The sequence below is a fragment of the Amborella trichopoda genome, chromosome 5 (genome assembly GCF_054954075.1).
Source record: "Amborella trichopoda isolate Santa Cruz 75 chromosome 5, AtrichopodaSantaCruz75HAP2 v2.0, whole genome shotgun sequence".
Lineage (NCBI taxonomy): Eukaryota > Viridiplantae > Streptophyta > Magnoliopsida > Amborellales > Amborellaceae > Amborella > Amborella trichopoda.
The window spans coordinates 40,738,178-40,810,266 of record NC_142340.1 but is presented as its reverse complement, the minus strand read 5'-3'; the positions used below and the strand labels follow the sequence as shown (position 1 = coordinate 40,810,266).

At 36.5% G+C, this 72,089-nt stretch overlaps 2 protein-coding genes and 1 long non-coding RNA gene across 12 annotated transcripts in view; 1 reads left to right on the top strand and 2 right to left on the bottom strand.

Annotated features, from left to right (window-relative positions):
• Nucleotides 1-14,910, bottom strand: part of LUG (transcriptional corepressor LEUNIG) — a 24,078-nt gene extending 9,168 nt beyond the window's left edge. Inside the window, exons 1-15 of one of the 10 annotated variants that reach the window (XM_088867897.1) lie at nt 14,496-14,910; nt 14,176-14,273; nt 13,958-14,067; nt 11,341-11,691; nt 11,001-11,089; nt 10,399-10,486; nt 10,014-10,089; nt 9,662-9,711; nt 9,413-9,451; nt 8,374-8,694; nt 5,224-5,427; nt 4,532-4,780; nt 3,834-3,978; nt 3,550-3,659; nt 2,711-2,860 (exon numbers count right to left, since the gene is read on the bottom strand). In XM_088867897.1, coding sequence (XP_088724023.1) covers nt 2,711-2,860; nt 3,550-3,659; nt 3,834-3,978; nt 4,532-4,780; nt 5,224-5,427; nt 8,374-8,694; nt 9,413-9,451; nt 9,662-9,711; nt 10,014-10,089; nt 10,399-10,486; nt 11,001-11,089; nt 11,341-11,691; nt 13,958-14,067; nt 14,176-14,273; nt 14,496-14,527 — 2,112 coding nt within the window. In that variant the 5' untranslated portion in view covers nt 14,528-14,910. Of the gene's footprint in view, nt 1-2,710; nt 2,861-3,549; nt 3,660-3,833; nt 3,979-4,531; nt 4,781-5,223; nt 5,428-7,529; nt 8,695-9,412; nt 9,452-9,661; nt 9,712-10,013; nt 10,090-10,398; nt 10,487-11,000; nt 11,090-11,340; nt 11,692-13,957; nt 14,068-14,175; nt 14,274-14,495 lie in introns of those variants that run through there. The other 9 variants (XM_088867898.1, XM_088867901.1, XM_088867902.1 and 6 more) reach the window with 9 other exon arrangements.
• An 18,431-nt stretch (nt 14,911-33,341) lies between these two features.
• Nucleotides 33,342-58,539, top strand: BASS2 (Sodium Bile acid symporter family). Its single transcript, XM_088867895.1, has 13 exons — nt 33,342-33,565; nt 33,852-33,966; nt 34,847-34,970; nt 35,235-35,276; nt 35,397-35,510; nt 35,852-35,914; nt 49,897-50,024; nt 50,307-50,388; nt 50,614-50,665; nt 50,825-50,922; nt 51,355-51,516; nt 57,779-57,868; nt 58,117-58,539. The coding sequence occupies exons 1-13, from the start codon at nt 33,466-33,468 to the stop codon at nt 58,192-58,194; spliced, it is 1,248 nt and encodes a 415-aa protein (XP_088724021.1). The 5' UTR covers nt 33,342-33,465; the 3' UTR covers nt 58,195-58,539.
• Nucleotides 58,540-60,296: 1,757 nt separating this feature from the next.
• LOC148782098 (uncharacterized) lies at nt 60,297-62,473 on the bottom strand. The gene is made up of 2 exons (XR_016056294.1): nt 61,997-62,473; nt 60,297-60,976 (listed from the first exon to the last, which is right to left on the bottom strand). It is a non-coding gene; the product is annotated as an uncharacterized LOC148782098 (long non-coding RNA).
• Nucleotides 62,474-72,089: the final 9,616 nt, after the last annotated feature.

The following is a 72,089-nucleotide window of genomic DNA, read 5'->3' as shown; positions in this document are numbered from 1 at the left end:
TAGTTACCCCCGTCTTCTTGAACATAAAACAGTTATGAGCGAGTTGCTACAATATTTCTCTCATAGTAGAAATTTGCTCAAGGTTCATCACCATCCAAAATCCATCATATGGTCACAGTTCTCTAATAGTGTTTGAATTTTAATAAATTTTTTTTAAATCAGATTCCTCTGAAATTCGTCTGAAATTTGGAGCATATGTACATCTAACCAACTCGTACATAAAATATTAAAAAACAATTCTCAAAAAAAATAAAATGATGAAAATACCCTTGAAATGTTTATAGGGGTAAATTGGTTATTTTTATTATTTGAATTATTTTTATATTTTATTTAGGGGCACCTCACTAAGGCGCAGTGTTTTCCATGTATATAAGTGTTTGTGTATTGTGTGTGTGTGAATTTATATAAGGTTGACACCTTAAAATGTAGAAATAAGGTGCACCTCTAAAATCCTTCACAAAAGGTTGTTTTGATGTTGGAAAAACATCTATCGACATCGAGATATATAGATATGGAGAAAAAAGATATTCAAGTCCTAAAAATAGTACATCTTACAACACATTATTTAGACCATCCATTTTCAAGATTTTCATGCGTTTATAGATTTACTTGATTTGAACCATTTTTGGAGTTTAATATTTTATAATTAGAGATAAAATAGATTCTTGCAACATCCTAAAAATTTTCGACATTAAAATTGCATCCCATGACAAAGTTTGTAAGTGCACCTTACTTTCATTGTTTAAAGTTGCAACCTTAAGAGAGAGAGAGAGAGAGAGATATATATATATACATGTGGAAAATGTTGAGGTTAACCTGTTGAGGTTAACCTACTAGCTCATATTTACATATGAGCCCAACGGCCCAGACTGAATTTGGGCCGATCTGACGGTCACGAAGTCATTTCGTGTTTGAATTTTAGTTTTTGTTTTTCTACAAATCCAAATCACTTGAAATTTTAGACATCCTTCTTCACATCAACGCGCACTTAATAAAAATATTTAAAAACTAATTCGCAAAAAATAAATTGACCAAAATACCCTGAAAAGTTTTGGGGGTATTTTGATTAATTTATTTTTTGCAAATTATTTTTTTGATATTTTTATTAGATTATCCTATTTTTAAAGAATACATGCCTACAATGGAAGTGATTTGGATTTGTAGAAAAAAAATTAAAATTCAAATACGAAATGAGATTATGACCATTATATCGGCCTAGATTGGGCTCATATGTAGATATGAGCTAGTGGGCTAACCTCAGCATTTTCCTATATATATATATATATATGGAGAGTTTGAGGTCAACCTGCTAGTTGACAGCTACAGTAAACGCCTAACGGCCCAAATTGAATCTAAGCCAATCCAATCGTCACGATTGTATTTTGCATTTGAATTTTAATATTTTTTTACAAATTCAATTCACTTGAAATTTTGAGCATCTACTATTGAAAAATAGGCAAAAACTTTTAAGGGATTTTGGTCACTTTAGTTTTTGCAAATAATTTTTTTAATATTTTTATTAGATGCACCGTGATGAGTGGCGCTCCAAATTTCAAGTGACTTGAATTTGTAGAAAAAAATTTAAAATTCAAATACAAAATATAATTGTAAGCACAAATTCAATCCGGGCCGTTGGGCTTACACTATTTCAGGCTTACACTATTCCATCAGCTATGGGCTGACAGGATTTTATATATATATATATATAGAGAGAGAGAGAGAGAGTTGGAAAAAGGCTTTGACAATGATGATGATGATGATATGGAAAACGTTTATATAACATTGCAACCTTAAACTATAGAATTAAGGTGCACCTCAAAAATCTATGTTAAAAGGTTCTTTTGATGTTGGAAAATCCTCTAATTGATCATCTCGACATCATGATGTATGGATAGGAAAAAAAAAAGATTTCGAGTCTCAAAATAGTGTATCTTACAACACATTATCCGAACCATCCATTTTCAAGATTTTTCTGTATTTATAAATCTAATTTATTTGAACCATGTTTAGAGTTATAAATTTTATAGTTAGAGATGAAAATAGATTCTCATGCCATCCTAAGAAATGTTTACACCAAAAATACATATTAAGACTAAATTTAGAGGCTACTTTGATTGTTTAAGGTGGCAACTTTATGCAAACCACACCCTCTCTCTATACATATCAACTTTAGAATAAAACAACATAAAGTTGCATAAGGGTAGAAATTCTCTATCTCCACAAAGTTAAAGAACGTATACAAGATAAAACTTTGGGAAATTCAGAAAAATGATAATCTGGGTTGATAGCATCACATATTTGAAAATTGTTCTAATATTATCCAAAATACTTTTCTTTTGCAAAAATATGAAACTCAGCAGGGGAAATAGACATATGTTAAGACTCCTAAGCTTTAAACTAGAGCGAATAGCATTATCCAAAAGTTTAGAAAACTAAAAACAAACCAACTAATATTAGGATTATTGAACCTATAAATCTAATGATCCCATGAAATGTGAGATATGAAGAACTGTAGCTAACATGGATTATTTATATTATCCTTAGTTTAATTTAAAAACTTAATCAAAATTATTACAAGATCTTGAAGGATTAACTACTCAAACTGATTCTCATATCAAGATAATAAAATTTTGATTTAGGAAATTAAAAAACTAAAACAAACAAATCCAACCATATCATGAAATATTTGATAAGAAAAATGAATACTGACATTATCGGCATCCCACACCCTGACTGTCTTGTCAAAAGATGAAGTAGCAAGACGTGGCATGCTTGGACTAAAACGGACATCAGTAATTAACAAGGAATGCTCTTCTAATGAACTCTTTGCCTTCAAACCATCGACATGCCATAAAACAGCCTGCATTGCAAAATCACTAAGATAAGTTTATTTGCTTTCCTTTCCAAATCATCATCATCCAAGCCTTATCCCAATTATTTGGAGTCAGCTTCTTTTCCAAATAGTAAGGGAAAAATTATCTGAACAATACCAAGAAAGACGGAACACTTGCATAAAAGACAGGTGGTAAAAAATCTTGGAACTGACGCCGGGACGTGAGACAAATAATCTTTTTAAATGATCACTTTACCCCCAGGCCGGTATTAAAATTATTGCATAAACACTTGCTCCCAATTCAATTTTTTAGTACCAGACAAGATGCTTACTTGGGATGAAAAAGAATTTATCATAAGATAAATAACAAGATTGCAAATACAAGAACTCTGGTCACTCTTCAATAATCTACAGGCATTGATTATCAGAATTCCAAAACAAATTTGCCTGGCATCTTTTCTTTCACAAAATACTGGGGGTTAATGTCATAATTTTAAAGATTGATAAAGTCCACGTTCATGACTGACATTCCAAGTTTCTGAGATCCCCACCACTTATGTAGGTTTTCCAGGTACTTCTCTGATACTTTCCCAAATAATAATTACCAGGTAAACCACTGAATTAGAATAATCAGTATATAGTTAAAAAAGAAAAAAAAAAGTTCCACCACTTCCTCCAGTTAACTACATCCTTCCAACACAACCTAACAAATTCACCTTCTTCTCATGGCCAGCACTGGCAAGAAGTTTTCCATCAGATGAAAAGTGGCAGCACACCACCTTATTCGTGCTTGCCCGGACATGATTCACTTCAGTAAATGAAAATCCTGAGGTAAATTCCAAAACCCACATTAGGATAACCAATATCAAGGAGGTGAAACTATAGCGAAGTATCTCGTGGTACTTTATCATATATTTTTTAACAAAAGAATCCCATTTATCATTTCCTTGAAAAGAGGTGGGTTTCCATGGTTTAGTATATAAAAGAGTATGACTCATACCTTTGGTGACATCTATACCCCGACCAACTGTATCTCTGGGGTCTGTATCATCATGCGATAAGAATGACTCGACATTATCATCCAAAGACCCATCTTCCACAAACCGATCCATATCAGCCTGCAATTCAATATCTTTATCATCCCACTGCCAAAATGGAGTGCTAATGAGAATGTGTACAGCCAATTACGTTTGAAATTTACAGCAAAATAAAGAGAGTTTCCTATTAACAAGTGGAAAAATATAAAGCATTCACCACTAAAACTAAACAGGAACATATACTGTATTTCGATGGACTATGGTCTCCATAGGCCTTGCATTGTGACCATCTGATTCTAAGCTGTAGTCCAATCGACCATGGCTTCCACAATCCATTGGACCGTGACCATCTGATTCTGATATAATCCATTCGAATATTGTTTCAATAATTCAAAGGGTTGTTACCATCTGATAGTGATGAAATGAAGGACAGTGGAGAGAGTATGGGCCTCACCACAGGGCACATCCTCTCTCTCTCTCTCTCTCTCTCTCTCTCTCTCTCTCTCTCTCTCTCTCTCTCTCACACACACACACACACACACACAAAAACAAAGAACAATGGACAAAGGTTTCTAATATTCCATAGTCCATTAGACTAAATATACTTCATGAAACCAAATTATGTACACAACAAATAAACAAAAGGAGCTAGAGAACTAACCAGCTGGTTAGATGGTGAAGTGAGAGTTCCGGTTCCATCAGAGCCAAACAAGATCAAGGGTTTATTTGAGCTAGCACTGTGTTGTAATGTAGGCATTGACATGACATCTCCTGGTGTATGAGTAGATGGGGTAGAAGGCGCTGAGCTTGGCGATGGCCCAGTAGTGTTTGCAGTACCTGAGCTATTTGCAGGGCCAGAAGATGATCCAGGCTGCTTCCTTTTCCTGCCACCTTGATTCTTCGAACCCGCCTTAAGAACCCAAAAATGCATATACCAATGCACAGTAACCAAATTAAAAGATAAAATTCCACAACATACGACAAAAGAGATGAGCCAAAGGGCAATTGAAAAACAGTCCATTGGAGTCTTCATCATCAACGAAGTGACAGTGTGGGATCCAACAATCAGATAGGAAGGGCCCTTGGCCAGGTGGTCAGTATGGCGAAGCCATACCAACATGACATCAAGGGCTCCATTTGTACCCCCATTAACATGTTCCCCCCCACCCCCCAAAAAAAAAAAAGACCCAACATTGAGTTCACGGCCTATTATGGTGGATCCCACCCTCTATTCATTACAGCCCATTTTCTCGGATGGTGCTGATCCCAATGGACCATGGTTTTTCCATAATCCATAGGGAAATAGTACACAGTTCTCATATCTTCACTTATATATCAAAATAACTATTAGACCTGATCATTTCCCCTGAAAGAGTTGGACATGCTTCCATCCATGCTAACACCACCGGCTCCTGATTTGTCTTGTTGGTGGAGGTGATGATTACTACTCTGTGACTGCTGACTTGAGAGGGCTTGTTGTTGGAGTTGTTGTTGCTGATTGCTATTTTGCTGCTGTTGTTGTTGTTGCTGTTGCTGCTGTAATTGGGCTATCTTCATCTAGAATTTAACACATATACAAATAGCTAAGATCGTGATGGATGGGGCAATGGGAGGAACTCTAAAGTAGCACTATGAATATAAATAGGAAAGTGTACTATTATCTAATGGACTGTGGAGAACCTTTAGGGCAGTGGGGCCATTTCCATCTGAATGAAATGATGGATGGGGATAAAGAGAGAGCTGGAACTGCCATGAGGTCATGATTCATTTTGCTGGGCCCCATTCTCCTTTTTCATCACCATCCCTCATTTCATTGAATAGATCACAGTAGACTATGGCATCTATCATTCAACGGAGTATTATATACTTCCTGAAAACAACATGATATCTCAGACTTTTTTTTTTTTTTTAAAATGTCACTTGATATCTCAGACATAAATTTTGAAGATCATTAAAACCATAGTTGTTGGAGACAGGAGCGGGATCGGCTTGGGATTCACCGAACAGCCCTATAGTGGAAGCTCCCTGGGGTTAGGATCGGCGTCCGTACAATGATCAAGACAAGGAACGAGATCCTTAGGTTTATGGGAGCGAGATCCCATGTCAATGCGTTCGATGTTTTGACTAGCAGGAATCTAAGCTCCACTATACATAAAAATGAGGTTGTCAGTAGAGCTAGTATGAGTTCCCTTGGTTAAGGAATCAAGGTTTAAGTATGTCATATAACGGGGTTCCTCTTGTTCTAATATCAAGATTGGCATATGTTTTAAGTCTTAAGTATCACTCTCGAGAATGGTTAACTATGCCAACTCATGGCAGGGAGAAGAGGCTAAAGCCGCACCACGATAAAGAAATATCAGCGTCTTATCTTGCTGCACTTGAGAGATTGTACCCAAACGAGAATGAGGGGGGCATAATAGACAGCACATCAGTGATTTTGTAAGCAATAAAGGATTCTTTTTACTCTTGGCATCCATTTCCAACAAAGGAACAATGTCAGTTGATTCGTAGTGGAGCAGGTTAAATGCTCAACGCTCCGAGTCATTAGTTTATGTTCACTATAATAACAACTTGTTAAGTAGACTACGCTCAAACTATGCAAAGGACTACAAAGGATTGGATTTTTATCCTGAGGATGACAACCTCGAGGATGATGTTGGGGGCATTAGAAGCATCAGGCAACCGCCTTAATGTTGATGATGAGGCTCATCAGAGTGCTCCATTACCAAGGTCTATCGCTCCCACTACATCTTCAAGTCATGACACAAGTTCAACATGCATCATTCCCTCGGAATCCCCAGCAACCCAAAATCCTACCACTCAAGGTTCATCTTCATCGAATGCAGCCTCCTCTGCTTCCATTGTTTCTCAAAGGGTGGCTCTCTGAAGGGGCAAGAGGACAAGACAAACTCTCCCTTTCTCTCAAATGTAAAAGAAGCCTTTTAAAGCTTGAAATGAAAGCATACATTCTCATCTCACAACTAAGAGGATTCATCATTGTGATTTAAGATTCTAAAACAATAGGACATCATAAATATAAGATTTAAAATGAAATATATATTCTCACAAGTAAGAGTGATGGCTTACAGAATAGGGCTTAATAAAACAATGGGTCACTCTAGACTATGCCTAGTTTAAATTAAGAATCTAAAATAATGAAACTTCGTGTTATGTGAAAAGGGGACTGGAATTTACCATCATGGAACTTATGATTCCTTAATAACGGGAACTTGGGACAATGGAAATCTCTAACCTGGTATCATCCGTTAATGAAAGTAGATCCCACAAACATGGAACCAAAGATTTTAATGTAGATGTACCAAAAACTTGGACCACGGTTGATGGGAGCGGGGATCTATTTTGAAATGGAACTAGATTCCGCTGATGGATGGAACGTGGTCCTCTTTTTTTGGGAGCGAGATCCCAAATCGAAAAACAAGGTCCCTACAAGATACCTTGCAGGAACCGTGGGATCGAGGTTCCGGAGCAGGATCGTCACCCTAACCACAAGGTTCCCCTAACTATGATTCAAACACATTTGCAAATCCCTAATCATAATGTTATTTTTGCAGAATTTAGGAAAAAATTATAATTAAGAAATAGTAAACGTTGAACTTTAGTATGTTACATAGGTGCTTTCAACATAAAAGGACTATTACCGGTTAACTTCTTGGAGATAAAACTGTGTCCCCAGTATGGAGAGAGCCCAAAGTGACTCCCTCCCAGTCAGTAATTCAGCTTTGTCAATAGCCTCCCCAGGGTTGAAAGCACATCAGATAAACCCACAATTAAGTATCAGCCCATAAAAATTTGAAATTTCTTTGTCAAAATCAACAAATTAAGAATGTAGGAAGTGACTAATTTGCCAAGCCATAATAATGTGATCAATCTTGTGCATAATGTTTAATTCTTAGAGCCATTATGCCCATGAGCTGACCATGCGATCTGGATATTTTCCATGGCCTTAGAGCCCATGAGCTGACCATGCGATCTGGATATTTTCCATGGCCACGATACATTAAAATACTTGTACCCTGAAGAGCTATACTGAATACTTTTGTATCCATTTTAGCTCTTGTCAGTCATCCATTTTACTCTATAAAGGACCAAATATTCCAAATAATACTCAATTACTGTCAAATTCAGTGACTATTAAAAAACATTATACCTAACAGTCCAATCAGAAGCTGACAATCCCAGGCAGAGATGATAAAAGAAGGAAAATACACAAACAAGAACAAGAGAAAGACACAGAGACACTTCAGTGTGTTATCTGTGACAAGAAAAGGATAAGAACCTCAAGAGCAAAAATACTGAAACCAAAAACAGTAAAAAATATGCATGAAACCAAAAACAGTAAAAAATATGCATGAAAGAAAATGCACACATAAAGATACCTCAAACTAAATAAGACACTTCAAGATATTAATAGATAAACAAAACAATGAAACGTACACAAGAGAAAAAGCAAATTTTTCAGGTGAAAATTTTGAGGAAGAGCACCTTGATTAACATATCAGGGTCTCCTCTGGGCAAAACAGGAGATGCAGCTTGCATTGGTGACCCCACACTCTGAACTACATCACCAACTGAATTGGGTTGGCCATCCTTTCCAAGAACAATACTCCTATTGCTCAAAAGCATCCTCAACCTTCTAGTGTCATCGACTGCTGATGTAGAATTCAAATTTTGTGAGGCCTGAGTTTGAAATAGAATTTGCTGTTGCTGTTGTGGGCTCAGCATTTGAAGTTGGTGGAATTGTTGGGAAGACTGCATAAATGATTTCTGTTGCTGTAGAAGACCTGGTCGGAGTTGATCAAGGCCCTGTTTTTTGGGAAGAAAAAAAAAAAAAAAGGATGACTGAAAATACCCAAATCAGTGAAAACTAGGTCTGCCCAAGTTGATCCTTATTGACTTGGCCCACTTAGCAAGTGTTAAAATACAAATATATAAATAGAGAGAGATTTTTTCAATTGTTTAAAGTGTGGCCTCCCGCATTCTCTCACTCATGGAATAGAAGAGTTGATAGCTTAGAACTTGAGGACAGGCCCCAAATTGTGGGAGAGATGTACAGTGAAAACAGTGTAAGGGGTTTGCATATGATGCTCACCAATTGTCTTTTGCATATAGTACCAGTTTATTATTATGATAAAAGGTGACTGTATTATTAATTATAACACACAGGTCAAGGGTATATTACCATCTAGCTCATAATTACTTTATCATTCCGCATAATATTATCTGAAAGGATCAAATGAAGTTAAGCTCCATGATTCCTGCCCTTTATGGAATACTCTTTTCCTTATTATATGCCAAGATAGGTAAGCACGCTCTCATGTAAACAACATTTTTTTTTAAATTGAGCTCTCGTGTAAACAGCATTGTCAGTATCAAACAGTGAATGTCTAGTCCAATCATTATTCTTAGTTATTTAATAAGCAAAAGAAAGTAAGCGTTGAGCATTTATTGCCATGACTTTAACTCCATCTATCTATAAGTATCAAAATCCAACATAGGAGCAAAAGTAATTTAAATTCAATACCACGTCTGATTGTTTTAGGACAAGACCAAGCTTGGTATCCTGCATAAGCATATTAATCCATATTACAAACCAAAGAAATAATTTAAAATTGGTAGGCTGGAACTTAGGATGGTTTCTTTTCTTTTCTTTTCCTTTCTTTTCTCTTTTTTTTTTTCTTTTTCTTTCTTTTTTTCTTTTTTTTTTTTTTGGTTTTCCCCTGGTTAATGTGCAAATAAAGAGACAACTGATAACAAAATATAAGCATCTTACTGTAAGAGGCCATCCTTTCAAAGGCAAATTGTTTCCACCTTGACTAGGTCCTGCACAAAAAGCAGGATTCACATTAGGTCATTATTGATTTAACTCCATAACAAAGTTAAATTTAAGGAATCAAATGTCCCAAACTTTTTTTGTTGCCATAGTTAATCCATTTTTAAGGGAAGAGAAACCAACTACTCTTGTCAAAAAGTCAGAAGTCATTTCCATAACATACAACTTCGAAATTCAATCGCTGAAAACAACGAGAGAAATAAACGAAAATACAAAAATCGATCATGTTATTTCTTTAAGAAAAAAATAAAAGAACAAATGGTTTTGAGTAGCAAGTAATTGAATGAAATACCAGGTACTCCGAGTAGTGATCCGTCGGGGCCTGCAGCTCTTGGATTCAATACGGCATTAATTTCAGGTTTTATATCCTGTTTCAATATTCCATACAAGGCTCACTACAGTAAAAAGTCAAACTAATACAGAAACGACAAATTCAAAAAAGAAAATGCCATATTCCTGCTTCAAACCCAATCCTTAACCTAGTTTCAAAATGTCACCTGCAAATCCTAATCCATGCAACAGTTTCTCTATATCCTAGTCCTTTTTCATCTCTCTCTCTCTCTCTCTCTCTCTCTCTCTCTCTCTCTCTCTCTCTCTCTCTCTCTCTCTCTCTCTCTCACACACACACACACACATAAAAATAAAAGAAGCATGAAAAGGTTTTCAATGCTGAATACCTGTGTTGATCCAGGAATTTGTTGGTTCCGAGCCTGAACTTGCTGCAGAGTTGCCTGCATACCCCCAGCTGCTCCATGAAGAACTTGCCTACAATGAGAAAATGATAAGATGATGTCTAAGAAACACTTACCCTTGCAAAATATGGAAACCCAAAAGAAGAACATAAAGGAGAAATGAACCAGAATTATCAAATCAATTCTAAATCAAAACTAACAACAAGAATGAGCATGATCATTGAATAACCATATGAATAAAACGTACATGCAATATTTCCTTCCCAAAAGACAAGGGTAAAGAGGCATTCGCCACTACAAGAACGATAAACGTTCCAACATGTCAAAAGGGTTTTTGTACTGAAATGGAGAACTATAGTCCAGTGGGTCATTACCACCCAATGCAAGATTGATGAAGATGGACAGAGTAGGACTCATTGAAAGATGACATCACACAAATGGTAGGTCCCACTCCCCATCATCAATTATGGTTTTCCATAGTTTATTGAAAAGCATATTGACAGGAAAACAAGAGGAAGGAGCCCAAAAAGTTGATCATAACGCAATAAAAGGTAGTTATCATGGAAACTATGGTCTATTGTACCTACCCTGAATGTTGGCCAGGACCTCCAGCAGATTTCAACATGGAAGCATGATTTGGATCCAACAGCTGGCCAACATTGTCACCGAATCTTTGCTGGAGCATAAGAAAGAAGAAAACAAGAACAGATTTCCCTTTTCAGTAACCAAAAACTCAAAACAGTTCAGCTAAAAGATTTTAAAGAAATGCATACATGAGCTGCTCTCAAATAGAAATCAACAGTTTATTTCTTTGGCTAAGCTAAAAAAATTTCTTGGTAAGCGTAAACATTCTCTTTTTTGGATAAGTGGGTTCTTAGTCTCATTGAAGAAATTGTCACGACATTACAAGATAATCGGAATCTAAACCTTCATAGATGCATCATCAAGGGGATCCCTTTGAAGTGGCACTTTCAGACGTTCTTCATACATCTTGGTTGCCAAGGCATTTGCAGTTCCCTGATTCTGCCTCATGAGTGAGTCATTGCCCCCAAGACCATTCGTTGGGCCATTTAGAAGATGTTGGCCATCTCTTCTTTGTTGTTGTTGCTGTTGTTGTTGTTGTTGTTGATTCTGTTGTTGTTGTTGTTGCTGTTGCTGCTGCTGCTGCTGTTGAGCTTGCCTTTGTAATAGAAGCTGTTGCATGTGTAGTTGTTGTTGCTGCTGCTGAGGCTGTTGTTGAGACTGTTGCTGCTGTTCTCGAGCCTTAATGAGCTGTGTCTAAAATCGAAACCAAATTTAATCAATTACATGCTAATTTACATACTATCGTAGATTTATGGTTTAGAAAAAGATGAATCTGAAATTGATGTCAAAGAGTGGTTTGAAAAACTAGTCGCAGTTATAACACTCCTTGTCACAGTTATACCACTCCTTGTGGTTTTAATTTAACAAGTTAACCAGTTTCAAAAACAACTTGTCAAGCTGTGCCTATAAGTAGCACAAAATAGATTGGCGTATTGGATAAACTCTCAAGCTATCCCTGATGGGCATGTATCTTTCATTATCAAGCCTTGATCAGCTGAGGTTGAAAGTGACCCCAAATTTGATCAGTTCTACTTTGTAGAAAGGTGATCGGCATTTTTTTTTCGTTTTTTTGTTTTTTAGAATGGTTCACTTTAATAAATAGAAATAAAATTACAGAACCACCGGTAGTAGTATAATGGCAGCCCACAAATTGGGAGCTCAGAATACAGGTGTAGATGATAGAAGAGAAACAGAGTAAAAAATAAAGCAAACATAAAAAGGAAATAAAACACAAAAGAAAAGATAGGGGCAGCAGGGCCCAATCTAGTTTTGGTAGCATCTTCAAAGTCAAACAGTTGGATATAACACGATGAAACACCACCAAGGAGAGGTTGAGCCCCAGGCTTCTATACTGTGAGCTCGATCATGAAGATCCCAAGGTTGAATGCTGCAGCGAATGCGAGGGAAAGGGAGGGGGAAAAGAGGATGAAGTGTTCCAGAGGGGTAAGAGAAGACTTATGTGAAGAGAGATAGAGAATGAGAGGGGTATCAAATGCATTGTAAAGAAAGGTGATCTCATTAATTGTAAAGTCTCATAATTAATTGATTCTGTCCTCTTGTAGATGGGTAGATTGAATAAATTGAGCGAAGTACCAATGTGATCCCATATTGGACCAATTGTATGAACGTGATCCCAATTGGATCAATTCCACCCTATTGCAGATTTGTATGATGGCAGCCCACAAATTGGGTGGGTGCTCAGAATACAGGTGCAGATGATAGAAGAGAAACAGAGTAAAAAATAAAGCAAACATAAAAAGGAAATAAAACACTAAAGAAAAGATAGGGGCAGCAGGGCCCAATCTATTTTTGGTAGCATCTTCAAAGTCGAACAGTTGGATATAACACAATGAAACACCACCAAGCAGAGGTTGAGCCCCAGGCTTCTGTACTGTGAGCTCAATCATGAAGATCCCAAGGTTGCGGGCAGCAGCGAATGCGAGGGAAAGGTAGGGGGAAAAGAGGATGAAGAGTTCCAGAGGGGTATGAGAAGACTTTTGTGAAGAAAGATAGGGAATGAGAGGGGTATCAAATGGATTGTGAAGATAGGTGATCTCGTTAATTGTAAATTCCCATAATTAATTGATTCTGTTCTTTTGTAGATGGGTAGATTGAATAAATTGAGCGGAGTACCAATGTGATACCAAATTGGATCAGTTCCGCACATAGTTCAAACAATGTCTGGTCGTTATGCATCCTTTCTCATTTGTACTGTTCCCAAAATCAATAGCAAGCACCAACTAATAGTCCTCAGGAACTAGAGAATGCCATGTGTACACAGAACTACTTGTGTCTGCATGCGCATAGCAATTCAGTCTGACTCAAGATGTATCGTCTCTTTTTCAAGTTTGTCTCTTCAAGATTCAACATAAATCATAGTTATTACTACTATCTTGTGATTTCAATGTTCACTGGGTAGTTTAGAACAGTGGTTTGATCATGGCACTCAAGATGGTTAAGTTGGATTTCTTTGGTTTTCGTTTGTTTGTTGATTTCAATGATCACCGTGGCAGAGTCGCAAGAGAAATTTAACAACCAAAAGATCTGTATCAAAATTCCCTCTATAAGGAGGAAAAGTCCTTGTTAACTTTTCACTAATGGCATAGGAGATTAATCGACACAGTTAGAATACTCAATAAATATATCAGTAGTTGATTTTGTAACCAAATAAGAAAATTTAAAACAACAAGGGTAAGCCCATCTATTTCGTTCATTTTGCAGTATGGAGTAGTTTGTTAATCCCAAAAAGAGAATGCATTCAATTTCCATAAATACTGCACCGAATACCCTTATAAGCAAAAAAATGAGAAATTCTTTAGCAAATTCTTACCACAACCAATCAGTGAAAATATCAACATCGCCTCTAGAAATGCCTGAAGTATTAAGCAAACAAAACGAAAAAGAAGAAAATAATGTTTGATGGGTAAAATCCGAAAAGAGAATATCACAGAACGCTTACCTCAATATAAGATGCAGCAACATCAGAGTGCTTCTCGTTCGTTCTGGCGATAAAAATGTCCCAAAATACTGACCACCACTCAAAAAGGAATCCCCCTGGTGCATCAATAGCTGAGAAAACCCATCCAAATCCAACCCCAAACATTAGCAAAATAAAGAACGCTCAAACTAAAAAAAGCACACAAACCGAAACCCTAAAAGTTTCACCATCATTCTTACCAACTGGGTCTGAAGACACCTTTCCTTCAGCCTGAAACGCTTTTGCCGATGCCTGTAAATTCCTCTTCACCAAATAGTCATATATGTACACATCCAGCCTATTCAAAGGACCCAAAAAGAAAAAGAGAAACAGAGAGAGATACAGAAAACGAGAGAGGGAGAAAGGGAGAGAGACAGAGGGAACAGGAGAGACCAACTATTCAGTCAAGACAAACCCATAATGATAGCTCAAAACCAAACCCTACAATACAAATAGCAAGCATAAACCAAATAATAGAACAAAACAAAAAGAAAACATGGTTTTGAAGCCAAAATCCCACATTTTATCAGCTTCCCAGTTGGTCTGAGACATGGCTACTGATAGGGAGCTCCACAGTCAACAAAATTTGAGAGAAACCCAACCAGAGCTAAAATCCACAGTTTTCATAGCTCTAATGCCCATCTCTTCACATAACTCCATTAAAGGCCAGATTTTGCTCATAACCCACAACTCCAAATCCGCTCTTAAGTTGTATGGCACCCTGTTCCAGTGAAGAGAGAAACTGAGGGTAGCGAGAGAGTGACAGGAAAGAGAGAGAAACGGGTAAAGAGTGGAGAATCTATGAACTGGGTTTTGCTAGAAAGACACCAATAGTGGAAGGAACTGCCAAATTTTGAGCCTAAATTGAGTCTTGACAGTGCAATCTCTGAAACAACGAGGTCACAACCTCAGGAACTTGCCATGTTTTGTTCTGTTGCTTATATATATAATTCAATGGCTGTGATAAAGAGAGAGTTTGGGCTTTGTTCCGGTGGATCAAGGGAGATGGAAGCATATCATTTGTGGAGAATCTCATAAATGAAGCCCTGCTTTTGACAGAAATATCTGAACTGTCCTCTCAAGTGGTGGAGTTACGTGATGTGGACTTCAATGGCCCTACTTTTCTCATTAAACCTGGTTTTGAGTTAAGCTAATGTTTGGATGGACTATTTATTAGAGAATAGCACCGTCTTTCCAAAACCCATCCGGGAGGGGAAGACATGGGTTGGTTTACCCTACTTGTTAAGAAAAGGTCACTAGAATGTCTACTCAACCCTGGGAGTACTCGAATAGGGGTGGCAACTCGCCGGCCTTGTTCGAGTCCGACCATGCTGAAGCGGCCTTGGCCTAGGTCTAGCTTTGGCTTAAGCCCAGGCTTTATCTAAGCTGGGCCAAGAGCCCGGGTTGAGCCAAGCCAAATACGATAAACAAAAGAGAATAGAAAAAAAAAAAAGAAAAAAGGGTCAAGCTGCAACTCGCTTGTCATGGCAATATATGCTTGTGGGAGCTGGAAATCTTTTGGTCAGTAATAATTGCAATTATATCAAGAAAATTGGCATTTGAAGAAACAAAAGAAGAGAGTAAAAATGGAAAGATAGAGATACAGAGGCTTCTTAGAGATATTTACACTCGTGTTTCCTCAAATATCGGTCATAGTAGCAATCTCCCCCGTGATAAAAGATTTCATGCTCCCAAGGGAGCATATTTTCCATTTACTCCCTTGATCTAAATCCAATCTTTGAGTATTTTTAGGACCCCAAAATTTACGTGTAACCTCTTCAACCCATATGTCATACTAGATGAAAAAATTTTCAAATATATCTCTATGGATTTTTAGAAAAAAATAATGCCTCAAGATTGAATAGAAACCATCCAATTTTTGAAGGGTGAGTTCTAAGTTAAAAAAAAAAAAAAAGTCATAATACAAAATTTCTCCTGAATATAATCAACTAATGATATTTGGAATTCGGATGAAACTGAGGATTCCATCACAAGTCATTTTAGGTTTGCTATTTGATTACTCTTGATGTTCACCGAGACTGTAGAATTGATAACCAATCGATCGTTCCTTCTTGAGTACTTCTGTCAAGGGGAAACTGCAGACAACCGCCCGCTCTTCTAAAAGGTCGGGCTACCTTGCCGACCTCCACGAACTCCACTCTACAATACCTCAAAAGAATGGGTCAAACTTGCCAATCAAAAAAACCTTCCGAAGTTGGCCTTTTGCCCGAGGGAGTAAGTGTACACTATTTTATGTTTATATCCTTTTTTACCTTTTCAATTTTCCTAAGATGCCGCACTTTGGACCTTGAAGTGATAATGAGTTCAGAACGAAGTCCCGAACATTTCCTGTTTTGCTGTGACTTTAGACCTTCATTATTTGGAGTTCAGTTATTTTTACTGACTTCAAACCTCTATAGTCCGAAGTCACGTTGTCAAGTTATTTTTACTGACTTCAAACCTCCATAGTCCGAAGTCGGGTTTTTTATTGACTCCAGATTTTCATGGTCCAAAGTCAAGTTCTATCAAAATAATTGTCTTGATTGTCTTTAAGGTTCGAAGTCATTTTAGCAAGTCTTAACCTCAAAGTCTGAAGTCAAACGGTCTAACTTTTAATTTAAGTCAAGTGGCTTCCAATCTTGAAGACATGAAGTCATCACTTTGAGTTTCAGCTTTGGACGTTCAAAATTAGAAGCTAAGAATTGTCTTCTTGCTCCAAAGTAGGGCATTTTGGAAAAAAATATAAGAAAACGGTATGAACGTGAAAAACAAGAATTTGAGGAGATAATAATTTTAGTTTGGGGCAAAACAAGCCCAAATTTCTCTTTTTTCAAAGTAAAGGATTTTATTTTAAAAAGAAAAAAGTTTATATAAGGTTGACGCTTAAACAATCAAATTAAGATGCACCGCAAAAATTCATTACAAGAGGTTGTTTTAATATCAAAAAACCCTCAAATCAATCATCTCGACCTCGAGATGTATAGATATGAAAAAAATAGATTTTATGTTTGGGAAATAGTTCATCTTGTAATGCATTATATGAGCCATCAATTTTCAATATTGTCAAGTGCTCATAGATCTACTCGATCTACAGTAGTTTTTAAGCTTTAAATTTTATAATTAGAAATGAAAATATATTTTTAGACAATCACAAAGATTTTTGCTTTTGAAAGAATCATATTTTGATATTATTAAGAGGTGTGCTTTACTTTGATTGTTTAGAGCCTCAACCTTATAGAAATCACAACCGCTAATATTATTTAACAAACAAAATTGGAATGATAATACTATAAATAAATAAAAAAATTTATGCCTTACGTAAAGGCCATTGTTCTGCTCACTATTTGTTGCACATACCATATTTTAACATTCACATCTTTAAGGATTTGTGACTATAAAAATATTTTTTGTACAAAAAAATCATAATCACAAATGGCCATTACATGTGACATCATGCGGTTAAGAATACACCACAAAGTTTAATAAAATTTGTTTCAGACTCTGAACACGATATGTAAAATACCCCTAACCATCTAATTTCACATTTTAAGGCCAAGGTTGATTGTGATTTCTTATACTAAAGATAAATTCATAGGTGTAAAAATTTTGATTCTTTTCCTTATAACATGGCTTTGTTTTCCTCTCTCTGTCTGTGGCATTGATGTTTGTCATGCTCACGGTTCGCATTTCACTAGAGACTTGCATAAAGATTGCAACCAAAATGAAGTGGTAAAAAGACTTGAAATAACCGAGAAGCCATTGTTGAGAGAAACAGGCAAGGAACAAGACATAGTGGCCAGGATATGTATGTAAATTGAGTTGAAACCTAAAGAAAGAAAAGAGTATACCATAATATTGGAAAATGTTTGTTCTATTATGGTTGTGGTTCAATTTTGGAAAATTTACATTTAAATATTGTTTATTTTTATATTAAAAAATAATTCTAGATATTCCATTTTTTTATAGTTAAGTTCTGTTTTTTTTTAGACTATAAAGTGTACTTTAATTTTGCCTCTTTTTTTATGCATCATATGAGCTCAAATTTAGTATGTCTACATTTCTCACCGTTATAAACCTATAAAAAATATTAAAAGAATAATTTTAAATAAATAAAATTATCAAACTCCTCGTATGCTATTTAGGGGCAGTTTTTATCATATTTTACAACTATGAATAATGTTATCTTAATCATTATTTATCTAAAAGTATATTTGTCACTTATGTAGCTAAACAACGGTGTGGTACTTACCTTTCAAAGGGATCGACGAATTTTGATAAATTTATTCTCATACCTTCAGATGTTTGTTATTATAGTTTTCACCTTAAAAATTTGTATTTTACGGTCACTTTTTTTTTTTTCTTATGGCAACAACTTCGGCTCGAAGTTTTGAATTTTCTTCTTCTTTTTTATTTTGCACCGACTTTGGACCTTCATGTTCTGTTCGAACTTTTGAATTCATGGTAGCTGGACTCAAAAATTTCGTCCAACTTTGAATCGAAAGGTTACAAGTCATTGGCGGCTTCCTCCTGGTAATAAACCAAGTCCAAGAAGTATGAAAGGTGAAAAAAGAAAATTTAATCTCCTACCATAAAAAGGTGGGCGGCTGATGAGAAATTTAAAGGAAATCACCTTCCAACACGTGGCCAGGGCAAATAACAGATTTGCAGATATCCTAGCGACTCTAGTATCAGTGGTCAGCATTCCGCCACGAAATGAATTTAAAGCTCTTCTACATCAGACACAAACATGACCCCTCTCCCCCATATTACAGGACAACACAAGAAAGTGACAGTAAAGGAGAAAAGGTGGGAGGGGTGTTCTCTATTAATGCACAAGGCCAGGCAAAAGCTAAACCATGGTACAGTGATGTACTAGCCTTGTTAAAGAATGAGGAATACCCAGAAAGAGCCAGTTTAAAAAGTAAAGAAATCCCTAAGGAGATTTGTTGTAAATTTTGTTATAACGGGTGACCAGATCTATAAAAAATCCTTCAACAAGGTCCTTTTAAGATGTGTCGATTATCCAGAGATCGACCTAATCCTCAATGACGAAGGACACCCTGCGGTAGTAGCCCCGGCTCAGAAAATTAGGTGCCAAGGATATTACTTGACCACAATGGTAGAAGATTGTTGGAAGCATTTTAAAAGTTGTCTTAAATGTCAGATCTATGGGGATCTCATCCACATACCATCCATGCTCATGAACTCAATGTTGCCCATATGGCCATTCGCCAAATGTGCCCTTGACATTGTAGCGATGATACCCCCAAAGGCTTCAAATTAACACATGTTCATTTTGACAGCCATCAAGTACTTTACCAAATGGATCGAAGCCGCTTCCTTCACAAAAGTCGAAGGACAGCATGTGGCCCAGTTCATTAAGAACAACATAGTCTACAGATTTGGGGCCCCGGAAGCAATAATATCATATAATGAGACAAATTTAAAAAATGACACCTTAGCTTGGGTATGCAAAATAACCCAAAAATTCTCATCATCATATTACCTATAAGGAAACAGCCAAAGCTAAAACCGTAAACAAATTCCTTCTTAGGATTATTGACAGGATCGTAGAGAACAAGAGGGATTATTATAAAAATTTGCATGACGTTCTCTAGACCTATCGTGTTACCCCAGGTCTCAATACCTAGTACGGTAACCTACCCCCTTTTTCACAAAGCTTGGGGCATGCCCCCCCTTTCACAAAACTTGGGGCATGCCCCCCCTTTTACAAAACTTGGGGCATGCCCCCTATTTTTCTTACTAAAATTTTCTAATGGAGGCAAGAGAGAGAGTAGAGATCTTAGAGGGAGATAAGAGAGAGTGGCGTGCCACGTCGTGAGGAGAAGAGGAAAAGAGCTCAAGATGTAGAGAATTAGGTCCATCAAGGTGCCTATTTATAGGTTTTCTCTAGGGTTATGAAAAAAAGATCTAGACCATTAATCAAAAGAGACGTGGGGTGATATATCTTAGCCATACAATCATTAGATCAACCATCATGATTAAAAAAAATGTCATGTAACCTTATCCTTCAACTTCCTTAACCTAATCCCGTTAAATAAATAGAATACATAAAATATATAATATTTTTTATTTTCATATTTTCTCTTACACATACTTAAACTTGAAAATTAAATCTCTTAATTTCCAAACTTTATTTTTCCTCTTAGTTGATTGAATGGCCTGTTTTACACGCCTACAAAATAGGATAGAATCCCCACTAAGTGGGGCCTGCTACATATAGGGCCTCTAATGGGTTGCATCACAATGTGCAATTATGATGTGCCTCCATATATTATGTGTTTTATAAAAATAGTAAAACGATTTTTAGATAAAAAATTAATTATTTTATTTCTCTCTCTAAATATTTAAAATACTTAAAATTCAATTTTTCTCTACTTGTAATTCCATTTATGAAAATAAAATATGCAAAGATTTCTAAAAATTCAAATTACCGATCTAAAATCATTTAACATCAAAATAATTAATTCTAAATAATTTTGATGGGATTTGGATCCAATTAGATCAAGGAATTATTAATTTGCTAAATCACTACATCACACTCACTTTCTCAAACTAACCCAACAGTTCCGCTGACTTACAAACCATCGCAGGGGTTCATGATTGGGTTACCAAAGTCAGCCAATAAGTGATGGGACACAATTTTAGTCTATGAATTATAGATTCTCCCCTAGAGACTAGTCCAAAGTAATACATACCTGGTGCAACCACAACTCTATGATGCATAACGTCACCTCTCACAAATGTACATGTATCACCCTCAATGGTGACTCTCTTTCTCAATATGGCTTTCATATGTACATACCATGTGATAGTTTAGTGATGAGGCTTTGTTCATCATCTCTATAAGCCCACCATCACGTATAAGGGCCACACAGTCCATTGACTCACTACCCTGGGAACCTCCGATCTCATCATGGGATAACCCTGCTAACCCTCCTCAGTTGTGCTTTATACCCAGGTAATTAAGGGTTTTCCAACTTGATTGGCCTAACACGTTAAGCCTAGTCCAAATATCGGCAAATAGCAATTGTCTGTCTCTATCCCTCAGGACCAATACTCTCACTAGATTTTATTGTTCCATTATATACAATATTGATTCCAAATTATCATAAGGCATTTAATGGCCACAAATATGCAACATGAGGGAGGTACACCGAAGGAAAACTCTTGAACTCTTGAACTGCGAAGAGATGGTAAGACATTAAGGAAGGAGGTACTCAAGAATTATTAGTCCCTTTGATCCAGTTGGTGCCGATCTGGCCCTAATGAAAAATCCAACTTAATAAAAATCTTCTTTTCAAATGTTTTGGGGACGATTATATGCCTTTAAGAGCTTCTAAATTATTGGGGTAAAATGCTTTTCAAAATTAGAGTTCAGCTCATTTCCAAGCAAGTTAAACCACACTAATTCTTTATTTCCACCAAAGGGACCATAGGTGATTAAATTGTAAGCTCCATATCCTATTTTTTAAAAGAGTTTTGAAAAATCATCTATCACCTATTTAAAACATTTTCAAGATAATTTTTGAAAATGGAGTCCATACTCCACTGTTGCTTGAGTCTAAATACTACGTTATGGAAATGTCATTTCCCCGCCAATGAAGAGGTAACCAGTATAAAGAGTTTCTCTCACCCGCGTTCCTGAGGCAAAAGGGGGGACCCATTTTCTGTATGTGTGCACCTTCTTAAAAAAAACAAGCTAGCAAATCTGGCAAATCAGTCCACAAGGATCAAGACATGTCGTTTGTAAGATATGCATACGTTCGGCGTAGCATACAGCTAACCTGTATGTGCAAAAGGCTCTACGTATCTAGTGCAATCGATGACCACCCATTTGATTTGCATACCCTCAAAACATTCTATGAGTATAATCAAATACTCTTTTAAATCAAATACGACTTGGTGTCACGAATATGTGTGTACAATCGGTGGATGCCCCCCTAAGTATATGCGCATGCAATCGATGGACGTGTTGGGTGTATTTTTAGTCACTTCTAGGACTAGCTACATTCTAACAAAAGCTCGATGGGGAAATAACACGATCATGATTAAAATGATATGCCTCGAGTTAAGTATATCATTAAACAATTGCGAGTAGTGATTTCAACGTACGCTCAATAAGGATATGCAAACTAGATGAGAAAATCCCTTGAAGATATGATTTGAAAGGGTAGATATGTCTTTTAGTCACATATGAGACTCAGTGTGTTCTAATGAACGCTCGAGATATTGAAGATACTTATATATGGCAAAGCCTATCACGCACATTGGATAGTTATCTTAATGCACAGTTAATAAGATACGTGTATGGTTCTTGACCTACTCAGATATACTCCACATGATATGAAATATATGATATGATCAGGATTCCCATATGAAGGTCTTGTTATGCCTAAAGAGTCTTTAGCTAGTCCCTAAATGTTCTAATTTAATGACTGATAAATATATGATGCCCATGGTTCATCAGCCGAGGATATTCAAGGTTGGCATGAAAATCAATGCCATCTTGTTTTGAGACAATTTCTAAGGCCCGATATATCTGTCCAAGTGATATATGGAGGAATTAGATGCGGTTTGATTTCACAGCATTTGTCGTTAGTTATTTGGTAACTTATGAGCAATGGTTCTTTTAATCCATTAGTTAAAATGTGGCGTTCTAATAGACAGAGCATAAGGGTAACCTCGCCATGTGTTGATATATTGAAGAAAATCCTTGAAAATGTACATGTTACAGCCCAATATGCCTTAAAGTCCAGGAGTAATATAACTTGGACAATATTTGGATTTAGCTTAGCCCATGTCCGTATCTATCGTCAGTTTTCGATATTAAGCTGAGAATCTCAAATATCCGTATTTGAGGCATTATAACCCTCTCCCCAAAGTTTCATACTAATCAGAGGTGGCTTAACTCATCATTTGTATTGCTCGTGGGTTAAGGCCTTAAAAGCCTTATACCCCGTGCATAGCAATCAGGATGATACTTGGTCACCAAAATTAGGATTTCTCCCTCGATATGAGGAGTCTTCTCCTAAGACTGGAGCCATTAGATTCATGACTTGATTCTCTATCACTCTTAACTGGTGTGAGAATATTTGAGGCATATGGAGGGAGCGGTTGCATTCACAATTCTCTAATGGTGCTAATGTGTACTCCAGTAGAAATGCATTGACTTTGAAGGATCGTATCTCCTTCATCAACAATCCATTTTTAACAAGATTTAAACCATTTGGTTCATCTATCAGCCCTCTTTAATCTCACCAAATGTCGTGATTAAAGAGTATGCACGAAGAAAGAAATTAAAGATATACATAAATGTGTCAAATTAAGTAGCAAAACTTGAACGAATGGGCAATGGGAAGCAGCAGCATCTTGATTTTCCTCGTTGGATTTCGTATCTACAAATTTGAAATTCAAAATTAAAGATGATTATCAATTGGATGATATGCTAGGTGCAAACAGATTGAGCAGCGTGAAGAGATAAACACGAATTCAGGAACAAGAGTTGCGTATAATGAAGTTGAATTCAAAAGGACAAGCCAGAAAATTCAAATTCACAAAGGATAAGTGTAAGACCAGTGAACAAGTTCAAATTTGCATAAGACTAGGTTCAAATTCATATGAGACCAAACCAACCCATGAATTCAAATTTACGAAGAGGATGAAGGTAAGTATAAAGCCTGGTTTATAAATTCAAATACAAAATTATATGAAGAATCAACGCAGAAGTCAAAGAAAGGATAGACAACACCATGAAATCAATGACGCAAATTGAACAATCATAGCCTTATTGTTATCAACTGAAGATTAGAGCTTATCGCTTCATGAATATTATATAAACCCCGCTACTAATCAAGAGAGGGGTTCACATTTCTTTCTAGGCACAAATCTCATTTGTACACTCTAAGTGTTAGACATTTATTAGTGAAAGTAAGAGAGTGATGAAATAGTGATTGTAATACGTAGAAGAGAGAGAGAGAGAGAGAGAGAGAGAGAGAGATTTGTTTCATGCTCCAACTACCCCCTTAAGGCCGTTCTCAAATGAGAAATCAGACACAGAAGTAACATCCATGCGGGTTGAAGTCCCTTTGATGTTGTTTCATTTTTATTTGATATATCTGTATAGATTTCTTCCTAGAAACGAATGTATAGGTCCCAAGCCTAGAATCAAGGGTAGTTGGCCTTATTTCTTTTTAATTGGTCAATATAAATTGTAACAGGGGGTCAAACCCCTGGAACTATTATGTTCCTAGCAATAGATATAATAAAAAAAAAACCTATATTTTTGTCGTATGGAAATGCGTGGGAGAATTTGGCCCCAAATGTAATGTTCTCTAGTAAAATTAATTGGAGTATATATTTGTTTTAAATATATTAAAACACCCCTTTTAAGCATCACACTTTTCAAAGAGTCCATGACATCCATCTGATTCGCATGTCGCTCAAGTCTCTTGTGTATGCGTGTGCGATCAGTGGGCTCCCATCTGATTATCGCATAAAGTAATATCAAAGATATCATAAAAAGCATGAATTTAAAATGTTAGTTGTTCTAAGTTATCTAGATAGGACATCATAATTAACCCTTCAAGGCGCTGAAGTAACATCTCCTTTCCCCTCGCGGGGAGTAGCCAGCCAATAGCAGGGGGCCCACCCCCAGGTTGCTTAAGGGGCACAACCATATAATCCTTAATATGAACGTTTATAAAACGACCAGTAGTCTAAACCATAACAAAATGTATGACTTAAGTGTTGGGGTTATGTGGAGGGCCTTACGAGAGCATATACTGAAATTATTTATAGTGAGATGATATCTCTAATATGAGTGTAGTCTAAGTTGGAATATGAGGGCATTATTAGTGTCGTGACTCACCTGAGTTTTGACAAGTTATGACTTAAGTTGATGTCTAAAACCCGTAGCCCTGGGCATTTGTACACACAGCTGAGGGTTTTGATATGTGATTATATTTTGATGAGGTCAGAGTTGTGCTCAGGGTGATCGGCCAGGGCACTAGGTGTGACCCTTATATTCGATGCTTGGCCGAAGAGGGTAAGGACGAAATCCTCATCATTACCATCAAATGACATGTGCACTGGATAGTTGTCTGGGAAGCAGGCCTTTGGATGCGGGTGTATGTTGTGTACATGTGTCAAATAAATGTCTCCCTACAACACTGGACTATGTTAGAAGGACCTATAAGGTATTGTGCTAGAATGAGGTCTGGACTTATCCTGAAGGAGGAACCTGTAATCTATAAGTTAAGATCGTATCTCCTTCATTTATAGGCTGACTTTGATAGTCCAACATGAATTCCTATGAAGGGCTGTGGATTATGGGAACTATTGAGTCAGTTTGAGAAGATACAGTAAGATGTGATTTCTAGAAGGGATGGGGTCCTCAATATATTTGTGATATTTCGAACTCTTTGAATCTAATTCCTATCAAATATTCCTAAATATGTTTAGTTTTATTTGAGATAATTAAAATAAATTTTTAGACATCTCTAGATATTTTATTTTATTTAAAATAAATTTTAAATAAATAATAATAATCTTTTAGATTTATTCTATTAAGAGAAAAATAAAAACAATTACTAGTTTAATAATTACTGGTTTTAAGTAGAATTTTGGGTGTGGGGGCCCATTAGGAATTTGGGCCCACCACATATAAGTCCATAAGTGGGGGCATGGGGCCCATATGGCCCTCCATGTGGGATGCCCCACTTTCTTTTCTTTCCATAGTAGCATGGTTTGTGATGGAAGCCACTCACTTGATTTAAAAATAAAAGAAAGTGTTATGAGATGGATTTGATTGATTTCAAATAAGTAAGTGCAGATATTAATTGAAATTAGATTTGCAAAAACATAGTATTTTCTGTACACAATTATTAATGGGAAATAAAATTATGAAACTGAGGAATAATGTTTCCATCTCATTTCTTCAATCATGATGGTTGATTTAAAGAATGACAGGCTAAGATCTCTTCACCCCATAGGTCTCCATGATCAAAGGTCAAAATTAAATCTCATAATGGTGGCAAAACCATAGCGCATCTATTCTACAAATACTCTCTATTGGGAGATCCATTCTCTACAATTGAGACTAGTTAGCCTCTCTATAGCCCTAAAGGCTGGTACGCCCCTCTCTATATATATATATCTTATTTCTCTCTCTAAGTTGGGGTTTTGATTTATTAATAAGGTAGAAACCTTAAGGGTCCCCACTCTATGTGCTTGATTCCTTGAGATTGTGCCTTGAGTTTAACTTTGATCAAGTCCCATTCTATGTCATGCTCTCAAGAGGTTTTGCTTAGGCTTCCAGAGTTATGAGATGAAATTAGATTGAGATCTCATGTGTCATTGGTAGATGAGACTTGATGTGGGGTGTACAAAGTCCTTGGGGGTAACCTGAAGCAATGTATGCAGTATTGATGCAATTTATGCTTTCTTGAGTACATTCAAACTGCTATGTAATTGTCAGATTTATATATTAAACGATAATTTGTTTTGATGGCTAGCAAATGAGAGTCTTTGGCATATGTTATGGTTTTATTGTCTCATAATTTGTAATTGGACACGTGTAAGTGACCCTAGTGGTGAAATAAAGAAAGGTAGAAGAATTTTAATAATACATACTGGCCAGGGTCACATAGTCTTACCTTCATTAAGGATAAAAAAGACACAAGTTAGACATGCAGCCATAGAGATATAATAAGGTAGTAACACAAAAGTTCTCTACCAAGATCTCAGAGATTAAGAGGAATGGAGTAGAAGGCCCTTTGTATGCAAAAGAGGTACATTATAATTACTACATTAATCTTCTAAGTTATAGTTTGATTAAACAAATGTATTTTACCCCTCTCCTCTATTTGTTGAGGTGGTGAATGTAATTAACAAGTTATCTACAAAAAACTTGGAATGGATTACTCGATAAATAAATAAATAAATAAACCTCTATCCAAGGATATTCACCGACAAGGTAAGGCGTTTGAGCATTTCTTGAATCACAATTGTTAGTCCACGCATGCGGTCCGAAATCGCCCACATTTTCTAGTGACTCCTATAGGGAACAATTCACCTCTCTTCTTTTCGATTACCACTCCATCTAGGGAAAATGTTCAATTTCATTTATGAAGAAATGACTTACTTTCCAGCCAGTTACTTCTATTATAGTAAGAACTATCCAAGTACCAGTGACGATTGTCAATCATTCACCTTTGGTTGTTGACCGTGCAGCTACCTGTGATTGTGTCACTATACATCAGTCATTACCTCATCCTAAAAAGGTCATTGATGATGGAGAAGTGAGTATTCTAATTGCGCCTATTGTGATAATAGTATTAAGACCTCAAGGTCTAATTGCCCAGGATTTAACCTATAACACAAATTAGGTTATGACTTGCCCATCATTCAATAATATAGTGAAGAAGAAAGGAAAGATTTATAATATATCTAACCTCTCTTCGCAGCTAAGGGAACAACACCATAAATTCTGTAAGGCTGCCTTGAGGGTAGAATTCAAGCTTAGTTATCTAGCCTAATGGGTGTGGCGACCTCACTTTACATCATCATAAAGAAAGGGATGTGCTTCGACCCATAAAATTTTCGAAGGTGATTCTCTTGGGTTGAAGTCATAGCATCCACATAGCCGATGTGAAGCCTCACATGTACCAATTACAGTTAAATAATATCCTCCTTGGGTGTGATGTGCTTGGCCATATAACTGTTTACACCAAATCCGAGCCTAATCTGTGATAGATTGGACAAAAATTTGCTCTAAATTTAGTAAATTAAAAAGATATGGGGCCTAGTCGAATTCTAACCCAAAGACAATCAAATCTCATAAGAAGACCGAGCCTTCTATGGATCATCAGTTGTGCCAATTATGAATCTCATCGAAATAAAGAGAAAAGCTAAAGCAAACTATTCTTAAAAAATAAAATGTAGGAAAATGATAAAAATATGAAATAAAAATAAAGAAATAAAGAAAAGTAAATTACTCACCAACCACAAAGCATGTCGAGCTGACGCCCGGAGTACAAGCCTTGCTTATTGAATGAATCAATTCTCTTGATCCCTTAGAAGAATGCTTTCCTTGAACTCTAAGGCTATGAATATGAAGGGGAACTAGGGTTTAAACTATGAGATGAATGGATTAGGGTTGAATGACGAAGGTTAAGGTCATGGCTATACAACGAATTGGGGTTAGGGTTATATTAAGGCTCATACATGAAAATAGGTAGGGTTGCCAAAGCTCTGGGGTTAACTAAGGTTTTAATATCTTATGAATGGCCTTCGACCTTGAGAGTGTAAACAAGCGGTATATTTATAGGAAAAATGTCACCAAAACTTAGAAGGCGGTTATCTAGACAATCCCGAGTTGACACATTGCTGCGCTACACATTGTGACGCTGGATTTCTCCTTGTGCCACACTATGTGGCACAAATAGTTAATAAAATCCAGCTTTTGCATATTCTATTGGGATTTAGATTATGAAGATATTTACTTGCCATTTTTAATCAAAATCACATGGTTTGACAGTTCCAAGAATATCTTGCTTCCAGTTCATTATAAATCCTGTCTTTTCTGAGTAATTGAGTTTCCTAAGCTTGGGATCTATGAGATTTAGGGAATATTTGGAAATATTTGTTGGACTATTGCCTAGGCTGACTATGCATCACTAGAGGCTATGGTGTATTGAATTAATATGGTCCCTAGGGATTAAATAGGTTGTTCGAAGGCTGTTTCCTAGGGTTTGCGTGTCATTTTCTATATCTCAGGATCTACAAATTCAAGAAAAGAACTCAATTTTGAGCTGGGTGTTTATAATTGCCCCTCTTTGGTGCACTTTATCTTTCGAGAAACGTGTGGACAATGAAGAAGTAGACACCTGAGATTGATGGACTTGAAAACTATGAACTCCTTGTCAAAGGATGGTTGTCCCATCATGTCCATCAACACATTGACTATCATCCTATCTCACTTGCATGCTTTGAAATTTTTGGATCTAAGGCTTATGGGCTAAGTGTTATCTAGGATGGTTTTATGTAGTATATGTTGGGATTGATGCTTGGGTTCTATCATGCCATTAATTCTTTGTGACGATTGATGGAAATGAATTTGACTTTCACTGTGAGTTCATTTCTCCCTTGCTTCGTAATATTTTTGTTGGATTTTCTAAGAAAATTTCTAAGGTTTTGGGCTGAAAATGGCTTTAAGATTAAAGGTTTCCCAAGTCTTAGAATACTTTCTCTTCAGAATCAGGGGATTATTAAGCGTGGGTCAAGTGAACATCATTTCGAGGCTTGATTCCTACTCCATTTTCGTGAACATTTTTAAAAAGTTTTGAAAAACAAGAGAAATTTTAGAAAAACATAGAGAATTTGTTTTATATTTTTAGGCTTGATTCCTACTCCTTCACGAAAATTTCTCTATGTTTTTCAAAAAATTTAGAAAGTATTCCTTACCATTAAGCCTTTGATCCAATATTCCTTTCTTGCTCTTCTTGTACACATCCCACTCGAAATTTTGGCTACGAGAATTCCTAAAAACCACATATCCCAAGTCGAAGTAGACCCCAACAACTTTCCAGTGGTTCAATAACCACCCAAATCGGATCTACGTTTAAAATATTTTTAAAAATGACATTTTAGTCCCTGTTAAATGGGCCTGGATTGTGTCGGGTAGGCTCGACCAATGCTTCGAGTGTCGTGCGATCACCAAAGCCCGTGACGGGCCCAGACCGGCTTGATAACACAGTAAAATGCTTTCTTTTTAATTAGATAAAGCCGAACAATCAAGATAAATCTGATAAATTCGAAAAAAAATAAATCACCAATTGAAGCCTATAAATAACATATTCTAAAACCTGGAAAAATACATCAGAAATCCCTTACAAACACAATTCATGAAATTATAAAAATTAGTCCAAAAATACCCAAAATTAAGAGAAACCCCTAGAAAATTCCAAAAAAATTATGACATCCCCAAAAATCTCAAAGGAACAACAAAAACCTTAGAAAACTAAAGAAAAACCCTCTCATTACCTTAAGAATCCTAGATCAATGTCAAAGAACCATAAATCTACCAATTCCAATAAGCATAGGCATCCAAAAAGATATCCCCCTACCTTAAGAACCCTAGATCCAGGTCAAAGAACCTTAGCTTTACCAATTCCAGCGAGCATAGGCATCCAAAAAGAGATGGTGGCGCAAATCAAAAAAGCAGTCTGATCCAAGCCCGAAATTCTGGGTTCCGTGTTTCGAGAGGTAAGTACCCTTTTATTTATTTAATTTTAAATAATTTGAATCTTGAATATAGCTTTATTGTCTATATTTTTGTTATTTCTTGGTTTGTAAAGTTAAAAAGAGTATTTAAAGCAAGATCTAGAAGCTAGCGTTGCCAGCGAACTCAATAAATGATCGGATTTGAATAGATTCGTACTATTCTTAGGCCCATAATTCGAGCGACCCCACTTTATCTGCCTTATCACAATTTAACTCAATGTTGCTAAGATTTGAACATATCTCATCCCACAGATTGATGTGGATCGGAGCGTAAATGCTTCTTCTACAAGATATCTATGGCTTCAAGGAACCTCAATTCCTCTAAAGATGAAAAGTCCTTTGGACATTCCTTCCCTCGAGTACATCCCTTCTCACGTAGGGGAAAGTTCAGCATTGATCTCAAGATTACTCAATGACTCCAACATGGTTCCGACCATGGTTTGTGTCGGCAAAATATTGGCCCGAGCTAATGGTTTCTCTCAATACCCCAAGCTTGCTCAGGGTGTTTGAAATAGCTCGATCGCACATCAACTTCAATTTGACCATTGGCTAAGTGATTCAATTACTTAACATAATCCTTCATGCTTCCAGGTTATTCCCAATTTAGAGGAGGTAACCAATATCTGATGACCACACGCCATTGGGCTAGAAGTGTTTTTCATGAACACTAACTATAGGAAAGGTAGGTGTTATATGTTGTATTTGGAATTTAAGCAAAATGTTGATCACAGACACGAATAGGTGCTACATGTTGTATTTGTGATAAGTGTAGATGTAGTATATGCGTCTATTTTTTTTAATGTTCTTATAATCCATTATTTGTTTATATATAACAATTTTTATATGAGAAAATTAAATAAATATCTGTTATACTTTGTGTTATTATAGATTTACCAAATAGTTTCCGTTATTACATGTATGTTCATTTTTTACTTTTTATAATGTAATTTTTTTAAAAAAATGGCTTTACCTTTTTTCGGATGTTGAACAACCGAATTGGAGGGTTTCTCGGATATTCAACATCCGAAAATAAGCCGAAAGTTTAATGTTCACATTCTTATTTTCGGGTGTTGAACATCCGAATTGAAGAGTTATGTGGATACATTGTATTCCTAGTGAAAATGGTTTCGGACATTGGACGTCCAAAAATGTCATATTGAATGATGTTCATCATCCGAAAATGATTGCGAAATTTGAGATACTTTTTGAAAATTCAAAGTCATATTTTCGGATGTCCAACATCCGAAAATATCACATTTTCGGATGTCTGAACCCGAAAAACCCTTCAATTCAAATGTTCAATACCCGAAAATGGGAATATGAGCGTTAAACTTTCGGCCTATTTTCGGATGTTGAACATCTGAAAAACCCTCCAATTCGGTTATTCAACATCTAAAAAAGAGTAAAGTCATCTTTTTAAAAAAATTACGTTATAAAAGGTAAAAAACGGACATACATGTAATAACATAAACTATTTGGTACATCAATAATAACTCAAAGTATAATAGATATGTATGTAATTTTCTCTTTTTATATTCAAAATACATTAATATACAAAGAGTTCTCTTTAGAGAAAATTGAAAGCATGGGTTTTCCATAGATCGAAGGCTATTTAGAATTATGATTTTGGAGAGAGGCGTTATGTTTAATCTCACTGTAATGTAGAGGATTTGAAGACTCAACCTTCTTCATATTTGAATATTCTTTAGCCAAGGAGGAGAAAAATTTGAAGGGTGTATTTGTCGATGACTTTGTATTGATCCACTAGCGAAAGCTTATCCATGAACGGTCCAAATTGACCAAGTGGGACCCAATATATCCTTTTCACCAATTTGTATTTGTGTTAGAGAAAATTGCATAAAACTCCCCAAAATGGACTTTCTAATCAATTTACCTCCAATTTAACTTTTTCTAACAACTTTTCGTCAAAAATCATGTTTTTTAGCAAAAATCCCCAATACAAAAAGTTCATTTTTTTTTTACGAAAATACCTTTCCCTTACCTAGAGAGCAAAAATCCCCAAAAAGTTCATTTTTTTTGACAAAAATATCCTTCCTTTACATAACAAATCGTTTTCGCTGGAGAGGGCGGTTCGACAATGGAAGAGGTGGTACGACGATTATTTTGCTGGAATGGGCGGTCCGGCATTTCATTGTGGCAGTTGGGGATTATGCTATTAGAGAAATAGGCAGTTTGACATTTTGAAGAAGCGCTCCGATATTTTGAAGGGGGAGTCAGGCATTTTGAAGTGGCGGTATGACATTTTGAAGGGGCAGTCCGTCGTTTTAAAGCGGTGGTCCGGCGTTTTGAAATGAGCAGTTCGGCATTGTACAAGTGCGATCTGGCGTTTATTTTTATTGAGATCCGAAAGTGATTTGTTACATATGAGAAGGGTATTTTTGTAAAAAAAACAAACTTTCTGTATTGGAGTATTTGTTAGGAAATAGTTTGTTAGGGGGGAAGTTGCTAAAAAAAACTTACGTAGGGTAAATTGATTAAAAAGTTGTCTGCTGGAGTCAATGATTAAAGCGCTCTGGGTTCCATTCAATTTTTCCTTTGTATTATCCGCTTCCCTTGGAACTTCTCCCATCCTCACGTTCTGTTCCCTCTACTTGACTATCTCTTGAAAAATCTTTCCTCGAAAAAGTGCCCGAACATGCCCACCGTATCCATATTTCTTCTGCCCTCCATCATTTGTCAAAAACTCTGCTTAACCCTTTCCCTCTATTTTAGGGAGCGAGAGAGCCAAAACTAGATAATAGAAACTTCAAATATTAATTTATCTCAAAAAATTTCAAAAAAAAAAAGAAAAGACTGTGTAAATAGGAGATAAGCTTCATGAGAGAAGAGCTTCATGGGTAAATAGGAGAGAGACAGTACTTAGGCTAAGTACCATTTGACATTTGCTAGAAACTATGTTATGTACGACACGAGGCGCTTGATTGCGGTTAATTTCTGACATAATATAGATTTGCAAAAAGCCAAAAACTTGGGGGTAATGCGGTCATTCTCTCTCTCTAAAAATTGATTTCTCATTTTCTTTCCATTTATCGTGTCCTGCAGTCTCACTGGTGTGTTCTTCCCACCTCAATAGCTGTTTAAACTTAAGGAAGAACCAAATTATTTATTTCATCATCTTCCTCTCCCCTGGTTTTTCCTCAACTTTTTTGTACTCTTTTACAGTTATGGCTTTGTCAATGGCTTCCATGTCTGGACTTATTAAAAAAGACCTCAAAATTTCGCCAAGCATGGGGTACTCTGTTAGGAGAGCACCAATGAGCTTGGGTATGCACATTTTTGTATTTATTACTTGGGTTTCTTTCATTTTTCATTTTTTTTCTCTCTCATCGTTTCTCTTTCTCTCTCATGTTGTTCAATTTGTAGTACAATGCTTGTGTTTGATTCATTTGTCATTGTTTCTCTTTTTATCATCTTCATATGCAAGAAGGGGGTGAATATGCAGGTTTAAGAAATGGGTTTATCTGTTGGGTTTGTTTCATTTGTCATTACTTCTCTCTCTCTCTTCTCTCTCATCTTCATCAATGGCTAGTAAAGTGGGCAAAATATGCAGGTTTAAGAAGTGGGTTTTCATTAGCAAGTAGAGGAAGAAGCTTTGAGGTTGAGAACGATGGTTTGGGTGTTTCTGAAAGATGTCCAACTCCTATTTTACTGGCTCGGGCTTCTAGGTACATTTCAATTGCGTTTGCTTGGTGAAATGTACTTTATTTCTCTTATTTTCAGCATTTTTTGCTATTAGTAGTCTATGTTCTTCTTGAAAAGTTCTATGGCTTAATATAAGGAGTTGCAAGGTAAATCTTCGGTGTTGGGTTTTGGCATAGTGAGCCGGCCCATAATTTATATTTCAATTAGAATCTCTCTATCTCCCCACCCCCCACTACTGTTTCTTCTCGTCTCCCTGTTATTTTCTTTATATCCCTTAGTTTTTCTGTAACAGTGCGATTTCATAGATGTTAGAATTTCCATTTTATTGTGCATGAATGAGATCAAGTTTCCTTAAGGGATCCCAAATGGTTGTATTAGGTGCCTTAAGTGATTGATGGAAACACCAAGGATCTGAAAGCAACATTTTGCTGTTAACTCATGGTCATCGTACCCCAGCTTTTTTCTTGATTATCTTCTCGGGCATCTATGATTTAGCCAATGGGTTTTTATTTTTTTGAAAGAATTCTTTTGGTTGTTCAGATATTTTCCACAAATTTTTAAAACCTTGGTCTTATTGTTTCTGTAACCATCTAATCTCTAATTTTTGGCATGCAAATGATTATATGATATACCCCATCTTCCTCTCATTGATTATTTTGGTTTTTCCTCATGTGGAGTTCTATAGGCTTTTTTACTATATTAATATGAATTTGATGGAAAAATGTCTCATTCTTACTTTCACCATTTGCTCTTCGATTCAGGCTTGTAGATTGAGTAATTCATATAATATTCATATCATCCTTTTCATTTGATTGATTCTTTTGTTTTTTCCATGTGGAGTTCATGCATAATTCAAGAGGTTCAAGGTGGTTAAAAATTTCTAATTTCCTCATGTGTACTTAGGAGTCGTATAGTTTTGTGCAAAGCTGAAGTGAATGTAGCCGGAGATGTTCCAAGCAACAACCCTAGTGGAATGAGCCAGTATGAGAGAATTGTGGAGTTGTTGACAACTCTCTTCCCAGTATGGGTATGATTGCTTTGCTTTCTTCGTGTTCTTGGGAAGTATACTTGTTGTGTTAGTTGTAAGTTTGAAAATTTCCTAAGATTGCTCTTTTCCTTACCCTTCTTAGCTTGTTTGCAATGTCAGGAATCCTACAAGCTCTTGTTTGCTCCATTTTAATTTATCCTCATTCATTATGTTTCTAAGATAACATGCTTTGGTATGGGAAATGCTGCCAATTATAGCTGACACCATTTGCTATGGCTGAATCATTTTCTCCCTGCTTCTCAGGTTATTTTGGGCACAATTATTGGTATATACAAGCCATCTGCAGTAAGTTATCTATGGAGTTTTCTATTCGTGGGCGAAGTGTTTAGTTAGTTTATATATATTCATATCAAATCATAAAGTAAGTGGTTGCTAAAATATTTTGTTATTTTTCTTATCTTTCAGGTTACTTGGTTAGAAACAGACTTATTTACTGTTGGCTTGGGTTTTCTCATGCTATCTATGGGACTGACATTAACCTTTGAAGATTTCAAACGGTGCATGCGAAACCCATGGACTGTAAGATATTTGCTCTTTTTGATCAGAAAATGTCAATAAAATAGAAAGTTTTGTAAGGGAAGTGTATACTGTTATCCAATGTGCTATGGGGCATCCACCATCCATTCCTGGTGATGGACAGTTTAGATGAAGTTCACATATCCAAGCCCAGGTCCCACTACAGTAAATCGCTACGTGCATCATCTGGAATGAACAGTCGATGCCCCCTGGATTATCACGTACTGTACTTCATTGAATTATGGCATGCTTCTCTTCCTTTTTATTTCAAATGATCATTTTCATTGTTCTCTTTTGGTGATTCTATCATATCCTAAGGGGACTAAACAATTCTTTATTTTCAGGTGGGAGTTGGGTTTCTTGCTCAGTACCTCATCAAACCAATGTTAGGCTTCTTCATTGCCATGGTACATAGATACATCATAACCAAGCTTGTAGATTGCTGCCATGGCATCTTTAATGGCTTCGACATTAGCATTAAGAAGTTCCATTTCCTCCTCAACTTTCATTCCTTATAGTTACGTATAACAGATGATAGGATTAGAGAGTTGAACATGATCATCTTCCTAGTTATATGGCCTATAGGTGCTAGAAATCTTATGATCGTAGTCATACATGAATACCATGATAATCAACATGAAAGGCTATGGTTTTCAACGGTTTTCAAGTGTCTTAAGGCATTAATCAATTGAATCACAAATCATACTATACAAATACTTCATTTCAAGAAGCTTTTAGGAAATGATATGCTAGAAATGTGCTTGGAATTCTACAAATTATTGGGTGACTTTATTCCATCCAAGACTGGAGAAATCATGATTTGTGTCAGTAGTGTAATATGCAATGGTTCCATAACTAGTTCATGTTGCTACCTTTAGCTTTTTGCAATATGTAGTTGCTGGTGTATTTTTTAGCAGATTTCAAATATTACCTAGCTTTGGAAAATAGATTTGAATGTGCAAATTACCATTTGAAATTTTGAATAACTGCTGTAATTGGTGGGATAAAGACTTATATGTTTCCATTGTAATGGAAAAGACAAGCTTTAAAAACTAGTCTGTTTTTTTTTTGGAAACAGTTTAGTATGATGACCATTTAGCTTATCAATAAATGTTCTGTTCAACATAAAAGTGGAAAATTGTTAAGCTGGAGCTGCTGGAGCTACAACAATAGATCTTTTTAGACTTCAGGACAATTTTGCCGTTAGGATGGAAATATGGGTGAACAAGTACAAGAGAATATCAACATAGCCTATGGATAATTCTATTACTGTAGAGTGAAATGGCAAGGCATCTATGTCAAGTTGTTTTATTTTATTTTTTGTTTATGTACTATGCGTTGTTGCATGCAGTATAGATAAATTACATGATGACGGTGTTCAAATGTTTACGAAGTTCTGACGGGCGTAGAACATTTGAAAATAAGACTGACCAAGAACTGAGTTCCAAGGATCAAAGTAAAAAATTTAAAATTTCAGATCGTTACTATTTTTATTTTTATTTTTATTTTTATTTTTATTCTTTAAATTATCTGGAGTTCCGAGGTCTTGTTCAAGCCAAATTATGAGTGTTGATTAAGCTTGAATAAACTGGGGGGAGTGGGCCTTTTTGATTCCCTTCTTATTGCACTTCATGGGTCTTTTCTGAATGGCCCATAGGGCTGTAGACACTTGACGAACTGGTACGTTAGTCCCAACCCACGCAAGTAGTAGTATTTTGCCTTAGGTACATGTTGAGGTCCATTTCAAGCATTTCTTTTTGTCTATTTGGTTTTCTATACTTGAATGGGGCATGTATTTTAGATAGGTTCTTTGGTTGGATTACTTAGAGTAAGGTTTCTACAGTTGTGGAGTGTTAATGTCGTAAAAATTTTGGATGTTCATATATTGTGCAAAGTTGTTGTCTGTTGGGCAATTCTTACAATACAAAGGATGTTGGGATCCGTTTCTCATTGTGCCCGTTAGTTTCCACATGCAGTCTCTTTCAGAATTGTTGGAGGCTGGAGTGGGTTCAAAAGAAGGATGGGTTCTGGAGATGCCGAACCGCTATAGGATGGAATGTCCCTGGGATTAGGATCGACAATCCGTACATTCAACATTAAGGAGCTAGATCCTAGGATACCTGGGAGCGAGATCCCATGTCACTGGGATCGAGGTTTTGACTTGGAAGGATCTAAGCTCCACTATACATAAGGCAAGATCAATTAATAGTATATGATAAATTTAGGATTGAGACAATGCCTGCTCAATCCATTATCATACACCTTAGCTTATTACCATTGCCATAGTTATAGTACTCCAATTAACTACAATAACACATTTTAATAATATTATAAATTGGCTTAGTATGATATTAAATTGTAGCTTTTTAAATACAATAAGTCTAGTATACCACTATATAATATGCACCACAATTTAACATATTCTAAAAAAATAAATTTGCAATACCAAGTAGAGGACCAGTAGTTCCATTAATAGTGTAGCTCCTCTCCTTTGAGGGATTTACAAGCATGTAGACTGAGATCCCATTTTATAGGGATCGAGATCCCTATTTCTCTAAACCCAGCTCCTTGTAAGATCCCTTCGAGGAACCACATGATCGAGTTCCTAAGGTGGGACCATGGCTTTACCCCCAAGGTTCCTGCAACTATGGTCTCTTTTGCTTCTAGGAACTCTTTCCTTATAAATGGGCAGAATGATGTTTCCAAAAAATTGTAATTTTCACATTTAATTTGTTATTGTAAAAATTGGGAGACAATACTTTCTTTTTTTTTCATTGAGCAAAGCATTTTATAAAGAAAAGAGAATATGGATAAGATACCCTTTGGGAAAAACACATGAGATGGCCTTCAATCCAATTGCCGTTATACCTCTATGTGCACTACAAGCCACCTTATTTATCTTCCTAAAGTATAGTAAAATGAGACTCGTATTACAGAAGTTAGACAATGGATGATGGATTTGTACCTTAATTGTTTCCAGGCTTCATGGATTTGGGTATTCCCCTTTTAAAACTTGGATTGGTTCGAATAATCACCTCTATTATCTCTTGACCCGCAAATCATTTAATCAAGCTACCCACTCCTATCTACTGAAAATAAAAGCTATCCACTCCTGTGAGATCACGTTTGTTTTGATCAATTGTTAGTGGATTTGCTTTTGAGTGCTCTTCGTTCTGGCCCAAAATGGTAGTGATTTATCTCTTCCACAGATTTGGGGAAGTCTTTGGTTATTTTTTAAAACTAGAAAAAAACTAAAAGTCCATAAAAGGTGTATAACTAGGGATTTTTCAAAATTTTTTAATTTAAAATATAACATCATCATCATCATCATTCGAACTTTATACCAACTATTTAGGCTCGGCTACATGAATCTTGTTCCACCATTCCGCTCTATTAAGGGCCATAATCTTAGTTAGACCATAGGTCATCATATCTCTTCTTACTAATTTCATCCATGTTCTTTGGGCCTTCCCCTTGCCCTTTTTGAGCCTTCCACTTGAACCAAATTGCTCCTCTTAACCGGTGCTATTCTAGGTTGACGGTGCACATGGCTAGACGACCTTAGTCTTCTTTCCGTCATCTTATCGCCTATTGCCACCCCTACGTTCCCTTTGATATTCATTCTGAATTCTATCGTTTATTGTCTTGCCACTCAGCCATCTCAACAACCTCATCTTAGCTACACTCATTCTATGAATATGTTGTTTCTTGACTGTCCAACATTATGTCCCCTAAAGTATGGCTGATTCTATAGGTATCCTATAGAACTTCTCCTACATTTCAATTGGTAGACGGCGGTCACATAAGACTCCGGAAGCACATCTCCACTTCATCCACCTAGCTCTAATTCTATGCGCGTCATCTTTATCAATCTCTTCATTGTCATGGATTGTGGACCCAAGATATCGAAAATAATCTCTTTTAGGTACTTTTTGGCCATCAATCTTAACTGATTAATCTTTTTTACTTTTAGTAGTACTAAACTTGAATTTCATAATTCTGCGTTTGGCGAATTTGAGGCCTTTTGATTTTGGAGCATCCTCAAATTTTTTTTGTGTTAGTGATGTCTCTAGTTTCATCAATCAAAACTAAGTCATCCATAACCAAAACAAAGGGATCAATGAAAATAATTAGTAAATTATTCTGAAAATAATTTCTCCACTTTCATTGATCTCTTCATCTTTCTCTAAGACTCTAATCCCCACTCTTAATGCATTTAACATGATCTAGGTCCCTACACTTCCTCTCTCGTATTTTTCTAGTTTGAAGACATTTTTTTTCATATTTTAATATAAAATATATATTATAAAATATATTTTAAGTTTATATTAAAATTGATCTTAATATAAATATATATTTTGTAAATTTTTTGAATATTTCAGGATAGTTTTCCCCAAATTGTAGTGTATTTTAGGGGCCCTGCAAAGTTTTAAATACATTAGGGGTGTTTATGAATTTTTTAATCATAGAATAAATTTAATGGGGGAGCGATTTACTTGGTTTGGGTTTATGGCCAAAGCTGAAAACTTTGGCTGTTTCTGCCAAAGAGAAGCAAATTTGATTACATTGGTTTTGGCATTGTAGTATCTTATATTTTCAGTTCTGAGGCCTATGTAGTTTTTTAGAATCAGTCCTCTTACTTTTACTATCTCCTAACGCCACAAGGATTGGGTCCCTTTGATAGCTCCATTGGTGTCAAAGAGTACAACTTCCTTTGGGGTGTTGGAATCCATTCTATCTGTGCTTGAGATCCCATACCCCTATTTGATCTTAGTCATCAGAGAGATAACGTCCTATGAATGACCTTGAACAGAATGGATGGAGTCCATGTTCTCCCTTAAAAAAATTCTATTATTCTTTCCTGAACGTGCAAACTAATGGCCAGAAAGACAATGATGAGGGTTTGAACCCTCTAGTCCCATCTTGTTCCCAAAAAATCCAGCAACAAACAAAAGGATGATGCATGATCCAATTAATATTTAATATTTTATCTCAATTGACCACATTACCCATCTTCACGTTTGGAGTATCTGGTGATCGATTGTTTGTTTTGCCTCCATAAAATGCACATGCTGATCAAGACCATTTATTGATTGCTATAGATCGTTACGATGAGTACTTTGTCCATACGAGCTAATAATAAAATAATGCAACTCTAGTGTGGGATGTCCTTCATTCCTGCTTCGTCAGAAATACAAGTTGGGACCAGAAAATAATTTACAGTCCTTAGATTTTTATTTGGGAATATCTCCAACACCCTCATTATTCTAGCCTTTCTATCACCCCCTTGACATAAACCCTCAAAATAACTCAATTAGTTTTTTCCATCTTAGAGTCCTCACATAAATTCTCTTTACAATTTAATTAATTTCCATTTTATCCATTTCAAACTCAACTTCTTGAAAGTGAAGCATACATAATATATGGCATGCATTCTTGTCAATTCAACGATAAGGTCCAGGACAATCTACTAGGTGTAGTGGCAAGATAGGGCTGAAATTCCCATATTGCCTTCCCTTCGTTGATGGTGATGAAGGGTATTTTCTCCTTGATTGATCGACTAGCATGGTTGTCAAGTTATTGTTGGGAAATCGGTCTCGGTTCTCTCCTTTTAGGTGTCATTTTTGCACCATTTGATATTCAAGCCTAGGTTGTGAGTTACGTCGATCACAATGGCTGGTCATGGTGGTGTATATATATGGTGCTTATGACCTCGATCAGATGTTGGAAACAGTGAATAACCTAAAGAGGTCAGTAGCCTTGATGATTCCTGAGAGGGATCAGTGTAGGTATGCCTCCGATGGGATACGGTGATGAGACCAACATGTATGGATTTCTTTGGTGAGCAACCTGAGCTGAAGGCCAAGTTGAGTGTTTGCCCGTAAACGGGTCAAATTCATGGTCTGATTGTGGTCAGGAGTTCAGTGCACGATGTCATTGAGCTTGGTACGAATCAATGATGATTTGAGTGGGTATTATGGAACTCTATTTGGGGACTACCATGAAGAAATTTTGTTCAAATGGTTCTCAAGATCGGCAAGTCATAAATTGAGATTCTCCATCAATATTTGATCATAACATGGTGAAGATTTAGGTATTGATAAAGAAGTAGATTACCCTATCCTTAGTCGCAATCCAATCTTCGACGAGGATCAAGAAGGAGAGGATTTCGTGGATGCTCTTTCCTTGACGAAGAACTGAGTGGATGTGAAGGAGGTTTTCCCAAATATTGGAGGTAACTGGTTCCTTAGACCCAAAGGAAGTAGCGAGAGAATGGTGATGATAGAGCTAATGATGGCGATGTTCTTCTTGGAATTTCACCTGAATTTACGATGTCATTTGAGGTTCACATGTAAGAGTTCAAGGCCTTTCTCTCTGAACTCTCAGCATGTGAATTTGCCATAGGAGATGCCCACTAAAGGGTTGTTGATATCATTCTCTATGAGAGAACTTAGGCTGAGTTGTCGAATCTGATTTGATGGAAGAACCAAATATGTTCCTTATCATCTTCCCCCGAAACTGAAGCCTAAGGAACCAAATATTTGCATCTTGACTTCACAAAGTTCAGCAAGAGTGAGCCTCAAAGTTAAGGGTTCTTTCTTGCAACCTAAGGGAAGAGATTTCCTTAGATGTGTTTGTGGCCAATAATGTTGTGCACTTGCCTTGCAGTTGTGGTAGTTTTCAATGTGATCAAAATGTGATGGATGAGATGTTTATGAGAGGCACCATGACTTGGAAAACATTGATCTCTAGAACTTGTATATCTTTAAGTTACAATGTTTACCGAGAGATTGAAAACCTCTGGGTATGACCTTAAATAGCAGAATGACGGACCATGATTCGTGTAGCCGACCCCAATTAATTGGGGAAAGGCTATGATGAGGATGATGATGATGATGATGATATTGTTACGTCAAAGTGGTGTAGTGGATGAGAGGACAGTACGGAGGTAGTTAAGCATGCCAATACTATATCTCTGAAATATGGGTTTGGAGGTTTTCTTTTCATTGCCAATGTGCTGTCATTAGCTTGTTGTGAAGCTAGCAACCTCCTTGTTGCAAATTCAGTGTTTCCCCAAATAATAAAGATGAAGATACTCGTGAGTTTGGTTTGGGTAGGCTTTTCAAGGGAGGTATGATTGGAATTCCCTCTTATGCTTAGCCCTGATTTGTATCCCAGTACTTCTATTTTCCTTGTGGTTACTAGTGCATACCTATGCTTGACCTCAAGGAATCCAATCTTGGGTGTTGAATTTTTGGGGTTGGACTGTAAATTGGGCTAAGATTTACATATTTCTTTTTGGGATTCTTTTATTGCGTTGTAGGTCTGGTTTGGGTTGTTGGAGGGTCCATGGTCTTCTTTTGAAAATTGGCGAGACCAGGCATTTGCAGTTTGAAACTCTCTGATAGGAGCTTGTGCTCTCATCTCCATGGAGGTATTGCTTTGTGTTATGTTCTAGAACTCAATGCTTTAGGCCTGAAAATGGACAATTCAGCAACTCTCCACAATCTTGAGCATGCAAAGCAAGCCCATGCTCTCATATTGACTTTTGAGACCTCAAGTGGGTCTTGAATCAACTATTGGATTGTTATAAAACAGTTTATGTTTCAGATAAACATTCAAGCTCTTCCCGTAATCCATGCCTTAATGTTAGGTTATGTGGTTGATGGCTATGTGAGAACCAATGGTGTTGGTGCTTGTGCTCCTAGTTTCATAGCTCGTGTTGTTAGTGAACTCAACACCATCACTAAAGTTTGCAGCAGAGAAATGCCCATAATTTTTGTGACTGCGACGAATAGCGTGGGTGATGAGCATGGTATGAGTGACACTACTATTTCCACTGGTTGGAATGATGGTGAGCCTGTTTTATATAAGCATGAGCAGCAACCTATATGCCTTTCCTCACTCAACTGTCAGTTTTGAGCCCATTTTTCTTCCTTGAAACCATGACCAGAAATCAAATGGACATTGAAGTGGCATTTTCTAGAGGGTGCACATACGAAGGAAAAGGCAGACCTAAGAGGGAGAATAACGATGAAGAAACTCTGATTTATGTGTGAACCCTTGCTGTCCTTCTTTGGCCACACCATGGATTGTACCATTTTGGACAGCCTTTGAATGACCAAATTGATATTGAAATGGGTTTCCCTGATGCAAACAGCTGAACAAGTCTCCCCAAAAAGTTTAAGCCTCTCCCCTATTTCTTGAAAGGATTGGAGCGAGTGTGAGGAGATCATTTGGGTTGAACACGATTTTGAGGTAGCACAGGCTGTTTCAGTTGCTGCATAAATAATAGCAAAGGGAAAGAGTGAATTTGATGTGTTTGGCTGGCAGGCCATTCCCAAGTAGTTCATGCAGCAAGCTCAAGCATGTCTGTATGTGAGTGGGAATGGAGACCTTCCTTCTGTTGCTCAGTTCTCTGAGTCATTGGTGAGGGGTTTGTTCTACCAAAGTGTTGCTGCAGACTTTTTACCATAGGACACAAAGGTTCATGCCACTCTGGGGTTAACTGAAACGTTGGTTCAAGTTTCAGGAGAGATGAAAAGAAATGAGTTGTGTAAGGCCTCTTCATGGGAAGTCAAGCTTCTTTGGTTGGGACTAAGACTTCTTCGACAATGGTTCAAACTTCTTTGATGGGTAGTGACACTTCTTCATTTCCAACATTCCACTCTAATCTTTCCATTTGCGGCATGTTGCTTACCATATTTGCCAAATGTGGGACCAACAAAGCCCAGGTGTTCAACCTCATGCCTTGTACGGATAAATTCCGTGGAGTCGTAGGACTTCACCATCAGTTAGAGGAAAAGCATTCTAAGAAGTAGTCAAAACTGAAGGACGAGTTCTTTTCCGTGGGAGTGTGATGCAAATCGCATAAAAGGGCTAGCTGGACCAAATTTCATACTTTTGAATTTGATGTTGGGCCGTTTCTGGAATTGCATTACTTGTTAAGTTGGATATGTGGGAATTGTTTAATTTGTTGGGTACGTTTTATGTAATTTGTCATTAAAGGGTTATTTTGGGTTTTGATTTGAAGTCTGGGGTAGAAGAGAGTGCTGCGGATTTCTGATGTAGTCAACAAGTTAGAGTAATGTTGTTTTGAGTACCCATGAATCAAATAGTCAATAATTTAGAGTTCCTATGCATGGGAATTTAGTTGCATGAATGAGGACTTGCAGCATAGGAACTTGGTTACATGGAGGTGCATGCAATTTGATTTTAATGTATAGAGGATAGCGTATAATGGTAGTTTTGTCATTTTCCTATTTTGTTAGGGGCCTTTTGGTCGTCTTGGTCCCAGAGGTGATTTCATATATATTTAACATTGCTGTGACAGATGCAGTTGATGCAGTTGTTGCTGTGACAGATAAGAAGTAGCATTCTTATCCTCCTACTTGGTGTATAGAGAGGAAGCGAGAGATTGCCCTACTTGTGAGTTGGAAGGCCTGTACTAGGTTTAGTGATGAGATATAGGGCTGAAATTCCCTTAATTCCTTTCCTTTCTTTAGAGCGATTGAGGGCTTTTTGTTCTTGATTGACCAACCAGCACGATCGTCAAGATACTGTTGTGAAATCGGTCTCTGTTCTCTTCTTTCCAGGTGCTAGTTTTGGACCATTTGGTATTTGAGCCTAGGTTGTGAGTTATGTCGATTACGATAGCTGGTTGTGGCCATTTGTACGGTGCTCATGACCTGGATCGGATATTTGAAAGGGTGAATGACTTAAAGAGGTCAGTAGCCTTGTTGATGCGTGGGAGGGATCAACGTAGGCATGTTCCAGGTGGGATAAGGTCTATGATGATGAGACCAACATGTATGGGTTTCTTTGGTGAGTACTATGAGTCAGAGACCAAGTTGATATCGGACAAGTCAAATTCATGGTTAGGAGTTTGGTGCACAACTGCCTCGACTAGGTACGAAACTGATGATGATTTGAGAGGGTGTTATGGAACTCTATTTGAGGATGAACATGGAGAAATTTTGTTCTCATCAAATGATTTCCAAAATAATCAAGTCATAATGGATTTTCCACTAATCTTTGACGTATACCATGATGAAGATTTAGGTGTTGATGAAGAAGTAGATGACCCTATCTGTAATAGCAATCCAGTCTTTGAAGAGGATCAAGAACAAGAGGATTTCATGGATGCTCCTGTTAAGAACCAGGTGGATGTGAAGGAGTTGTTCCTAAAACATTGGAGGTAGCTGGTTTCTTCGACCCCAAAGAAAGTAGCACGTAGAAATAGTGATGATGGAGTTAATGATGATGATGTTGTTCTCGGAGTTTTACCTGAATTTATGGTGTCATGTGAGCTTCAGGCCAAAGAGTTCAAGATGTTTCCCCTTGAAGTCTCAGTTGGTGAATTCTCCACAGGAGATGCTCACCAAAGAGTTGCTGAAATCCTTCTGAGTGAGAAAACTCAGGCTGAGATGTCACTCTACTTTGGTGGAAGAACCTAATCTGTTCTTTATCCATTGTCCCCCAAAACCATAGGGAACCTACTATTTTCATACTGACCTCACAAAGTTCGGGAAGACTGAGCCATAAAGTTAAGAGTTTTTCATGCAATCTACGAGAAGAGGTTTTCTCAGATGGCCATAAGGTTGTGCACTAGCATCAGTTTTCAATGTGATCAAAATGTGATGGATGGGATGTCTATGAGATGCACCACGACCTGGAAAGCATTTGATCTCTAGTTTTTTTGAATTGTATATCTTTAAGGTTGGGTTACAATGTTTCCAAGAGATGAAGACCTCTAGGTTTTGGTCTTCTCAGTATGCTTGTTTGTATTTTCACATCGAAGTGTAGTGAATGATTGGGGAGTATGGAGGTAGTTAAGCAGGCCAACATTAGCTTCGAAATATGGGTTTGGAGGTTGTCTTTGCACTGCCAATGCGCTCTCATTAGCCTGTTGCGAAGCTAGCAACCTTCTTTTTTGCAAATTCAGTGTTTCCTCAAACAATAAAGATGAAGATACTTATGAGGTTGGTTTGAGTAGGCTTTTCAAGGGAAGTATGATTGGTGTTTCACTCTTATGCTTAGCCATGATTTGTATCCCAGTAATTCTACTCTCCTTGTGGTTACTAGTGCATACCTATGCTTGACATCAAGGAACCCAATCTTGGGTGTTGAATTTTTGGGTTGGACTGTAATTTGGGCTTAGATTCACATATTTCTTTTGGGATTCTTTTATTGTGTTGTATGCTTGGTTTGATTTGTTGGAGGGTGCATGGTCTTTTATTGAAAATTGGCTAGACTGGGGCATTCTCAGTTGGAACTCTTTGATAAGACCTTGTGTTGTCCATCTCCATGGAGGTATTGCTTTGAATTATGTTCTAGAACTCAATGGATAATTCAGGAACTCCCCACAATCTCGAGCATGCAAAGCAATCCCATGCTCGCATACGGAGTTTGAGACCTCAAGTGGGCTTTGAATCAACTATTGGATTGCTACGAAAGAATTTGTCTTAGAGAAGCATTCAAGCTCTTCCCTGAGCCATGCCTTAACTTTATTGGGTGTTGTAATTAGCCTATTGTAGGTTTTTCTGTTGATGGCTTTTCAAGAACCAATATTTTTGGTATTTGTGCTCTTAGTTTCATAGCTGGTGTTCTTAGTAAACGCAACACCATCACTGAAGTTTGCAGCAAAGAATTGCCCATGATTTTTGTGACTGCGATGAATTGCTTGGGTGATGAGTGTGGGTTGAACGACACTACTATTTCCACTGGCTGGAAGGATGGTGAGCTTCTTTACATAAGCATGAGCGGCAACCTCTGTGCCTTTGCTCACTCAACTTTCAGTTTTGAGCCCTTTGCTTTCTTCCTAGGAACCACGACAAGAAATCAAATGGACCTTGAAGTGGCATTTTCTAGAGGGTGCACATATGAAGGACAAGGCAGGCCTAAGAGGGAGAATAATGAGGAAGAAATTCTGATTTATGTGCAAACCCTTGTTGTTCTTCTTTGGCCACCATGGAGTTGTCCCATTTGGAAGGCCTTTGAATGACCAAATTGATACTGGAGTGCATTTCCCTGATTTGAACCAGCTGAGCAAGTCTCTCCAAAAAGGTTAAGCATCTCCCATTTGTCTTAAAAGGCTTGGAGATAGTATGAGGAGATCATTTGGGTTGAACATGACTTTGTGGTAGCATAGGCTGTTTCTGTTGATGCAAAAGAGATAGCCGGTGGAGAGAGTCAAATTGATGTGTTTGGCCTTCAGGCTATTCCCAATTATTTCATGCAGCAAGCTCAAACATGTTTGTATGGAAGTGGGAATGGAGACTTTCCTAATGTTGTTCAGTTCGACAAGTCATTGTTAGGGGTTTGTTATACTAAAGTGTTGCTAAAGGTTTGTTACCATTGGTCGCAAAGGTTCTAGTCCATGCCAATCTGGGGTTTACTAACAAGGCAGTTGAAGTTTCAAGAGAGATGAACATAAATGGGAATGAGTTCAATGAATTATCTCTTGATGTTCTGATCCATGCCTCCCACTTCATTGACGGGCTCTTGTATGTGAAGGCTTCTTCAGTGGTAAGGCCTCTCCAATGGGAAGTTAAGCTTCTTTGGTTCGTATTGAAACTTCCTTGACAAGGATTCAAATTTCTTTGATGGGTAGCAAGACATCTTCGTCGCCTACATTCCACACTAATCTTTCCATTTGCAGCATGTTGCCTACCATGTATGCTAAAGGGCATACGGATATTTTAGTCATTTTCCAATTTTGTTAGAGGCATTTGGGTCATTGTCTTGGGCCCAGAAGTGGGATCATGACTTCTAACACTTTGAACCTTGCTGTAATAGATGCAGTTGTTGCTGATGAATGAAATGAAGTAGAGTTCTCATCCTCCTACTAGGTGGAGAGAGAGAGAGAGAGAGAGAGAGAGAGAGAGAGAGAGATTGCCCAACTTGGGAGTTGGAGAGCCTCTACTAGTTGTAGAGGCGAGACACGAAGCCGAAAGTCCCCTAGTTCCTTTCCTTCCTTGGTGGCGATCGAGAGTGTTCTCTCCTTGATTGATCGAGTATCTTCAAATTACTGTTGTGATATCGGTTTTAGGTGCCGGTTTTCTAGAAGTTTCTAAGGAAATTTAGGTCTGGACCTGGTTAAGTTTATGGCATTACCCTTTCATTTTTTTTGAAAATTTACAGTGAGGTTTTTCTTTTTTGTGTTTTTCTATTTTTCCAGTTTTGTCCCTGGTTCGGTGCAGCATCAAACCACATTTTTTATTAACATTTTTTTAAAATATTTTTGATGGAATCTAGGCTGTCCGATGCCCCAGATATCGGACCGGCCCATTTCTAGGCGGTCCAATATTGGAAATACCACACGGCCTTATAGTTCCATATGGTGGGCTTGAATGAGGTGGTCTAATGTCTGAAACATTAAATCGCTTTTAAATTATAAGAAAAAAAAATGGTCTGTTTGATGTTTAGTTATATCGGACGACCCAATTTTTATTATTATATGTTTTCTTATTATTTTATTATTTTTATTTATTTTTATAATTTAAAAGGGCTCTGTTGTTTCAGACTCGACAATTGGATTCAAACCCACCATATGGAATGGTAGGATGATCCGATGTTTCCAATATCCATTCACCTCATGAATGGGCCAGCCAGTATGATATTTGGGGCATCAAACTGCTGCCAGAAACGGCAAAAATGAAAAATAAGAATTAGCAAAAAATGCGGTCCTATGCTTGCAATATTGAACAGGGGGCAAAACTGGAAAAAATGAGAAAAACACAAAAAAGAAGGAACTCATCATAAAATTTTGAAAATATGGATCAAGGGGTAATTATGTAAATTTAACTGGTCCATGCATTAATTTCCCAAGCTTTTAAAGGGTCAACTGTTAGGAATGATTCTAGTAGTGCTACTTTGATTTTCATACTTGAGGGTGTCATTTCTACTGAAGGAAAACTGTTTTAATCAGTTGCATATCAGTGTTTGACATATAAATCATTTCAAACTTTAAAGTTATACTACTTTTGGATAAAATATATAAACAATACTTGGAACACTGTAAATCATGGGGTGCTCCTATCCATCAATGAGAAAAATCATATTGGCGCTCCAAAACACCGATAATTACATACTGCCTGTATATTTTCTTTTTGACAAATTTTCCCTGGAGAAGTGTTTAACTTGGTCTAGTACTCTAAATATTAGACTGAGCTGAAATAAGTCACTGGACAAAGAAAAGATCCATTCAGGTGTCTCCTTGATTTAAACAAGAGGGAACTTGCCAAATCTCTCTAGGGAAACTTCCAATCCCTAATAGCGTACCTCATGCATGCTTTATGCAGGTGCTTTAGTCTCTGTTAAGAATTTTTTTATTTTTACATTATGAGTTTTTAGTTGATTGCTAATTTTGTGACATTTTTTTTTGTAGGCTTTAAAGTTGTCTGCTCCTCTTGCAACTGGCCTCATCTTGGTGTCATGCTGCCCTGGAGGCCAGGCATCAAATGTGGCTACATACATATCTAAAGGAAATGTGGCACTCTCAGTTCTTATGACTACGTAAGTACAATTGACATTGATTTATTGTGGAATTGCATTTTTTAACGGTTCAGAATTAATACTTTTCATTTGTTTTGTGGAGAGAGATGGAACTTGCGATTGGCTATTAGCTCCAAGCATTTGGAATTTGTTTGTGAATAGATCCATTTATTATGTATATGAAGGTTATATAATATAAACATGAAGTTTTTTTGTTAAATTCTATATTGTTAGAATTTTCCATCTTTTCCACATGTATTTGATCTAATTTTTCATCTTTTCCACATTAATGAAATTATGTAGCTGCTCAACAATTGGTGCTATTATCATGACTCCTCTCCTAACTAAGATTCTTGCTGGTCAGCTTGTTCCTGTTGATGCAGTGGTAAGATCACATGCAACGCTTAGTTGATAAGCATTTGAGGAGTCTGTTGTAAATGTTTTCATATATCGAATGCTTATTTTTTGTGAAATATGAGTTTATGGTTGGATTTCTTAACCTATCCAAACGACAAATAAGTCTCTAGATGGGTTTTGTCCTGATGTAGGATACTTGGTTCCAACAAGCTTATCTATGCTCTCTTAAAGTGAGAACTGTCTTAATGAGCAGGGCCTTGCCATAAGCACATTTCAAGTTGTCCTGGTGCCAACTGTGGTTGGAGGTAATCATTTCCATATGAGAATGTGCTTTTCTTTGTTTTTTTTGTGAATATACTTAGCTTTTCCTGAACATTTTGTGGGTCTCTATCCTTCTAATCCAAGGTTCTTATTTTGATGAATGCGCTGAAATGTATATGTTTGCAATGTGGCTTCATTTTCAGTGTTGGCGCATGAGTATTTTCCAAAGTTTACGGAGAAAATAATCACACTCACACCATTAATTGGGGTTGTCCTGACCACCCTTCTTTGTGCAAGTCCTGTAAGTATATTTCAATGATTTTTCCTATGTGAGAGAGAGAGAGAGAGAGAGAGAGAGAGAGAGAGAGAGAGGCAGGGAGGTAGGTAGGGAGGGAGAGAGAGAGTTACACCATGGACCTTGTGTTTGATCATGAGGTCTATTCTGTTGATTGCTGGAATTTGAAATTGTGTCGAACCCAATGAACTATAAACAGTGAAGTTCGTTGGGATGATCACCATTCATTGAAATTATGGATGGTGAGGTGCGGGACACTGCAGAATAGGACTTGTGCTCAAGGTGGCTAGCACTCTCTTCCATCATTCAAGTGGATTGTGATAACCATGTTCTATGTTTTTCCAGTATCCCAGTTGGATTGTAGTCCTCGTTCTTCGATTACATTTTTTGACAATATTCTATTTTTGGAGCTGATTTTCTTTTGTACCTGTTGCCAAGATTGGACAAGTGTCAGAAGTCTTGAAGGTCCAAGGAACCCAACTTATATTTCCTGTAGCTCTCCTTCATATAGCTGCATTTGCTCTTGGGTATTGGCTTTCAAGGTTATCATCTTTTGGTGAATCCACGTCTCGTACAATTTCCATTGAATGTGGGATGCAGGTAATATGCCTTCTTGCTTTCCCTATATTGATTAACTTGCATTAATATGAGCATTGAATGAATGCACAGACACACATACACACACACATGGATGCATGTTAGGTTATTAGCTTGACTACCTGTAACCCATGTTCGAGTCCTCCAAATCATTAGTTAAGGGGGTCTATTCGATACAAAAACTTTCATATCATTTTTAGACACCCTCAAGATCAGTTCCATTAGAAAAACGATGGTGATTTGGTGATAAAAAATACTCCAACTCAGTTCCCCCTCGAACTAACTCTGAACTGTCTATTTGAGTGATGAAGTTCTAGGGTTTTAAGAGAACAAAAGCTTATTTTTTATTTCTTTGAATTGTTCACCAGGTGAAGCGGAGATGATCTGAAAATTTCCAAAGATCGGAAACATCCCTCTTAGTGTTTTTTTTTGATGAAATCCCTCTAACTTAGTGTTATCCCAACACTCCAATCTTTTCTCTAATGTTGCATGTTGACACGTGTTGACACTTCTAGACATAGTATCAATATATTTTATTTGAAACTTGTACCTGAGTTTAAACTTAAGACCTCTTGGTGCAGAGTGGTACAGTCTACCACTGTGGCAGCAACGAACCTCTATGAAACATGCAAATTTTATGATATCAAGGGTTCATAGAGCTTGAAAGCATTTTTTGTTTTTTGAATTGTTTCACAAGGTGAATAAGAGATGATCTAAGAGTTTCATATCGAAAACATCCTCCTAATTCAGTTGCATGTAACACTCCATCTTTTCTCTATTGCTGCATGTTGAAATGTGTTAAGACACTTCCAGACATGGATTTCAAGAAATGTTATATGAAACTTCATGCATGAGTTGAAACTTAGGACCTCCATCGAGGAGCGGTATGGTCTACCATTCCACCAGCAACACAACATCTGTGTGAAACATGACTTCACTTATGACATCTTGAGGAGGCGCAGACCTACTAGCTTGAACTAGGTTTTTTTGCAAAGACGATAGGGAAGATCCAAAATTAGAGAAATATGCAAAAACCAAAGATATAAAGAGCACTTGTTGCTCTAGGGTTTTGAATAAAAGTCCATACTCCATAACATTATCCATCATTGTTCTTGAGTACATCCTTTTATAAGAAAACCCTAAACAAGAATTAATCCTATCCATCCATCTACTCTAATCATGACCATTTATTATAGAAGAGTGAATAGAAAGATATAAAAAACTCTAGAAATTACTACTTATGCCTCCCCCCCCCCCCAAAAAAAAAAGACTCAAGAAATAAATAAAAGACATAAAAGGATAGATTCAATGACGAATTTTCCCGTTTGTAGTTGCTCTTGTAAACTTTAAGCTTCTCTCTCTCTTGTCTAGATACTCAAGAGTAGTATTCTGGCTTGCATCAGTCCATCCTTCCTCAAAAGAATTTTCCCTCGAATTCGACAGCTCGTCGTCTGAGGTATCACCAAGATATGGAATGAGATGCTTGACATTAGAAACATCAGAAGTGTGAATATTGGTTGATAGCTTTAACTGATAGGCATTGTCATTGATCTTCTTCAAAATTTTGAATGGTCCTACCTTGACAAGACTTCAGATCAAGACGTGCCGTTTTATTGCATTCCCCATAGACATTTGAGTAACCATACTTTGGGTCCATTGAGAATTGCCATACTTGTAGTACATAAGCACAACACACTCGGTCCTGAACACTTCGTAGAATATTCTACGACGAATTTTAATGCGGCTCAAGATTAATGATGCATTATCCCCGTGATTTCCTTCAATGTGCACAGTCATTAGGTTTTCCACTCAAAACAAAATAATGGTTGAAGCAGAACTCCAACATTAGGAATCACATAAGCTACCATTTGATAGCTACCTTCTATTTCGAACTCACTAGCAAAATACTCAAAGGAAAATATCACCAAACCCTTGGAGCACACATCACATGATACTCCATATTCAGGTAAAACATCAAGTAAAACAACATCTTTTTCCACCTTGATCTCCTTTATCCTCCTTTTCTTCGCCTTGTTGTTCTCCATAGAGATAGTCACCCATCAAATCATCATAAAAAATGGGACCCTCATCAAAGTTAGGATCACTATCAAAGATCATTATCTCCATCAAAAGGTTCCTTGCTAAAGATTAGATAACCATTAAGACTATGATCACCCACTTCTTTCTCAACACCTAAATTTTCATCTAGATAGTTGTTCAAGGACTGAAGGTAAGTCTCAATCCATAACATGCTGATTTTGAGAACCATTTGATAAGAACGAAGTTTCTTCATGGTTGTCCTCGGATAGACTTTCGTAACACTTTGGGATCTCAACCTTGAGACTGGTTTACCATCTTCTACTATCCCTATCTGTACTATCAACTACTTGGCTTCTGGTTGTCCTCGGATAAACTTTCATAACACTTTGGAATCTCAACCTTGAGACTGGTTTACCATCTTCTACTATCCCTATCTGTACTATCAACTACCTCTCTCCTTGGAGCTTGATTATGGAAGAGATTTATGGATTCCTCATCTGCCTCGATCTTATCCTTTGAGATGGGGCTTCCATATCTGCCAAACATAGAGCTAGGGTTTCGACCAATTTTCTCAGATCTGCAATCCCTTCTTGGGAACTAGCATCAAAGGCTTCTATGGTGCTCTTTTCCTCCTTTTCCTCTTCATGGAGGCATTGTTGTTGATTAGGGCAAAAAAATCGATGCTACAATACCTTACTATAATAACTTGCTACAAGTACCGTACAGTGCCATGCTACAGTGTCATCCTTACGGATCGTCATGCTCTGATACCAACCTGGCGTAGATCTAGTACCTTGAGCTAGGGTTTTTTGCAAAGAAGAAGATACGGAAGATTCAAAATAGAGACATATGCAAAACCAAAGATAAAAGAAGAAGCACTTGTTGCTCAAGGGTTTTGAATAAAAGTCCATAATATTATCCATCATTGTGTACATCCTTTTATAAGAAAACCCTAAACAAGAATTAATCATGGCCATCCATCTACACTAATCATGGGCATTTATTATCAAAGACTTAAAGTGAATAGAAAGACATAAAAAGCTCTAGAATTACTAATTATGCCTCAAAGTAAATAAAAATGACTCCAGAAATAAATAAAAGACATAAAAGGATAGAGTCAATGACTAATTTGCCCTTTTGTGGTTCCTCTTATAAACGTTAAGATTATCTCAATTATCTAGATACGCGATAGCAATATTCTGGGCTGCATCATGAAGTGACATAGTAAGCTCTACCACTCTACCAGCCATGCACGAGTTTATAAGACAAAACTTATTATATACACCAATGTTCAAAAACACGGACTTACATTAGGAACAGACAGGGCCAAGTCTAGGTCAACTCACAGAGTATTGAGCTGACCCGATTCAGTCTTGCTTAGGTTGAAGAGAATAGAGAAAAAAATACTGAAAAATAAGGAAAAGTGAAAGTAGGAAAATCTAAGGAAAAGGACAAATCAGAGAAAAATTCAAAAAACTAACAGAAAAATGAAAATTTCCGAAATTACATGTTGAATAGGGTTGCTTTTGTTGGGGTTTTGTGGCCTTTAAAACCCGTGAAAGCATGTAATAAAAAATTATGGTGGATTATGCACTTCAGTTGGCGTATGTGTGGTGGTTGACTAACTTGGGGTAGGTGGTTTATGACTCTGGTTATATCTAAAACCCTTATCTTGGGAATATGGCACTACTTATGAGAACCTTATGTCTAAAACCCTTATCCTGGGAATATGGTTAGGTGGTTTTTTGGCTAGGTGAACCTTATGGTCTCCTAAGTGCCGTTGTAGGCCTGTGAGAGCATGGGCTAAATCCTCAGTAAACTTCCACACAACATGTATGCATGAGAACTATATTCCAGGAAGAAACCTTATAAAGGGATATGTATACATGTGCATAGAGAGAGTCCTCTTTGCACTGTGGTGATATGTGCGTGTCACTTACTCTTAGGGAGGCGGGGGGACCTGTAATCCACATACCAGGACCATGATTCTACTATTTATTGGTTAGTTTTGACAGACTAATCATGAGCCTCTGCATGAGACTGTGGATTATGGGTCTAGTTGGGTTGGTTTGAGAAGTTAGTTGATGATCATGGTTACTGTGTTGGGTGGAGTGTTCTGACAGCCACTTTTTCTTGACACATTGGTATCATTCCACTTCTAGAAATTTTGTTTTTAGCTTAAGAAATGTTTGTGTGATCTTTAGAATTTTTTGGAATTTTTAAAATCTTTTTTCAACAATAAATTGAACCCTAAAAAGGGTATTTTATAATTTTTATTTTTGTTGGGGTTGAGTAGGACCCACATGGAGGGGACAAGCGTTCAGCACCCACACGTTGGGGGCCCCACGTGGAGTAGGATGTGGGTCCCATTAGGGCCACATTCCCCACATGGTGATCATGTGTCGTTATTTAAATGTTGTGTTTTTTTTTTAATAAAAGAGATTTTGTTAGAGGAATCTTAAGAAAATCCTCGAGAAAGATTTTTTGAGCATATTTTGTGGAATTATAGATGTTTATGTTTGAAAAATATTCTTTTGACTTTGAATTTGACAAAATCTTTATGAGTTCGAATTTGTAATAATCTTTTTGTGTGAGAAAAGGAAATTCTAGTCAAAATAGAATAGATGAGATTTGATTTGTTTTATCCTAGGTTGACTAGAAATGGATGTGGGTCAATGAATCAGGGGATAAGGTTCCTAGATTCCTCCCTAAATTATGATGACTGATTTTTGGGATGAATGGTTCATATTTATTTTTTTCTCAACCTCACAGTATACTTAGGAGTCCTATGGCCAAGTGGAATTCTATTTTAGATAGGCATATTTGGACCCTTGAAGCTATAAATAGAGGGTAGCCCTCCTTATTCTAACCACTTGATCTCTCACCCTCTCGCTCTCTCCCCTCTATCCTCTATGTCTTTCTCTATCTTTGTCTCTCTTCTCTCTAGTCTCTCTCTAAGTGGTGGCACCCATTACTCAAGCACACTTGGGGTAGCATGCTCATCTAAAGGTAAGAAAGGAGGCACACCCAGCCCACTTTGTGAAAGGGTGGTGCCACTAAGGTGGCATGCCTTAAGAGTCCCAAATGGTTATAGAACCTAGATCTAGCCTATATATATATATATATATATATATATATATATATATATAGTGAAATGCTGGCAAAGGCTCACGAGCCTACAACTACATATAGGCCCAACAGCTCAGACTTAATCTGGGTCGATCCAATGATCACGATTGCCTTTTGTATTTGAATTTTAATTTTTTTATATAAATCTAAATCACTTGCAATTTTGGACGTGTGTTCTTTAAAAATATTAGAATCCAATAAAAATATCCAAAAAATATTTTGTGAAAAATAAATTAACTAAAATACCCTCGAAATATTGCAGGGGTATTTTGATCAATTTATATTTATTGAATTATTTTTTTTAATATTTTTATTAGGTACGTGTTGATGAGAAGATTAGACGCCTAAAATTTCAAGTGATTTGGATTTGTAGAAAAAAATTAAAATTAAAATACGAAATGAAGTCGTGTTCGTCAGATTGATCCAGATTGAATCTTGACCATTAGGCCTATATGTAGTTCTATGCTAGTGGGCCTACACGCCAACATTTCATATATATATATATATATATATATATATATATATGAAGATACTAGAAATCGCCTATAAGAAAAAATGAACGGTGATTTCGCCTACCCTCTTCACCATCCAAAGTTTATCGCACGGTCGCGATTGTCCGGTAGTGTTTTATTTTTCATTTGTTTTCTTCAAATCCGAATGATTTGAAATTTAGAGCGTGTGTTCATAAAAAATAGGCGAATCTACGAAAAATATCAAAAAAATATTTTACATAAAATAAATTGATCAAAATACCCCCAAAAAGTTTTAGGGGTATTTTGGTCAATTATTTTTTTGGCGAATTATTATTTTTATATTTTTATTAGGTACTCCTCACTAAGATGTACACACGCTCCAAATTTCAGATCATTCCTATTTGTAAAAAAAAAAAGAAAATTGAAACACTACTGGATAATCGTGACCGTGTGATGAACTTTGGATGGTGATGAGGGTTCATTTTTGCCTATAGGCGTTGGGAAGACTTTTCTATATATATATATATATATATCATGAGGTTCACATGTTTTTATATTTGAAATTTTTTTGAAAGCTCTCACTTTGAAATGCTCGAAACCTGTTCTCTTTCTTGTTTCTGCAGAGCTCAGCACTAGGGTTTTTACTGGCTCAGAAACACTTCACGAATCCTCTTGTTGCTGTTCCTTCAGCTGTTAGTGTCGTCTGTATGGCGGTATGATTTTTTATAACTTAAGAGCTCCTTCTATCTTCCTGATTTGTAGCTAACTGCTTTTTGAGTAGGGAGAGTATACTAGGACCATAGTCCGTTAGGGTCCATGACCATTAAATTATGGATGGTTTGTCCATTATTTCAATGGACGGTCATGACCCGAGTAGACTATGGTTTTAAAGTATCCACTGCGATATGGTACGGTTTAATGATAAATTATGCATGGATCTTTGTTTGGGTTTCTTTAACAGTTGGGTGGAAGTGCTCTTGCTGTCTTTTGGAGGAACAGGCGAATTCCCGCTAATGACAAGGATGATTTCAAGGAGTAAATGGTTGGTATTCAAAACTCGCTTTGCAAATTGTTCAGGAACAAGTATATTTGGTTTCCCTCTCCATTTCTGTTGGAAACCGAGCTCTTTCATCTCCCTTTGCAGAGGATCTTATTATTTCACTTCTGGATTTTATAGGTAGATAAAAATTTTGGGTATGGGCTTTGGGAACTGGTATATATTATCTTGTGTCAGACCATCCATTACTATAGTGCGAGTCTTTAAAGAGAAAATATGTATGTTTCATATGGTCTGTTGTTTGAATTATGATTGAAGTATAAGCAGTGGGCTATACCAGTCACACAGTACTTTAATGAAGCTGAGCGGGATTCTTTCAGTTGTAAATTTCGGGCCAGAACTCTCTCTCTCTCTCTCTCTCTCTCCTAGTAATTGATAAGTCTGAAAATATGGAAGTCGCTCAAATTTACAGCTTTCAGTGCATGACAATGTAATATAATATGCCTATGATCTATGCTCAGTCTTTATGGGTGGAATTTGGTCAAATTTACAGGTTGTGCGCCACTTTTAAATTTAAGATGGTTCTATTCCTGGCGCGTAGTAACTTTAGAATGGGTGATATAGAAGCGTTAGTTTTCGAATGGAATTGGGTTGGAACCAGTGTTACAGAGCGCTTTGAATATTTTTTTTTGGTGTTATACATTAAATATGTCTGACTTATTTTAAACACATATGCCTAAGGTCAGGGCAGTAGAGTTGATATCAAACCACCTTGTGATTCGGAGTTCGAATTCTACCCATATACTTTCCTTGTGGTTATATTTATTTTTTTTTGTAATTTTTTTTACCATTAAAAAGATTAACATCTGGGTTTTGAGTACGCTTTGTTTTAGTTGAACTATTTATTAACGTACAATATATATACAATTTAGTTGAACTATTTTAGCAACTTACAATTTATATACAATAATAATATTGTCATTATTAATTTTATAAATGTGTTGGAAAGTATTGACATTCACGTACAAGACTCTTAGACTAGATACATGTAACATTGGTTGGACCTTATCTCAATTGGGATACAATAGGTTTGTGAGAGAGGGTTCAAGGGTAAATAATTTACAGAGAGGAGGGATATTGGGTTACAATCCCATTGGTGTTCTTTCATTCTTATAGAAAGCAATGTTTTAAAACTTGGGCATGGAACTGGGTAGGCACGCCAGGATTTGAGTGGGAAAGTGAGACTTGGTAGAATATTAAAAAATTAAGGAAAAATTATAAATATCTCCAAATTTATGCTTTCTAGGTATGACCCTTCAATGCTTTTGATACTACACTATCAGGTTTTGCATCAACCCTTCAAGTAAAAAAATTGATTTTTTGTATTAAAATACCCACATTTTAACCCTTGTTTTATCGATTTCTTATCATGCTCCCATTTTCTCCCTCTAAGTTGTGCCACTCACAACTTCAATAAATGTGCCGGACATGCATGATTTCAAAATAAGCTAGTCCGACGCATGTGGTGCTAGATTGGCAAAATATTATTCACAAAAGTCGGTCCGACATTTTTGTCGGACCGACACATTTTGTGAGTAGCCGGTCTGGTGGTCTAGCACATTTTGTGCCGAACCAACATATTTTGAAAATAAGGAAGCTAGTTTGACACACTTATGTGCCGGATCGGCACATGTGGGGCATCACATTTTATGAGAGAAACGTGAGTTAAAATGGATATATATTCGGTGAAAAAAAAAAAAAAAATCAAACATGGGTTAAATTGGGGAAGACATGGCTAGAAAGTACATAATGGGGAGTATTTATAATTTTCTAAAAAATTAACAACCTTGGAACAGAGCCGTTTCCCTTGTGTTTCCACTCCAACCCGGCTCCTTGCTAGGTCCAATTGACCCGCTCTAGAGTTGGGCAAATTTCAAGACCCTGATAAAAACAATTAAATGTTATACGATATAAGGAATGCAACTCTTTCCACCATCAATCTAAACATTGAGTTTCATGTCCGTAACATTCATATTGTATGCACTTGCTTTGTCTTTTAGTTGTATGATTTACTCACTATAATTCAAAATGAGTATGGCAATATTGTTGTGATATAGGTGGCAGGATATTCTTGTATACAATACTTTGACCTGTGAATGTAGTTTAAAATTTTATAACCAATACATGCACATGCAAGTGCAAATACAATTTTACAATTGTTACACCTAAACAATACAACTAGTTTTGACTCTAATACCTCTTGACAAACTCAAAATAACTGCTCAATGGAGTCCCGATACAAAATCCTAAACATCTGGTACACACAAGCAATTTTTACATAGACTGTACATGTAACTTTGTTATCATTAATACACATCATTAACAACACAAATTCAAAGCTCAATGACTCACAACTGTTATGAACTTAAAACCACAATAAATAGAGTGTCAAAAAATACAAAGGGAAGCCAATAATTGAACTCTTAATCCACACATCATAAATCAGATCTTTTAAGGAGTTAGTGTTGTCCCATAGATAAAAGCATGGACGGTGTAAATTCAAAGGCGTACTCACTCACACCGATGGGAAGTTTGAAATCACTAATTCACTACTTTATATTGTTCAAAATGTGTGTGTGAGAGAGAGAGAGATCCAAACCTCGTATGTACCAGTCAAACTCAGAGAGGTTGTGTAGGGCACTCCGATATTCGTCCAGGTGTAAGGGTATGGTTTCATCATCTTTGTACGCTAGACTCCTCGTCTCCACAGCAATAATCCATGCCTATACGGATCAGATACTGCAATCTGCTCATAGGCCAAAATCTACCCACAAGAAGAAAAAATAAAAAATAAAAAATAAAAAAAAGGTAGAAAGTGAAGCATCAGATACTGCAATATGCTCATAGGCCAAAATCTATCCGTTAAAAAAAAAAAAAAAGAAAAAGAAAAAAAAGAGAGGTTTGAAAAGTAAAAAGTGAAGCATGTACATGCAAGAATAACACTCCCCGAGGCAGATGTCGGCTCCTGTGAGTGACCTGCTCATAAAGACCTCGTAATATCCGAGCCAAAATAGCTGGGACTCATGATTGTCCCAAAAGGCAACTAACTGCAAGAGGAATAAGCGAAGAAGCAACGTCCTATGACCAGGCCAACTAAGCAAAAGAAAAAGGTCCAAACCTGAAGCTCTGAAGACCCTTGTGCTTTGACATGAACCAAGGTTTCCAGGTCAATCCATTCGACTCTAGGAGGAAACCTAATACCGAGGAAGCGATAACCCAAAGGCGCATGGTCATCAATTTCCGATAGGAGATGGTAGGGGCTTTCGGTGAGCTGAAGCCCGGAAATGCGAGCCAGCTCCTCTAAGGTAAGCGTCAATAGGAGATGGTAGGGGCTTTTGGTAAGCCGGGGCCCCGAAATTCGAGCCAGCTCTTCTAAGGTAAGCTTGGCCTCACCAGTTGGAAGAAAAAATGTATTGGTAAGCGAATTGAACCGCTCAAGCGATGCCTTGAGCAAATTAAAATTGACATGGGACTCTCGCCATGAGAGAAACCCCCATCATAGACAAAAGTGCCCAATTCCACCCAAACCTGAACGGAATCATACTATTCTTGAAACCAGCCTGGGATTAGAGGATAATCTCGAAGCCGTTGCGGCCTCTCGCCACCAAGAAGATCATAGGCAACATGAGTTGGCAACCCCTCCTCAGGGAAGGGCTGAGACTCACTAAAGGAGGGAATATCCTCCTATCGAGTCAAGGTGACGGGGCTCGAACATTTTCAAAAATTGAATGGAAAGCGAAAAACTAAGCCAAAAAAGAAGTTCGAAAGTAGTGAAATGTGCTACCTGATGAACTCCGGGACCTCCATTTTATAGGATCAGGGTTGGAGGATCCGACAAAATTAGCATATGCATTAATGTTGTTGCCAATTCCATTGAAAAGCGATCACTTACACTGAAGATCACAATACTTAGGAGCTGAAATTGGGACCTGGATTTGCAGGTCTGGAACTTGCGGCTTCCCGCCTTGACGGAATTGCCAAGAGTGTGTCGAACACTGCTAGATGACCAAAATACCCTCAGGGTAAAAATGGTGTTGTCAACTTCGTTGACACTATTGCCAAATGTATCAGACCGACTTGTGCAAGAAAGCTTCATTGGACCCTCGAAGAGTTTCCAGATTCAAAAAGAGGCAAGAGAGCAAATCTTGGCCAGATAAACCGGATGTCCCAGACGCAAAAGTCCCCAAAATTCAGTGTCCCAATGGGGCCCCCGACGGTGCTCGATAGGGACAACGGCATATCTTTGCAATTATGTCCATCACTGCATGATATAATACTGCTTAGTTAGTTAGCTCCCTGATCGTATGAGCTTAAACCCTGTGCCATTTTTAGCTTCAAAATATCGTCTTTAAATAGCCCCATGGTGCCAAAAACCATGCCGTCTATAAAAAAATCTTTACATATTCTCAAACCTAGATACAGGGGCAACCCTAATCTAGATACTCTCAATATTATGTGTATGTGATTTTCAAAAACCTTAATTATTTTGATTAAAACCATGTCCTTGTGTCAAAAATCTATTTCTAAAAACCTCTCTTGGATTTAAAAAATCCTCTAAGAAATATTTTTAAAAACAAAAGAGTCGGATCCGTCTCGGTAATGATGATTAGAGTGTACAAAAAGCTGCCAAAACCTTGAAAGAGAAATGCCCCGCGAAAAACACCATCCTTCAAAAAACCTAAAAATAGTCTCAAACCCACAAAAAGTAGCCCTAAACCTAGGAAACCTCTAGGGGCACGAGGTTATCTATGGTTCACTCGCTTGGAATTTCTCCATCTTCCCATGTAAACCACTTCACCATCTGTTTCAAAACTCGCCTTTCCTCGGAACTCTTAACACCACGACCTTAGCTAACAAATGGAAGGTGTAGTAATCACCTTAAACTACGGGTTAAGCTCAACTCCAGGTCCTTGGAGATCACAGGCACCACAGGTTGAATGATATTGGACTTTCGAGAAAATGACGTTGTTTTGCACCATTCGTGTGCCCTCCTTATTCACCTCCGTATTATTCTAACTCTGTGTCCCAGGTGTCTATTTCTTTGTCTCCTGGTCTCGCACCATGCACCTGCGATACAAGCGACAAAAGAAGGGAAACTGTAGACACCCCAATCCTGATCTAGAAAACCATACGAAAACCAAAGTACCCTAGGACAGCCACCACAAGACCTGAACCATCCAAAACCCTAAAAGAACCACACCCCATTACCCAAGCCACTTGACAGAGTTCGAAAACCCCCGGGAAGACAGCCTCGGGCGATCTTAGGGGCAGGGAAAGATCCAAGATAAGAAGCCTGAAACTGAGAGCTACCTGCTTTAAAGAGGAAATTGGGTAAACTATAGTGAGATTTCCGCCAACAAAATTCCCAAATGCGTTAACAAGGTGGTTGCTGAGGTAACTAACTTGGGAACATCATTGACGTCCTTAAAAACATAGTCAAACTGTTATCGGCAGTTGCCGCCAATTGCCTAACATTTCATATTTACCGTTGGCAACGATACCGACTTCGTTGACGCGGTTGCCAATGGCGATGCTCCCCGATTAGTTAACATTAACCGCCAATCGCTTGACATCGGAATTTGGTAATTGAATCGAATGGTTTTACCGTAATCAAGTGTAACGACGGTGACAACGTGGTCAACATGTTTGACGGTTTCTGATTGGTCAAAATCACCGCCTAAAGCCGATAGTTTCTGATCGGTCGAATCACCGCCTAAACCAAATTTTCAGACGGAAAGATGGCAGCATGATACGCTCATATTTTTTCACTAGTGTTACCAACAACATCAACACACTACTGATAATTTCGTTGTGGCCCTGATTTCAATCGAACAAGCATCTTAGCCTTGCCAATGATGATGCCACCAACGTTACGTCTTAAGTGTGGCACCGCACAAAATCACGCCCGCCGTTAAATCATGGATGGCATAATAACGATTGCCCAACGAATTTGTCAATGTTGTTGGTGAACATACAAACGACAATTGCCATAAATCTAATCTTAGATGTTGACACCTGCCTTTAAACCCAGAACCTAGCCGGAATTCTCAAATTCCTTTCAAATTTCTGGGCCTAAAGTAACTAAATTCACCTCGCTCTGCAGACCTCTGAAGGATCGGAAAAGCCGGGTCTCAACTGATACTGAACCGGCACTATCTCTGAGCGCCGAGCTTGGGGCCTGGCCTCAGGTATATTTTCATTTATTTCGTTCTTTCATTTTCTTTCAATTTTGGACTTTAGGCCTTAGGTATATTTTCATTTATTTCGTTCTTTCATTTCCTTTCAATTTTCGACTCTATTTCCAAAGCCTTTTTGAAACTCTTTCCTTTTCCATCCATGACTTCCAAACTTTCACTCGGACTTCAAATTTGATGGTACCAGGAGCCGACTTGGCTAGTCATTCGAGCGAAAGAGGGTCTTGTGGCATGACCGAATGGCAATTAGACCAGACCTATCTCTCTACCTTCCCTTTTCGACGAGTTTGTGCCGGAAAATAAGCGAATGCTGCTGTCTCAGCCACAATTTTCAAGTATGAACAATGTTGTATTAGGAGCTAGATCAGACCTAGCCTTTGCACAAGGAGTGGTTTATAAATACCAAAATAAATAGCGAGAGGAACATTAGAAAGCAAGCAATCAAAAGGATCACAAGGTACCTAAAGTGAACCGTAAGCTATGCATTTACCTATGGGGGCAGCTCGGACATAACCTTGATTAGGTACACGGATGCCAATTACGAAGGTAACCTGGATGAAATAAAATCTACTTCTAGTTATGTCCTTGTATTAGGTAGTGGGCTTGTTACTTGGTTCTCAAAGAAACAGTCCATGGTGGCTTGATCCAAATTTTGGGGCGTATTACATTGATATCCTACTTTCTTTAGTTATTTCAAATCTCATTTTACGAGTGATTCAAACTTTCAAACCGTCACCAAAAAAAAAAAAAAAAAGGTGATATATTTGAGTAATTCGAAAGTTTGACTTTAATGACAACTTTCAAACTGCCCAAACATATGTTTGGGCAATTTGACTTGGGATGTTTATGGCAGTTCAAAAACCAACATTAGAACTACGTAAAACATAAACAAAAATAATGCATTTGAGCGGTTTGAGCATCCAACTTCAAATCACCAAAAAGAATAATATATAAAAAAAACCTGAGGTATTTGATTCACATGAAATAATTTGACAGGAAAATATTTACACATGCAAATAGTCTACATGGAAAGAATTACTTGAGCTTGCTTTTTCCATGTTGATAAACACACTTGGAGAGAGAGAGCATGGATAAAACAAGTTATCTATAAAAATCTCGAAGCGATGCTTAGAAATTTGAAATTTGAGATAGCATCTCACTCTGAAAACTTTGAGATAGTTTCTCTCTCTAAAATTTGAAGATAGTTTCTCTTTATCATTTGAAATTTGATATAGCTTCTCTATCTAAAAATTTAAAATTTGAGATAGCTTTTCTCTTTAACAACTTTTAAGTTAGTTTTTCTCTATAAAATTTTAAGATAGTTTCTTTATCTAAAATTTTTAAAATAGTTTATTTCTCTAAATTTTTTGAAATAGTTTCTCTACTTAAGTCTTAAAATTTTGAGATACTTTATCTCTCTCTAAAAATTTAAAATTTGAGATAGTTCTAAAAGATAGTTTCTCTCTAAAAATTCTAAGAGATGTTATCTCTCTAAAATTTTTGAAATAGTTTCTCTCTCTAAAGTTCAAAATTTGATATAGCTTTACTTTATAATTTTTTTGAAATAGTTCTCTCTTCGAAGCTTAAAATTTGAGATAGTTTCTCTCTCTAAAAATTTCAAGAAAGTTTTTCTAAAAATTTTATGATAATTTCTCTGTCTAAATTTTTTAAATATGAGATAGTTTCTCTATTAAAACTTTGAAATAGTTCGCTGAAAAAATTTGAGATAGTTTCTCTCTCTAAAACTTGAAATAAGATATAGTTTTTCTCTCTAAAATTTTTTGAGATAGTTTCTCCTTCTAAAACTAAAAAATTTGATATAGTTTCTCTCACAAAATTTTCAATCTAATAATTTATCTCTCTAAAAAATTGAAATTTGAGATAATTTTTCTCTAAAAACTGAGATAGTTTCTTTTTCTAAAAATTTAAGATAGTTTTTCTCTCTATAAATTTTAAGATACTGTTTCTCTCTAGAACTTGAAGTTTGCTATAATTACTGTCTCTAAAAATTTAAAATTTAAAGGTAGTTTTTGTCTCTAGAACTTGTTTCTAAAATTTTTGAGATAGTTTATCTATCTAAAACTTGAAATTTAATATAATTGTCTCTAAAATTTTTGAGACAATTTCTCCACTTAAAAAATATAAAAATTGAGATAGCTTCTCTATCTTTCTAAAATTTTAAGATAATTTCTTTCTAAAAATTTTGAGATAGTTTGTCTTTAAAACTTGAAATTTGATATAGTTTCATCTCTGAAATTTTTGGGATAGTTTCCCTCTGAAAGTTAAAATTTGATATATTTTCCCCCTGGAACCTAAAATTTTGAGATAATTTTTCTTTCTAAAAACATTGTGATAATTTTTCTCTCTAAAGCTCTCTAAAATTTTGAAGACGCTCTCTTTTCTTTTTTGGATAACTTAGTGGGAAAGATAGGCCCCTAGGTGTTTTTTCAAATAGTTTAAGAATTAATTTTTTGAATTTCTCAATGAGGTGGTGTCAGTGAGAATGAAAACCACAATGTGACGACTAGGGTAGGGGGTTCTATCACCGTAACCTAGCCCCTTTCCCTTGAAACCAAACAAATGGCTTGGTAAATTTCTTTTACCTCATGGGGTGGATAATTCTTTTAACATGAATGGTGCCTTTATGTGGTAAAACTTATTCACTTTAAACAAGTTTTCATACGTCTAAGGTGCAAACCAAACATCGGTAATCTCAGTTTCCATATGAAAATAGTTTCATGATGACTGTTTTCACATGAACCAAACGAGGCCATGTTGACAGTTTGTACGTCCAACATTGGAACCACCCTAATCTATTAGTTTTTTTTAAGTTTTGGGAGGTTTGAAAATTCAAATTAAGACTTTTAAACGGATCAAAAACCCATTTTGTTTGTTTGAGAGTTGGACTTTTGAATTGCCCAAACACATATATTGTGTGGCTTGACAGATAGACTTTCGAATTGCCCAACTATGTCTTTCGTATTTTGGGTAGTAAAAATAAAAGCAGAAAATAAAACTTAGAAAAAAAGGACCTCAACATGGTGTGGCCTAGAATTTGGACCATGCGGTAAATTTCTTAAAAATATATCAAACTAATCTAAATTGATCTAAATTTCTATTTAGAATAAGGAATCCTGAAGAATTAGAATAAGGAATCCTGAAGAAGTAGAAACATTATAATAATCTAATTAATCCCAAACAATTAGGTTACTTCCATTATTCGATTGGAAGGTGCCTAAAACGCTTCTCCCTCCCGACGATACAAATTTAAGAGATATTCTCATGACACAAGTAAAATCAAAATTGCGTTGAAGATGCCTCCTACAATCCATTTGAATTTTTTGAACCCTTTAGGAGTCTTAAATAAAATTTGGGATTGTATACAATGAAACTATTTATCTCTAGGGAGGTTACAATTACTTACGGCTATTCGATATGAAATTTGATAGTTTGGGTGTGTCACATAATTTGAATTTTTTGTTTTGAACTTTGAGCTTGGTTAATGAAATAAATGAAGTCACCTAATTTCACAGGTCAAGATTAATTGTGACCACCTTGTACCAGAGGTAAATGGTATCTTTCCCATAAAATTTTCCCATTATTTTTAAGAAAAAGTACGTAAAGAGACTGTTATGGTATGGATATGTATCATATGGATATGTGTATTTGGATAAGAAAAGTGTTTTTGTATATACCTTGATTATGATAAGATTAGGTGTCATTGACATGTATGATAGATATCTATCATAGTTGTTATATATTCTTTAATACAGTAATAACCGAGAGTTCTTGACAAATATTTTGAGATTCTAGCATAGACCATTTATTTTTCATATAAAGAAATCAGTGTTTGCAAAATTGACCGGAACGGTTAATCGGACATGGGCTTGGAAGCGGTTTAATTGGCTTGACTGGTAAACTGACCGATTCAACTGCTCTAACCGAGTAAGTCCCGGGCGGTAAAAAAACTGTTGAAAAAAATAAAAAGTATAAAAAAAAAGTACTAAAATATGTAAAGCATATAAAGAATGATTAAAACAAAACACATTCAAACGAAGTTGAAGATTAATGACAAAATGGATTTTAACCCATTTCATATTTTTCAAAGGCTATTTTTAATTTTTTTAAAAAAGATGGAAAAATATATAAGTAAGTATTGATGACCAAAACAATTTTTAATCTTTGTCATAATATAAAAATATTTTACAAATCAAATTTTTTATTTTTAAAAATATATATATATATATATATATATATATATATATATATATATAAAAAACCGTTTGATCACTCTAACTTCCTAAAACTAAAATCAACCACTAGCCAGTTTGGATCTAACAAGGCGGTTAGCAGATAAATAGAGGGAATTTCGCCAATAAAAGAGATTACACAATATACTTTCCTTTCACAATTCAAATCAAGTATTTTACCTGGTACATCAAGCCATCCGATCCAGTTTGACATCTAACACATGTTTCACCTCATACATCAAGCCCTCCACTCTGACATCTAATAAAAACTACGGAGTGTGATGCACGATCTCCCTTCAATAAAAAAAAAAAAAAAAGATGATCACATAGGCTATAATTGCAGTTTTTAATGAGGGGGTACTAATTGGTGACTTTAAAACGAGCGTACTTCTGTCCATTTGCGAAAACCAGGCGTAGACGCAAACCGGGGTCAATCACACCGTACCTGGATGGAAGCATCGTCCGCAGCTTTCGTCTACCAATACATTTAATAATGCCAATACTCATTCAATTTCTATTATTTATTCAATCATTTCTAATTTGTGTTTTCCCCCCTCTCTCTCCCTCTCCCCCTGTGCATGGATAGTGATATGCGTGTCAGTAATCATACAATCAAAACCTGCACGGTTTTGCAGATTGCAAGTCAACCTACGTCCCCTTGACATCATCTCTCTCTCTTTTCTACTCTCCTCTGACTCCTTTTCATCATCTCGGCGTAATTCTCTGTCTTTGGATATCAATGCTTTGAGCAATACATCATCTGCTCTCTCTCTCTCTCTATCTCTAGGTTTTAAATGTATTTTCAGCCGAGGACAAACGCCTCTGTGGTGGCTTCACATTTTTATCTCTGTGTGACATTCGGGGTACGTCTCTCTCTCACCTTCTGTATCCTTATCATATCTCCATGTCCTGCCCAATATAAATCTCTCTCTTACCTCATCTGTGCATCACTGCTCTCTCTTGCTTGGAAGGTGGAGCTGATTGCAGGTGGTTAAATCCCGAGCCTTACCCTGTGACATTTTCTCATTTGAATCAAAGACGTTCACAGCCCTTGTGATTCCAACTAAAACCATAGTTCTTTTTATGGGTGAGGTTTGCATAGACTATAAAGTATAAACCAATGTTTTCATATTCGTCTCCAGAGTTTTGTTTGGTTTGGCGAGAAAAATGAAACAATTCGGTACTTCGGCTGACTCGAAAAAAGGTTTTAGATTTTTTTTTAAAAATCTAGTGTAAATAAATTTGATATTTGTATATAAAATATATATAAATAATAGAAAAATATAAAATAAAAAAATTACTTGCATGTAGCTATTTATTTGCTGGCTTAGTAGACCTTAAGCATAACCAAAGCTTTTGAATCATCCCGAAGCACTCCTAATCTAGCCGAAGCGAGTAAATTTCTCTTCGTTTCGCTTCGGTTTCGTGTGGAAAGCCCAAGGCTTTGGCTAAAGCAAAGCGAACTTGATAACATTGGTATAAACCATACTATCAAAACTATGTCGAAAATGCAGTTTCAGCTCCGAAAAGCCTTGTAATGATATAAAAATTTATTGCTGCCCTCAATTATAAAATTCAAAGTTTTAAAAATGGCGACGATCAAGCAGATCAATAAATATTTAGAAATCTTAATAATGGATAGTCCAGATAATGTGTTGGTCTTTTTTTTTCAATTATTTTATATGAATCTCAAGGTCGAGATGATTGATTTAAGGGTTTTTCAGTATAAAAACAACTTTCAATATAAAAACAACCTTCGGTGCAGTTTACTTGTACAATATAAATATAAAGGTGACACTTGATATAAACTTTTCCTAATTTTATACCATAGTCTTTAGTACCTAGCTGCCCCGTCCAACCGGTTACACAAGGAGACCAATTGGTACTTTGTTTGGTCCGGTCGTAAGCAAAAATCGATTCTAATTGAAAATCGTTCATAGTGAACATGTGACTAGTTCTGACAAGTGAAGCCAATCGGGTAAATAAATTTAGATATTTTTTATAATATATTTTATATTTTTTAGTTAGTATTTATATTTTAATATTTTTTAAAAAATACAATATGACTGATTTGATGGATAGTTGGACTAATTTTGACTTAACAACAACCCTCGCTGGTTCAATTGTTGTTTTATCTTAACACTAACATATTTTTCATAAAGATAGGCTTTGATGTCGCGGCTAGCTCATTTATTCAAGAGAAATTTATGCTAATGGCCCTTAAAGCAATATTACCCCAAATATTTCTCTAAATTCTTTTTACGTTCATAAATTTTTAGTCAATCTTGAGATTTTTTTTTCTTTACGTACATAAAGACGGCTATTTGGAAGATATTTTTCTTCTTAGTCGAAAACTTGCACCACCAAAATTTGGGGTCCTAGAATTACTCCTATATTAAGTTTTACCCGGTGGTTTAAATGAAAACTATGCTCCTATGGGAGCATTAAAAACTTTTGGATTTTTATAATAATTACCTTACTATAAAAATGACTTAAAAGTAACGTCGCACTTGAATATAACCATATTTTAACTTCGGTTTTTTTTTTTTCCCTCTAATCAAGAAAAGACATACCTATTCAATTGTGATCTACTTCAAAAATCCGTCGTAGACATGAATTTTGGACCAAAAATCTTGTAGATTAATACAGTCAACCATCATGATCATGAATGCAAAATACAACAGATTTCAAAAACTTGAAAATAGATTACAATTATTTTAGTTCTTCCAATATCATTAAATGTATTGTAGTGCTGCAAATTCATTAATCTAAAACAATAACGCATCTAGAGCAACTTAAGATGTGTCTCAGATCCAAAGTTCATCTCTAAAATGAATCTCCTTAAGGGGACCACATTTGATCATGACCTCATTTAAACTTTTCCCTTTTATATATGGCTGAGGTTTGTACAAGGTACGAAATTAAAACATAAAAGTAAGGTGCACCTCAAGGCTCTACCAAAAGACGAAGTTCCAGTTATGACTTGAACATCTATTTCCATATGAATTAAGGAGACCACATTTGATCATGACCTCATTTAAACTTTTCCCTTTTATATATGGCTGAGGTTTGTACAAGGTACGAAATTTAAACATAAAAAGTAAGGTGCACCTCAAGGCTCTACCAAACGATAAAGTTCCAGTAATGGCTTGAACATCTATTTCCATTCATGAAATTTGTATAAGATGCCAACTTTAAACATAAAAGTAAGGTGCACCTCTAGGCCCTACCAAAATATGAAGTTCTATATATGGATTAAATTTCTATTTCCATCCCTAATAATAAAATTTAAATTTTACAAATTAATGCAGAAAATTTTGGAAATATGGATAGTCTAGATAACATATTACAAGCTTTACTATTTCTTGAACTTGAATCATTTTCCTTTTATATCCGTATGTCTCGAGGTCTAAATTATCAATTAGAGGATTTT

What these genes read in the sequence shown, in the direction of transcription:
- BASS2 (XM_088867895.1), top strand. Translation starts at nt 33,466, where the DNA reads ATGGCTTTGTCAATGGCTTCCATGTCTGGACTTATTAAAAAAGACCTC. An exon ending in GAGAGCACCAATGAGCTTGG is followed by an intron (nt 33,566 to 33,851) that starts GTATGCACATTT and finishes CAAAATATGCAG; the next exon opens with GTTTAAGAAGTGGGTTTTCA. An exon ending in TTAGTGTCGTCTGTATGGCG is followed by an intron (nt 57,869 to 58,116) that starts GTATGATTTTTT and finishes TTTCTTTAACAG; the next exon opens with TTGGGTGGAAGTGCTCTTGC.